Here is a 72089-nt window from a genome sequence, read left to right as displayed (position 1 = left end):
ATCCTTCGACTTCGATATTCGAAGTCGAAGGATTTCAATCCGAGGGTCGAATTTCGAAGTATTTTTAACTTCGAAATTCGACCCTTAGTGAATCGGCCCCTAAGTCTTTATTAAGAAATAACTTATCGAAACTCCGCTTGTGCTCCTCTTCAGAAAAGGCGATCCGGCGATCTATCTTTCCGTATAGGAGATAGCCAGGGAGGAGATTGATCACCGCATGATGAATTGTCGCTGTGTCGCCTTTTCTGAAGAGGAGCGCAAGCGGAGTTTCGATAATTTATTTCTTAGTAAAGACTAGGGGGCACATTTACTTAGCTCGAGTGAAGGAATAGACTACGACTTTGAATCGTACGATTCAAACTAAAAATCGTTCGACTATTCGACCATTCGATAGTCGAAGTTAAAAAAAACTTCGACCCCCTACTTCGCCACCTAAAACCTACCGAGGTGCAATGTCCCCATAGGCTTCCTAACAGTTTTCTGATCGAAGGTAAATCGTTTGACCGATGGATTAAAATCCTTTGAATCGTTCGATTCGAAGGATTTAATCGTTCAATCGAACGATTTTTCCTTTGATCATTCGATCGTAGGAAATACGGTAAATCCTTCGACTTTGATATTCGAAGTCAAAGGATTTTACTTAGACGGTCGAATATCGAGGGTTAATTAAGCCTCAATATTCGACCCTAAGTAAATGTGCCCCTTAATGATTTAAAAGTTTAATTTGTCTTTGTGGTTATTTCTTAATAAAGCGGTTTTATTATTAGCGAGTTTCATTTATCTTAGTGTTTTTTTTTTTGTTCTATACTAATGAATTTTTTGTTTTAAAAAAAAATTATGTAACTGGTACTTTATTTAACTGATGATGAGATGCCAGCCAGTGGAAGGCACTGCAGCTGCACAGAGAAAACCTTGTTGGTATGTAACCTAATAAAGTCTAATAGATTGTATAAACATTTAATCATCTCTTTGAATTTTTATTCCCCTTCATTTATGGATTACAGGTGACATGATAGTGCTTTATGGTGGTTTCACTAGCTGCCACCAGCAACATATTTTAGAATGTGTATTTAATTGGAGCACAGAACTGGTGGATTGTGGCTGTGTGTCATTATACATTTATCAAGATCCCCGTAGTGATTAAAAAGCAGGTATATGATATCCACAGTTTGTAAAAATAGTTGCACTCCACCTGCTGGACAGATATGATTCCTGTCATCCTCTGAAATGCAGTAATGTTGACACTTGTACCCAAGGAGTAGCTAAATATTCACAGCATTCTAAACTATACCTTCAACCAATCACTTCACATCTATTGTGAAAATATTCTGCTAATCTTGATTAGGTATTTTACTAAAATTAAGGTCGCTTTGGAATTAGCGATGTATTATTCATGGATATACAATAATGAAATGGAAAAGCTCTTGTTATATTTTGAATTAATTACAGAATACTTTCAGTAACTGGTTGAGTTATGTTTAAAATAAAATTTTAAATTTACATCTCACTTAAATGTGTCTGATTTGTTTTTTCTTGTGGGCGCACTTTTTTTTACATATTTACATAGGTGGGGATAAAAAGATACCCTTTTTTCTTTATATAATGCCCCTAAGGTACTTGTAAAGAACAATCATGTCCCATGACACTACCCTCACAGTTTAAATCCTTCATCCTTTAACCAGTTAAGTTGCATGTCCCTGCACTCTCTCCAGCTCATTTATATCCTTCTCAAAGACTGGAGTCTATAACTACACTCCATGTTCAAGATGAGGCCTTACCAGTGACCTATAAAGAGGCATAATTATGTTTTCAATCCTTGAATTTATGCCCTTGCAAGACCTTGTAGTTTATTTGCTTTAGTAGCCAAAACTGACACTGCCTGGAATTAGACAACTTGTTAATTACGAAAATCCCCATATATTTCTCAATTAAGGATACCCCAACACACTGCCATTTAGTGTATAACTCACGTTTATATTATTTCTACCAAAATGCATAACTTTTCACTAATCAACATTAAAGATCATTTTTCAATTTGCTGCCCAGGTTTCTTATTTAGTTAAAATGTTCTGCAAAGTGGCAACATCCTTCATGGAACTTATAGTTCTGCATAATTTTGTACTATCAGCAAAATTAGAAACAGTACTTTCAATGCCCACCTCCAGGTCATTAATAAACAATTTAAAAAGCAAAGTACCAAGGACAGGCCCCTGTCGTACTCCGCTAAGAACACTTGTCCAATTAGAAAATGTTCCATTCCACTAAGTGTATAAATGCCCCATTTAATACTGGCCCTCCCTCACCCTAAGCTCAATAACGCAGCAACCAAATGACCACTGCAAGTGGAAATCCCCCGTAGTCCCTACCATCGGGAAAGCCATTTCCAGAATTGAAAAATTGAAAAAAAAATCGCAACCCAAATTTCCAATACAGTATAACAACACAAGAACATGTTCGACAACTGGGAATACTACATGGTATTCACTTCACGTCAAACACTTGAGGGACTGTCCAATATGAAAGGCCACATTATATCTTGAGCTAAATCACACTACTCTCACCATCATTATGATTGGAAGTAGACATAGTTCTGCTCCCCTGAATACTATGGTAATTTTGTTTTGTGTTTCGGTTTTAGTTTAGGTTTAGTTTATGATGTGATTATCTGTATCTACTATTAATAATACTGCACAGACAACACAAAGAAACATGCTATGCTGTATATGTACTTTATTGCAGAAAGAAAATGTTACAAAAGAAAATTTTACATTTACCAACACCCTTTGTAATCTATACTTCAGTCAGTTCTGTATCCAAGTACAAATATTGTTTTCCAGACCAATGTATCAAATGCTTTAGCAAAGTCTAAATAGATCACATCCACTGCCACCCCAGGGTCAAGGTTCCTGCTCACCTCCTCATGAAAGGCAATTAAATTAGCTTTGCAGTTATATAATGGTTTGATTGAGTGCACCATTGGTGTTTGATAGTCACAGCAGAGTGGTACAACAAACCCATCTTTGGGCACTAACACAAAATACATTTTAATCACTGTGGTTCACTTTCCACTGATAACATTGTGAGGGACAATGAACCAAAGATGGGGTCCCAAAAATGTTTTGTTAGTATCCACTTTTATTTTAGATCCACCTTTGTAATTTTGTCACCACATTTAGATATTCTGAAACTGTCAGTGGGGTTAGTTAACTAGGGATCTCTCCGCTTAGTGGGGTAACTAGACCACAGACATTGTGGAAGGTAATCTATTTTTCAAACAAGTCGTGTAATTTAGCATCAGTTTGGACTGCACTAACCAACCGAATATCAGACTGCTGAATGTAAAATCTCCAAAACAGGACTCTACCATTTGTTTTGGTTCCTGTTGTCTGTAGTGTTTATCCTTCACTCTAAGGCACTGCCAAGCCAACCACAGCAGGATGATGTTTTCATTTTCTCGTGTTTTATGAATTCTGTGTTGTTCAATTTATATTTTACAGAGAAAAATGCTACTCCTGTTTCAGAATGTTGAATGGATTTACCCTATTTGCAAGCCTATGAGAGCTTCCTATATTGCCAAATCAGTCATGCTTATTCTCAGGCCATATGGGATGCTCTTTTTCCAGCTACACATGGTTTCCATATGTTTGTGAATATTATTCAGTTGAATAGTCCGCAATGTGTGCGTGCCATGCCATTCAGTCTAATAAATCGTGGTCTTAAAATGTTGAAATTATTTTATTTTCTAAAGGCTAGATTATGTTCCAATAGTTGATGAAACATAGGGGCAAATTCACTAAGATGCGAAGTTGCGCCAGGCGCAACTTCGCCGCACTTCGCCACACTTCACCAGGCGTAGTTTCGCCAGGGCTCCGCAAATTCACTAAAATCCGAAGTTGCGCACAGGGGTAGCGTAAGGTTGCGAAGTTGCGCTAGCGTTGATTCGCTATATAAAGCGAAGTTGCGCTAGCGAAGGCTAATTTGCATACGGCGCGAAATTCAAATTTCAATGGAGGAACACGTATCTGCACTACAAATGCCTAGAAAACCTTCAAATCAGCAAATAAAAATTTTATTTTGCCCTACACATGTGCCCACTGTCTAGGTAAGTTGCCATGAGTCAGGAAATGTAGGGGGGAGGAAGGGGAGCCCCAAAATTTTTTCAATCTTTTTCAGCCTATCAGCCATCATGTAGAAAACACGCCAGCGTTTTTTGGGACTTAGAAAAAAATTGACTTTTTTTTAAACAATCCCTATCTACTCTATTGCGCTTCGCCAGGTCTGAGGTGGCGAAGGAAGTCTAGCGTAAAAGGTAGCGTTCAGTACACTGCGCAAGTTAGTGAATTTGCGTAGTTTCGTCGCTAGCGAAGATTCGCCTGGCGTAAGGTTGCGAAGTAACACTAGCGAAACTACGCCAGCGTTCGTTAGTGAATTTGCGCAGTAGCCAAAATGCCAAACACTAGCGAATTAACGCTAGCGTTCGGCGCTTCGCGCCTTAGTGAATTTGCCCCATAGTGACTAGGCCATCTCACACCTCTGGTACATTTTATACTAGTCATTACTACTTATTCTCACCATATGTTTCATAAGGGGTTTTCCATGATTGGTAGGGTTTTGTAGACCCAACATATGTGGCTGTCAAATTCATGAGTATTATCTTTAACTCAACAGCAATGTGTAAACTTGAAACATGGGTACAATTGCACTGAAGGACATTGTCAGGAGGTTTCATGTTTTCCTTTATTATTGCAATATGTCACTATGGGGCTTAAAGAAAAGCTGTCATTTACCTCCTGTCACCAAAGTTTATTTCATTTTGAGGGAACTTTGGCTGGTAACTGTTAATATTTATACCTGGAGGCAAATTTACTTCTGCAAGTAGATTTCACTTACATAAAAATGTTCATGCCTTAGTACTTTTAATCTATTTGACTTTGAGGAACTCACCTCAGACAGCAGTGCGAGAACGGAGAACTAAACCCCTGTTAATCGTAAACCCCATCCAGTGCCCTCCATTGGCCTCTTTCCCTGCTTTCTCCCTCCATAATGCCTTACTTGAAAAAGAGTCCCTGGAATTAACGTTGGCATATTCATGCAAAGTAGCACAGCAGAGCTCTTGGACGCCATCTTCAGTATCTTTGGATACTCTTCTTCTCTTCTGAGCTTTCCAGCGAATGTGCAGTAGGCACGAATACCAGACTGGCCCCCAACTACATATGTGCAAAAAACCTCTGTATTGCCGCTCACTTCCATGAGGAATAAGATGGCGCCAAAGAACTCCACTGTGCTTCTCTGCATGAATATGCCAACATTAATGCCAGGGACACTTTTTCAAATAAGGTACTATGGAGGGAAAAAGCAAGGAGGGTGGCCAATGGAGGGAATGGGTTGGGAATGGTGAATGTTTTCAACCCAGAAATGAGAGTTCTAGTGCAGAAAGTGCCTCCAGCACCAAAAAGGTGACTGCTGGGGGGGTGGCAAAATGAAAGCCACCTCAGGGCTGCAATGGAGCCTTGATCGCCCCTGAGATTAAATTAGATTTCCACAGCAGTTCCCCAGGTACGAGATCTATAGTCACATGAAGCTCGTCTTGCAGTGATGAAGTTCCATTAACAAAAGCAGCATGGTTCCTAAGGCAACAAGATGTGATAGGCAGTTTGAGAGGAGAGAATGGAAAATGTAGCTCACTAGATGAAATATTAAACAACTGATTTTTGTCTTTAAGTCGAGATCATAAAACTGTTAAACCTTCCATCTTTTTAGGCATACATATAATTTACCTGGTATGTACTAACATATATAAATTGAGATTTTCTGTGTTGCTTCATGTTTTTTTTAATGCTGACAGCTAACATAATGAAGGAGCTTTCTATTAATCTCAGTACAGCACATGCCAGACAGCAATAAATAGAAGGGGATTTGATATGTCATTTTCTGGGGATTGAGTGTCTTCAGTTACACATTAAAAAAAATCTATGGATCACAAGAGGATAAGCTCATAGGAATAATAATGGTAAAATGTTGCCGGCTTTGCCTATCAAACCACTCCAGTTAGGCAGAAGTTACTGTATTAGCTCATGCCTTTTTGTTGGGGGAAAACATACTTTATGAAATATAGAAAAATGTGCATGTTGCCTCTTGCTTGGAAAATAATATTTCCCTAATGAGAATGAGTCAAAGCTCTATACTCAAAACAAGGATTAGGTCCCCTACTGTAATGGTTGGCACCCTAAATCTAGAACCGATGCCAGGTGCCCTGGTCTCGGCTCGTGCTTCTGCCTGTAGCAGACGCCTTTGGCTTCGGGAGGAGACCTCAGCTACTCAGATGCTGGCAGTTCTTATAACGAGAGGTACAAGGCGAGGGGTTCTAAACAAGCAGAGGGGCACAACTGTAAAGCAAGAGTCTTTTGGCTGAAGGTCACAGTACAAGGCGTAAGAAGAATGGTAGTCAAATCAGGCCGAGTCGGGGCAGGCAGAGAACAAGCATAGTCAGGCAGGCAAGGGTCAAACAGGGTAATCAATCAGAAGGAATTCAGTGGAAGAGGTAGTCGTATAACAGGCAATGGTCAGGAATCAGGAGTTCAGAATAGTCGTTAGCCAGGCAGGGGTCAAAACAGGAATCAGACAGAATAACAGATAGCAATAAGCTCAGGAACCAAAGGAAACAGATCATATCAGGGGCAGTTTGCACATGACTGAATTCCCCTTTTATACCCTAGTCTTTTCCAGGGCCGGATTTAGGGAGAGGCCCCCTAGGCCCGGGCCTAGGGCGGCCAGATGTTTAGGGGCGGCAAGCAGGCGCCCCTAACATCATATATAACTGTGCCCCAAAAGGAAAAGGAGCGCAAACAACTTATTCCTTTAGTGCGCATAATGACATCATCGCGCGACTATGCCGCGCATGCGCACACACCGGCGAAACGACACTCTGCACACGGGCCGCGGTCATGCAGTTCTCATTTGTAAGAGTGGAGTGAGCGAGCCATGGATCTGGGGGGGGGGGGGGGCGCCACAGCAGCTGTGCCTAGGGGAGCACAAAAGGTAAATCCGGCCCTGGTCTTTTCGTGCCATTGCTCCTTTTGCGCGTCCGTGTCAATATAGGAAATATAAGAAATATAAGAAACAGCAATGGCGGGGGAAGAGGAAGCACGTGGCGGGCGTCCTTGCCGATGCCGTGGCGAGCGTCCCCGCTGCACCACTGGACCACCAGGGTAAGTTGTTACATTACCCCCCCTCTAGGGGGGCCACTGGACCCACAGGTCTCTCAGGAAACTTCTGATGGAATAGTCTCCTGAGACGAGCAGCCCTGATGTCACTAACCGAAACCCAAGAGTTCTCCTCAGGGCCGTAGCCCTTCCATTTAACATTTAAGTACTGGAGCTTACTTCACATGAGGTGAGAATCGAGGAGCTCTTGGACTTCAAATTCAGACTGACCTTCAACCAGCACTGGGGGAGGAACAGACAGTTGACGGACCTGAGAAGCTGGTTTTAAAAGAGACACATGAAAAGAATTAGAAATCTTGAAATTATCAAGCAGTTTGAGACGAACAGAATAAGGGTTAATTATTTCAATGATGGGATATGGACCAATAAACCTGGGCCCCAACTTGAGAGAGGGGACTGTAAGCTTAATGTTTTTTGTAGACAACCATACAGAGTCTCCTACTTGATATTTCGGTGCCTCTCTACGAGCCCTATCCGCTGCTCTTTTCTGAGCGGCTGTAGCTGCAGAAAAAGAGTTGTGCACCCACCCCAGACAAATTTTTGCAAACTGTTTGACAGAAGAATTAACAGAGGGTACAGGGGATGATGAACCAGAAAAAGAAAATGCTTTGGGATGTAAACCATTGACAATAAAGAAAGGAGAAAGGAGATTCCACAGTGGAGGAATGAGTAGCATTATTGTAGGCAAATTCCACCCAGGGTAACAGTTCAGCCCATGAGGATTGGTTTTCAGATACATAACACCTCATATACTGATTGATTAACCCTTTCAGTTTGACCATTGGTTTGAGGGTGATAAGTGGTAGAGAATGACAACTCAATCCCAACCAAAGAGCAGAAGGCTCGACAAAACTTTGAAACAAACTAAACCCCTCTGTCAGAAACAATATTGACCGGAAACCCATGTAACTTAAAGATGTGAGAAATGAACAATTCAGCCAAGGTTTTGGCAGAAGGGAGGTGTGAGGGAAATGAAATGACCCATTTTGCTAAACCTATCCACCAACACCCAAATCACAGTTTTCCCCTGAAAAGGGGGTAAATCAACAATAAAATCCATCAAAATGGATGGGACCAAGGTTTGTCAGAAATGGGTAGTGGCCTTAACAACCCCTGTGACAAATTCCTGGAGGATTCAGACTTCTGACAAACAGGACAGGAATTAACAAAAACTTTAGCATCTTGCTTATAGGAAGGCCACCATACATTGCGGGACAAAAGAGTCACTGTCTTAGAAATACCAGGATGTCCCCCCCATTTTGGAATTGTGGACCCCTGTTCCCTAAGATCTTCAGGGACAAATAGTCTCCTGGAGGGAGTTTCTACTGGGGCAGAAGATTGAGCATGAGATAACAGGGTGGTAAGGTCTGATCCCAAAGCTGCCACAATTAATTTGCTTGGAATGATGGGAATGCACTCACTAGATTCAGTAGGGTTGGATTCAAAACTTCTAGAGAGTGCATCCGCCTTAGTGTTTTTAGAACCAGGCCTAAAAGTAAGAGAAAAATTAAACCTGGTAAAAAACAATGCCCATCTAGCCTGCCTAGGATTCAGCCGCTTGGCAGACTATATACAGAAGATTTTTATGGTCAGTAAAGACCGTTATCAAATGCATAGCACCCTCCAACAGATGCCGCCATTCCTCAAAGGCCCATTTGATAGCCAACGACTCTCTATTTCTGATGTCATAGTAAGCCTCAGCAGGCAAAATTTTTTTAGAGAAGAATGCACAGGGGTGCACTTTGTTGGTTATCAGATGCCTTTGAGAAAGGACTGCCCCTGCCCCAACCTCTGAGGCATCTACCTCAACAATGAAAGGAAGTGCAGTGTCAGGGTGCCGAAGAATAGGGGCAGAACTGAACTCTTTCTTGAGGAATTCAAAAGCTTGGATAGCTTCGGGGGATCATATGCTTGGATCAGCACCTTTCTTTGTCAAATTGGTAATAGGAGCCACTATCAGGGAGAAGTTTTTAATGAATTGACAATAGTAATTGGCGAAACCTAAGAACCTTTGGCTTACATGTAAAGAAAGAGGTTGGGCCCAATCCAGAACAGCTTTTACTTTTCCTGGATCCATCTCTAGACCCTTACTGGAAATATTGAAACCTAAAAATTGAGCAGAAGAAACCTCAAAGGTACATTTTTCATATTTTGCATAAAGATTATTTTCTCTTAACCTATGTAAGACTTCACAAACATGTTTTTGATGTTCGCACAGGTTTGAGTAAAAAATTAGAATATCGTCAAGATAGACCACTACGAATATGCCCAGCAGGTCCCGGAAAATGTCATTGACAAATTCCTGGAACACTGCGTGGCGTTATAGAGACCAAATGGCATTACTAAATATTCGTAGTGGCCATCCCTGGTGTTAAAGGTTGTTTTCCACTCATCCCCTTCCCTGATACAGATGAGGTTATAAGCACCTCTAAGATCAAGCTTAGAATAGATCTTGTCATCTTTAACCTGGTTGAATAATTCAGAGATCAAAGGAAGGGGATAGCGATTCTTTATGGTGATTTTATTAAGACCCCTGTAATCTATACAAAGGGAAAACCACCATCTTTTTTTTCCCAACAAAATAGAAGCCTGCCCTTGCAGGGGAACTAGAAGGTCTAATGAAACCTCTTTCAAGGTTTTCCTTGATATACTCCTTCATTGCCTGGGCTTCCGGCAAAGAAAGAGGGTAAATTCTACCACAAGGGGGAGTAGACCCAGGGATTAGATAGATTGGGCAGTCATACTGCCTGTGTGGGGGTAAGGTTTCTGCGGCCTTCTTGGAAAACACATCTGCAAATTCTGCATATGCTGCAGGTAAACCCTCTAAAGAGGTAGTTGCCACCCCCCAGATACCCAATCAATAAAAGGATTACGAGTCTGGAGCCAAGGTAACCCCAAAATAAGAGGAGAAGAAGCACCCTCAATAATGTAAAGGGCTATATCCTCACTGTGAAGATTGTTAACATACATGGATAGGATCATAGTTTTCTTAGAAACCAAACATGACCCCAGGGGTCTTTTGTCCACCGCAAATATTCTCATGGGAGGATTTAAGGTGGCCATAGACTTAAAGATCCGCTCGTTTGGCGACATCGCCAAACGAGCGGATCTTTCCCCGATATGCCACTAAACTGTGTGGCTATATCGGGGGTAATTCGAGCGTTCGGCCGTATGGCCGAACGATCGAATTACGATGCGCCAAGCGGCTCCGACCGGTCGGTCGGGTAAAAATCCAACCTTCCCGATCGATATCGTGGCCAGATATCGATCGGGATGACCCGTCGGAAGCCCCCATACACGGGCAGATAAGCTGTCAAATCGGTCCGAACGACCGATATCGGCAGCTTTATCTGCCCGTGTATGGCCACCTTTAGAGGGGTTAGAGAGGAACACAAAATCTGGCCGCAAAGGCAGCATCCAAAAAATTCCCCTCTGCCTCCCAGTCCACAAAAGCGGACACCTTGACAGAGCCCGTAGGCCAGGTTAGTTTAATCGGTATCAAAATTCTAGGGGAAGATTGGGGAGAGCTCCCCTTCTCCATTCAGGCTTGGAAGTTTCCCGGCCTCTTAGGACATTGATTTAAGAAATTACCCTTTTCCCCACAGTATATGCATAAACCTTGGGATCGCCTACGAGCCTTTTCCTCATGAGTTAGATGGGATATGCCCAATTGCATGGGGTTCCTCCTGAGGTAGAGGCACAGAGGGATTAGGGAATTTAACATTGGTCACCACATTAGAAAAGTTAGACTTAGTATTGGTAAACCCAGAATGAAAAGAAGAACCCCTCTCACCCCTTCTCTCCCTCTGTCTTCTATCTACCTGGATGGCAAGAGACATGAGATCATCCAGGTTAGAAGATAGAGGATAGTTAACTAGGCTATCTTTAACAGCTTTAGAAAGCCCAATACGGAACTGGCTACGAAGAGCCATGTTGTTCCACCCAGTTTCAACTGCCCACCGGCGAAACTCAGTGCAATACACCTCCGCATCCCGTTTTCCCTGGCGTAATTTACACCACGATCCGGGTCATTGTATAGAATTGCCATGGTGTTATAGAAACAATCAAGGGAAAAACGGGCAGGATCAGTGGAAGGTAATCTGAGAACCCAAATTTGAGGGTCACCCTGAAGCAGGGTCATAACAAACCTTACTTTCTCCTCACCTGATGAGAAGGAATGAGGAAAGAATCTAAGGTATAATTTGCAGGCCTCCTTAAACACAAAAAATTTGGTTCTTTCTGAGATGAATTTTTCGGGGAACACAATTTTGGGTTCATGGGTTTTAGAGGTGTTACCCATAATGGCAGAAGAACCTACAGGAGGAGTGGCAACTGGACCAGGCAACTGCTGTGGAGACTCCAGTCGGCGAGTCAGATTGTGGAAGCCTTGCATGAGATAGTCTTGCTTCTGCTCGTGATCCTCCAAGGGCTGTAGCAAGGTGGTAAGGAACGCTTCTGTAGTGGAGGGAGCAGCGGCATGACCTTTGTCATCCATGGCCCGTGATAATGTAACGGTTGGCACCCTAAATCTAGAACCGATGCCAAGCACCCTGGTGCTTCTGCCTGTAGCAGACGCCTTTGGCTTCGGGAGGAGCCCTCAGCTACTCAGATGCCGCCAGGTCTTAAAACGAGAGGTGGAAGGCGTGGGGTTCTAAACAAGCAGAGGGGCACAACTGTAAAGCAAGAGTCTTTGGGCTGAAGGTCACAGTACAAGGCGTAAAGAAGAATTGTAGTCAAATCAGGCCGAGTTGGGGCAGGCAGAGAACAAACGTAGGCAGGCAAGGGTCAAACTGGGTAATCAATCAGAAGGAATTCAGCAGAAGAGGTAGTCGTATAACAGGCAATGGTCAGGAATCAGGAGTACAGAATAGTCATTAGCCAGGCAGGGGTCAAAACAGGAATCAGACAGAATAACAGATAGCAATAAGCTCAGGAACCACAGGAAACAGATCCTATCAGGGGCAGTTTGCATCCCCGCAGCACCACTGGACCACCAGGGTGAGTTGTTACACCTACCTTCTCCAATCTACTGTTCAGAACAGAGTTTTATTACAAAAGTGCAGGGCTGGAAAAGCTTGTGATGACACAAGTGAATAATAATAGTCAATCTTGGCTGGTATCATTGGCATCATAGCAGTTTTGAAGGTGATGGGCTGACTTGAAGGGTAGAGTTTAAATATACAAGATGTATGGTAAAAGAAAGAAATGGAAATGTAGGAACTGCTTTGCTTAGAATAAATTCTGCTAAATGGCCTGTGCCTCATAAATAAGTCAATGTGCTGCATGCAGAGTTTATTGATTGTGCAATTATTTATCACATGCTGGGACACCCTGTGATATATAATTATATCTTGATTGCTTTAGAAAATATATTATTAATAGTCATCTTTTATATTTGCTTCTAAACTTGCAAGATATACAGTTTACAGTTTTTTGGACTCTCCATGTTTTCTGCCAGCCCAGACCTCTGCCTTTATTATGAACTTGTTTATTTGCCTGCCTCCGACCACTGGCCTGGTATAGGACTAGTGTATCTTCTGATACCTTACACTGACCCCTCTGTATTTTCTTTCTTCATTAATAAAATACCTTCAACTTAACAGCATGTTCCCAGCCTATTATCAAGTCAAATACCGACTTTACCCATGTTATGCAGCACATAGGCTCCTACCAGCCAGCCACTCACCTGTGGCCCAGCCTGGCACGTAGACAACAGTATTCTATGTAGGGAAATAATGAACACCATATTCAGTATAGAATTTGGCTTAACTTTTTGTGTAGATTTCTGAACCAAACCTGAACTGAATCTGAAACCTTAAAGTTATGTGAGTTTAAAGCTCCTGAATGTGATAAATGAATGTGATAATGTTTGTGTCGACAATTTGGAAAAAAGTATGAATATGCAGATTAAGGTTTGGATTAGTATTTAGCCAAGTCCAAAAATTAAGGATTCAGAGTAAATTATTTTGTATCTTAAATATTTTCTAACTTTGTTCTGCAAGGTCTTCGTCGTCAATTCAAGAGGTATTGGCGGAGACCGGCAAATCACTACGTTATGCATCCATAACTTCTGGTTCAGAAACAGAGTAATACTTCAGAGACATTGATCCAAACTTGGAGACAACCTATTTCAATCTTGTTATATCTTATCAGTGCAAGATATTGGATCATGGCTTTTAAGCTGGTAGGATTTTTGGAGCAACCAAGCAAACCAACTGTCAAGGTTAGACTGAGATAAGCCACAATGAGCTGAAAAGCCCTTCTCAATGCAAGAAATGCAAAAGATAACCTTCAGAAGCTAGACTGTATTTACGTTTCATACCGTACATTCATAGCACCATCTAAAACGGAGAATGAGAAGACAATGCTACCCAGCAGATACTAGGTGCTTCTCCTGGCCTTTCTGAAACCTGTGTGTGTAGTTGTGGCTGACAAACATGGCAGTCTTTCCCACAGCTGGGAGAGGAGCCATATTTGTCTTGCTTAACTCAGTCTTTCTGATTGACGATTGATGATGGTGTATTTGTCTAACACCTCATAACCATAAACCAACTCCATGAATTATAAGATCAAATAGACACAACACACCAAAATTGTGGGGAAAAAGTAATTGCTTCATTGAGCAAACTCAACTTTACTAAGATTTAAAATGCAATGGTTGTGGTGTTTGTGTATGAACTGTATTGATCCACATCAATCCACATTTGTAATAATAAGGGAAAAAAATGAAATGCTATTTTTTACTTAATGTGGATATGTATTATAGACAAGGTGTGGTAATTATAGTTATTTGCCCTAGGTGAATATTTGTCCTTATAGGAATAACAGTTTAGGTTGGGACTTTTTCAGCTTCACACCAAGTAAATTAGTTTAGAAATCAGGGGCAATCTCGTATGTGTTTGCTAACTGAAATTTAATAAAACTGACCTGGTGCAGTCTAGAATCAAATGCATACTTCCCAACATTTTGGAAACTGAAGAAGGGACAAAAAGATTTGCCACGAGACAAGAAAGTCGGGACATTTCAGTAACAATCTGGGACTGCGGGATGAGCTGTCAAAATTGGGACTGTCCTGCGACAAACAGGACAGTTGGGAGGTATGCAAATGTGGCATTGGTTGCTGGCAAACTGGAAGTGCAGGGTACCAGGATCTGACTGGGCAGGCAGGACACCAGGGAAAAAACAGGTGGGCCCCAGCCCAGCTCCACACAGCCAGCAGTTGGTTGCGCTCCTGACCCCGCCTCCCCACAAGTGCCGGAACACATGGGCTAAATAAAGCTGGTTTGCACAGACAATGAGAAGGCACCCTACATATTTTCTAACAACCTCTGTATCTGGAACTAAATCTGCAGCCTGCCTCACTGCCCACCAGTCTTCCTGCTGCACTGCCCACAATGATTCAATTGGATGCACTGCCCCCTGTTAACTGGCAAATTACATCACCAATGAGCATGCAGGGGCGGGGTCTGACCATCCATCAAGCACCCTGAACTAAAGGTTTCACAGCATACTTGTAGGTTTTTTTCCAGTTTGTGCCTGTGTGCTGGTCTAAAAACTTTTGTGCACACACACACACACACACATGTGCACACCTTAGAGGGAACATTGCCAGTGGCCCAAGATTATATTTTTGTTATTTTTACAAAAGCACCAGACTTGGATGTATTTGTATATGTTTATGTGGCTAACAGGGTTCTAAAGTACTGGTTATCTATATGTGCTTCACTAAAAAAAACCTGTCACCTGTGTAAATGTGCAAAAAAGGCCATTTCAGAATACAGAGACCTGCAGCTTGCATTTAAAATGAAAGCGCCCTGCATATGATCAAAAAAGAGGCAGGGGGAGGCATCAGTGCACACACAGCAGATTTGGTGCCAAAATCAGACTCAATTAATATTTAAAATCTTTGGTGTTTGGATTACATTGTTTCGATGCTCTGCATGAAAATTATGTGTGTGCCTGATTCTTTAGGTGCAAGTTCACTGTGCTAATTGATGCAGGCTTCCATGGGAGTCCTTTGTCAATATGGGTTCTCTGCCTACTTCACAAAAGGGAGCAGAATGGACCAAGTGGAGCTGAGCACAACTATGTGGAGCCTATAGAAGTTCCCTCTAAGGTGTGCAAGCGCACACAAATTTTGAGGCCAGCATACACCACAAACAGTGGTGAAAACAACAAATTTCGTATTAATTCTGACCTGAGCACACAGTTTTTTAAAAACTACTCACCCAAGTATAAAATGTGCGCACAAATGATTTTTTTTAGCACATAGCTGAAAAGTAATTAGAGGGAACATTGGAAGCAAGTACATTTAATGACTATATTCGCACAATGACTGGGGGTAATTCTGAACAACCGCCGTTTAAGGTTGTCTGTTACTGCAGATATTCCCTGTGGTTGGACTTCACATTTCACTTAATTTCTATTATGATGTAGAGAGTGATATTCTGAGACATTTTGCAATTGGTTTTCATTTTTTATTACTTGTGGTTGAATTATTTAGCTTTTTATTCAGCGGCTCTTCAGTTTGCAATTTCAGCAGTCTGGTTGTTAGGGTACAAAATGCCCTAGCAACCATGCATTGATTTGAATAAGAGACTGGGATATGAATAAAAGAAACCCTAAATAGAAAGAAAAGTAATAAAAAGTATTAGGGATGCACCGAATCCAGGATTCGGTTCGGGATTCGGCCTTAATTCGGCCTTTTTAAGCAGGATTCGGATTCGGCCGAATCCTTCTGCCTGGCCGAACCGAATCCTAATCCTAATTTGCATTTGTAAATTAGAGGCAGGGAGGGGAATCACGTGACTTTTTGTCAAAAAACAAGGAAGTGAAAAATGTTTTCCCCTTCCCACCCCTAATTTGCATATGAAAATTAGGGTTTGGATTCTGTTCGGTATTTGGCCGAATCTTTCACAAAGGATTCGGCCGAATCCAAAAAAGTAGATTCGGTGCATCCCTAAAAAGTATAAATGACAGTACATTCATAGCCTTACAGAACATTTGTTTTAGATGAGGTCAGTGACCCCCACTGAAAAGTTTGTCAGAAGAAGAAGGCAAATAATTTACAAACTGTAAAAAATAGATAATGAAGACCAATTGGCCATTCTATAACACACTAAAAGACGAACTACCCCTTTCATACAGTTAATCTCATCCTGGTTGATTTAATTAGGTATGCACTGAATCCAGGATTTGGTTCGGGATTCAGTCTTTTTCAACTGGATTCAGATTCGGCTGAATCCTTCTGCCCGGCTGATCCGAATCCTAATTTGCATATGTAAATTAGTGTTGGGGATAGAAATTGCGTGACTTTTTGTCACAAAACAAGGATGTAAAAAATATTTTCCCCTTCCCACCCATAATTTGCATATGCAAATTAGGATTCGGTTCGGTATTCAGCTGAATCTTTTGCGAAAGATGTGGGGGTTCGGACAAATCCAAAATAGTGGATTCGGTGCATCCCTAGATTTAATGCTCCCCTTAACCACCATAAACCATTTCTTTAACTATTTCAAATCCCTATCCTCTTGTGACAAAACATAAAGAATTCCCAATAAGAAAAGGAAATTGACATCAGTCCATCGGACGACTTACCATGTTCCTGAGCTGACCACTGTCCATGCCTGACTTTCCTTTTGTGCCTGCGTAATAACAAAAAGGATTAGGTTTTTTTTTTTAAAATCTATTAACTATTTCCTGCCCGTGCCAGTCAGACAGAGGCTTGTGGCTTATAAACAGTGTCGGACTGGGACACCAGGGGCCCAACCAAAAGACCTTAGATCAGGGGCCCACTCTCAGTACTATTATAATTCCTCTCCTCACACATCCTCTATTCTGCTAGTCTCTTTTCTTTACATGCAAAAATCTATTATTTCAACTATTTAGTCTCTTTGTTCTCATAGAAATAGGGAATGGCCATGAAATAGGCCAAATGCTTTGAAGCAGGACACCTGAGCCCTCCGGGAGTTTTCCTGGTATCCCTGTGGGCCAGTCCGACACTGCTTATAAACATGTCTCCCGCTGCACAGGATTTCTCTTCAGGCAAGGCTCAGCAGCAGCCATAGTGTAGCAGGGAGAGGAGCCATAGCTATGAGCTGTTGTTGCGACTGACTGATCATAAAAGCAAGAAGAAAAGAAACCGTGGAAAAGTGGAAAGAGGGGGGGGGGGGGGGTTGGTGTGAGGGAATCCATGCCATGTTTTAGCCTGTGTTTATCTGCCAATTTGCTAAGCCTTCCTTTAAATCCTCCCTGTCCAACCACAAGACGCAGCACAAGAGCTGTCAGCAGCCCCCCATCAGCAGCCTACGCTACATTCATGGCCAGGGACCCGGTGACCTTTGACAGGATTTGAAAGACAAATGAAAAGACAGCGATTAATAAGCAGCCGGATTATTACTGATCCACGGAAACGAGAGGATGACGCATTGTGCAGATCCAGGTAAGAGAAGCTCCAGCTCTAAATATGGACCACTGACTCCTCTCTCCTCTCCCACTGGAAATAAGGGGCAGATGCAATATTAATGCAGAGCTGCCTGGAAAAGATAAATCCAGATTGCAGCAGGAGGCAGGGGTGCTTGTGGGTTTCACTGCAGGACGAAACGATAAAACACTGTGTTATGTGATAGATAGATAGATAGATAGATAGATGATAGATAGATATATAGATAGATCAGGCCACTCTCCTGAAGGGTTGCCAGTGGCATGAAAGCTTGAAGTACCCACTCTCCATGCCAGTTACTGGAGATCTTGTACATAAATAGGTACACCAACATTAGCTAAATAAACCTCAGCCATTATTTTATTGCTGATAAATGCATCCCTTGTGTGTCTCACCAACTGAGCCAACAGCTTAATATTTAGCTCAGATTGAATTTTTGTGATTATTGCCCCAATGACGAAGGAGAGGAATCTGCATAGCTGCTTGAGTGATTTGCTGATCACAGTGGATGCTGGGAGTTGTATTTCTACCAAAGCTGGAGGCCACAGTATAGATTTCCTCGATGAGCCAGTTCCTGCTGAAGTTGCATTTGAACGGTGCCATTTTTTTTACGTCGCAGTATTCACACGTATGTACGTCAGTGCCCTTGAAGTCTGCATTAACTGTGTAATGTTATTAGAAGCTGTTTTAATGTATATGGGCATCCTATGGGTATGTTTACTTCACGTGCCTAAGATTAGACAACATGTTAGCCAGATATTGATAATTACGAACTCCATTTGCTATAGCTAAACTGAGGTACAGGCCTTGTGGGAAAGGCCTGGTTTGCTGTCTAGGTTATTAATACACTTAAAGGTTAACTATTATGAAATGATACATCTAATATGAGCTGCACCAGTTTTTTTATGTTAGTACAATATTTCATATTGGTTATATTTAGAACATTGCTTAATTGCCTAATTTCTTGATGATTTCCTATAATAAAACCGATTTATTGCACTCTGCACCCCTGTCATCGCCCAATCTATCAGTATATTGAACAACAGTCCCCTTACTGGTGCCCCTATTTAAAAAAGAGTTCTCTTCATAAAATCCGTAGGTCAGCAGGGCAGAGTTTCCCTTTAAACCATCCACCGAGTACCTGAGAATATCCTTGCAGACTTCCAACAGTATACATTTCTCATTGGGGGTAGAGAATTCAATCAGCTATTGGAGAGAATGTTCTTATTGCAGCTAGGATATAGTCTAGAGAGGTTCCAAAGAAGGGTGTCCTGCTACAGGCAGGGCATACCCCCCAGAGGTTTCTAAAAAAAAATACTCCTACTCAGGAACTGCAGATGCTGCTTACTCAGCCCCTGCGGCAACAACAACACCCACTTCCCAGGCCATAAGACTTTGTTTCAGTAGAGGGAGGGATCTTGCCAAGCCCCCCTGGTGTGAATTGGTTTGTACACTGTAGCTCCAGGGGGGTTGGGGGCTGCTAATTCTCTAATCCCTTGACTGTTATGTCTTTTTTTTTTTATACTGAAAAACATGCCCTTCTTCTTATCAGCATTCGTCACAGTTGTCATTTAGAGTAGAAAACAGATGAGCTGGGGTCGTAAAAACAGGCATGCCCCCCCAAAGAAAAACTATGCCTAAACAGAAGTCTTTAATACACTAATTATCTAATACAGTCATTCTCATGAAAAATGTTGCTCTGGTCACAACCACTCTTTGGTGACTGCTTACTGAATATGCAGGGGCTGCTGGAGAAGTGACAGCAAAGCTCTGGTGGCCACTGTAAGAATTTAATTTGGAAAATATGTATATAATGTTCCTAAAATTTCCAGATCCAGAGAAAGCATCACATTGCAGCTCAGCTGTACTCAAAGTAGCATAGCTAGAGGGCTCCCACATCAGCAAATACATTGTGCCTCAAAAAAAAAAAAAGTGTCATCTCTCAGGCTTCTGTTGGACTACAATACCCAATTTAAGGGATCTTAAAATAAAATAATCTGGGGGGGTCACTTCTCTTTGTCTGCCTAAAATATGCCGGTAGAGTAAAGCTGGTCGTACACCCAGTGTGTCCTCACTCTAACAGTTGCCAAATAGACCTCCACTATTATTAGGAGAGAGGGAGAGGATCAGCAGTTACTGTGATCTAAAAAAGTCACTAGTCATCAAAAAATGTGTCCTCCACACAATAGAAGCCACTCTCTGGTTGGGGGAAACAATTTTTTACTTTTTTTTTTTTAAATGCCCCATGTGAGCTATAAGCAACCAGCGCCAGGAGGGAGCTCCCAGTTCAGGTGGCCATGTTTAGCTAGAAGCATGTGCATAACAGGCTTCTTATGTTTGTAGCACATACAGTGCTGTTGCATTAGGCAGATCAATATTGGCCACTAAGTTTTGTCACAAAAAACTCTGCACAAACTGTACATAAGGGCAGCTGGGATAGGAGTTAAATTAAGGACAGGTCACTGCTGGGGTAGGAGGCAGTTACAGAATCAATCATCAGGAGGAGATCTGTCTTCCAGACACGGTATATACTTAAAAAATCTAATGCTAAGGTTGGTGGCACACGAGGCTGCTTGGGGAGATTAGTCACCCAACGACAAATCGCTCTCTTCTCCTAAATGCCTTCCCACCGGCTAGAATGTAAATTGCCAGTGGGATGGCACTCAGAACACTTCAGGCGACTTCCGAAAGCTGAAGCGATCCGAGTACCATCCCGCCGGCGATTTACATTCTACCTGGCAGGAAGGCATTTAGGGGAGATTAGTCGCCAAAGAGGGGGGCGACTAATCTCCCAGAGTAGCCATGTCTGCCACCACCCTAATATTGAACACAATAAATTTTGTTCTGCCTGTTCTTTTTTTAAGAAAACAAACAAACAAACAAACAAACAAAAAAAACCTAAATAATTTTTTACCATTGAAAAACACAAATTTTAAAGTTATTTTTCACCGAACTTCCACCCCCTTGTTTATAAACAGGGCAATTTGTTTAGCGTTGCTTATCTACCTTTGAATTATAAAAAAATAAAAAAAAAGCAGCGGCCATTAAGCAGCTCAGCCTTTACAGTAGACACTTGATTAGTTTTAGCAACTCTTCTCGTGCTCTGCAGCATCAGGAAGTGAAGGAAATGTCGATATGAAACTGATTCATTTTCTTGTTTAGTGTCAGAAATAACAAAATCCATAGATATTTTATAAGTAACACAATAGGCAACAAGTATGTTCAACCACGAGCTATTCATTGAGTGGATGTTAAAAAGGGGGGGGGGGGTGAATATTGCATCAAATCCAACTCAGAGCCAAAATATACAAATTCTAGCATACTATGAGAGTCCTCATCCAGTGGTGTAACTAGAGGGGGAAGACCCCACAACCGAGGTGGGGGGGAACAGGGTGCTTGGGGGGCGGGAGGGGTAGTGGTGACCTGCAACAGGCTCGCAAATTTTGCGTGCCCCATGGGTGTCCCATGATAGTCAATCAGGAGACAGGCCATGTGCAAACATACATTGTTAAATAAACACAGCACACAAAAGTCTGCTTTGCTATATACTGTAACTGTGGGCAGCTCCGTTCCTCTGCTGACATGGGGTACTAGGATATGTAGTCCATTGGCAGATTGAGGACTGGGCCCTAATTTTATACTAGTCTATAGCGTATAGGGTTAAACCTGCTACAGAGGGCAGGTTAATTTTCAGCCCCTAAAACAGGGATTCTTAACCTATGTTTTGGGACCCATGCTGTTTAGAATGAGTCGTAATGTCCCCTTTAATAATGTGGCTTATTCCTACAGCAGAGAATAGTAATTACAGTAAGGTACATGACTGGTTTTATACCAACTTTTAGGCTGCAAAGCTGAATTATTTACTTGCTGTGGGTTCCTTGAGAAAAAGTTTAAGAAACACTGCCCTAGAGGATTGCTGATAAAGCAGAACTCAAATCTCTTCTTAGCTGTTTTCTTAAAGTGTAACTTTATGCTGGGCATTGACTGGAAAACTTTTTCTAGTTATCCTTTATTTATATAGTACAAGCATATAATGCAATACTTGGAAAATGTTTAACTTTCACAGCAGTCCCAGGAGTAATGCTGAAACGTTGGTAAACACTTCCAGTGAGCATAAACGTAAAATGCTATTTTCTTACATCTAGGGATAACTTATGCTGGCTTATTGGATGTCATATAACACTGAGCAGGTGCCCAAACCCCATCCTTGGGTGATATATGTATTTGGGAGGACTGGGGTGTATCCAGTAGAAAATCATGCAACAAATTCCCTGGCTGAAATTGAACAAAATACTCCATGTGCTGCCTGCTGTTATAGCTCAGTTTGTATTCCATTCCTTTTTTAATTTATAATTTTTATTAAAACCAATAATTTAGAAATACAGTACTAATGATCATTAGTAGATCCTGCCACTAGGTGGCACCTGTAATGAGAAGCGGCAGAGAACGAAAAATATCTGGTAAATGGCTGCTGCAAAAGGCTTTAGACATCAGGCTTTGAAGTTAGAAATACCACTATAAGCAATGCTGTTTTTTTTTGCTCTGTAGAAATGAATGAATGCATAAAATAACTTTATAAAATTCCTAAAGGGCAATACCATACGGGTGCTGCTTGCATGAAATCCTGCTGCCTGTTGGGTGACAAAACACTTGGAAATACATTCACCTCAAATAACATTGTAATCATTGCATTCCTACTGGTGCACTTATGTTACTGCTTGAAAATGCAGCAGAGAGGTATTTCTGGGTACTTTGTTGTCCGAGTGCAATTGTGCACAGGCATCAAAACACCATGTGTGTCATTGTATAAAGGGATCTCAAGGAAGCCAACAGCAGCTAGGCAATATCTCTAGAGAATGACTGCACTACAGAATAATTGTAGTGAAAAAGGATACTGATGTAAGGCTTATTATATGTATTTTGTGTGTGTGATCCTCTTTGAGAGCACAGTATCAATTAAAATGCATTTGCCTGCCTTTTATTTAAATAAGAAACTGTCAATATTCTGGCACTGTCATACAAGCATCGCTTGGGAAATTAGAAGTTTGTAGTGTTCCTGAGGAATCCTTGTCTGAAACTTCTGTTACAAGCAACAAACAAATGGGAAAGGGGCTGCAGGTACAATAGGTTGTTCAGTCTTCTTGCACACTTAAAGCCAATTTTGTCTTATAAATTGTGAGTGCCTAAGCCTTCCAATGCATGTGAATTTTGTTTTTCTTCCTGAAGATGTATTATGGAATAAATATATCCCAATATGTAATTATGGTACCTAGTTTGGCAAAGTTCAGTTCACCTTTACCAACCAATAAGATGTATAATTTTAAACAGGTGATCACGAAATTCTCTCCTCTGATTGGTTGCTATGGGTGATTAGACCAGTAGCAAACTTTGCACATTTTATAAAATGTCTCCAATGGCTCTGCTGCAAAACTTGGGACTTCTGATGCCATTTATGAAGCAAATGTGTTGCTGTACAACTGTGCTGCTAATGTGTCCTTTTCAACACAATATATAGAATAAAGGCCTCTCTGTAATTATACCATCTGTATATTTGTGTTTAAAAGTACCTTCATCTTCTGTTACTTCATAGTTCCAGTTACCTCTTCTGCACCAAAATCCAAAAGCTTTTCATTTTATGATTAGGGATACTGGGGTTTGTATGTTAGTGATGACCCCTTGTGAGAGGGGTTAGCTGTGAGTGTGTGTGTTTTAATTAGTTAACAACAAACAGGTTAACTGGGGGGAATTGTAAGGAGTAGAATGGATTATTTTATGTAAGTACAATTATTTCTGGTTCAGTCACCAGGTGGCATTGATAAGCAGGAAAAGTCCATAGGAGAGGTTATATAAAGCAGAGTACAACTTTCTCTTTGGCTAATAAGGAGAACAAGTGCATGACACCAGGGAGACTGAGGCCTGTCATCTCAGGAAGGTACCAAGAAGAATAGATAGGTTATTTATCAAAGGTCGAATGTTTCGAGTTTTTTATACCTCATATTAACCTACTTCAATGGTTTCTTGTTTAAGAAAAAACTTGAATGGAAAAAACTAAATTCTGCTATTTCAAGTTGAGAAACCCAAAAACTCTTGTTTCGGCAGGAAATACTCTAATTGCTTAAATCATTTGCAACTTCTTCAAATGGTTCAAGGGACCTCTGCCACTGACTCCTATATGATCTCCTCAGTTTTTAGTTGGTGTATTGTCTGATTCAAGCTATTTCCAGGGAAGGGGTGTAATAAATATAAACAAATTTAAGGTTTTTTTTAACCCGAAAATGTGAGTTTGACCCAAAAAAAACCTCATGAACTCTAATTTTCATGGAAAACACAACTTGAACCTTAATAAATCTGCCCCTTAGTTAAGTTAGATAGTGGTTAGATTTGTGGAGCCTGCTGTATGTGATGAGAGTTAGTGGTAAGTTAGTGAGTCAGGTAGTTGAGGCTCCAACGGGGACAGAAGAAGGGACAAGTGTCCCGGCGGTACTTCGCTCTCATAAGGACCAAGTTGAAGAGGCACTAGGTTAAGTAGGGCCTAGTGTCTAGATTGCAAGGCTGACTCTTGTGCTGCAAGTATGTAAGATGGTACAGCATCCCTGACAGGAAGGAAGAAACATGCTATATTGTTTATTGGGGAATTTTTTGTGATAATGGTTATCCAAGAAGCTGTACTGGAGACCGTAAATAGTGTTCCTTAATTAGCAAAATCATGTAAACTTCCAGTTCATTTACTATTAAGTTGTACATTACAAAGTTTCCCCCTGTGTGTGACAGTGGTACGGATACCATTCAGCCAGGTGATCCAAGGATTTACCTCTTACATTCTTATCGGCCTTTGCCAAATCAATGAAATTGCCTTGTCTTTCAGGAAACGAATGCTTGAACTGTGCAGTCTGTGTGTGTGTGTGTGTGCCCATATATGTATCATGCCACAGGAAAACACTAACTTTATTTAATGTTGGTTGAAAACCAAAAACACATGCATACAATAATGTGACAACAACTGTAAGAGATTGGTCGTACAGGTTCCTGTTTACTTGATTTACATGCAAGATGAATTTTGCATGACCTGTTAGCAGGAAGTAGTTTCTTCTATTATATTAATTAGGCTTTGGCATAATCTAATTTTCACTTGTAATATTTTGTAACACATACAAATGGCTTCCGTTGTGTGGGTAATCAAAGCTAATCACTACGCATTCAAGACTATTCTAGGTTTACCAGCAACCATCCACATATTGACTCATAATGATCAATAAGGACCAGTCTTGAGAAATGTATTAAGTAAACATTTCTAAAACAAACATACTTAACAGTCTTTGGTTTTTAGGCTTAATTTTGATGTACTGGGCTGTTCCGGTTCTACTTCTATTGTAAAAAGGTTTTTGTTCAAACAAACATTTAGAGGCTCATTCCTCTTGAGTGATTGTTAGGAGATTTCATTTAAATTATGGATTAAATGTGACAGCTCATTTCATCCTCCTAGACAGAAAGTTCTACACAAGCGTAAAGGGCAGTTAACCAGAAACAAATTTCTTCTCCAGTTGTAAATTTCCTTACCAGAATATTTATCAAATGGTGTAGGTTCTGCTTAAAGGAGTTGTTCATCTTTTTTCATTTTTTTAGTTCTGTTGTTTTTCTGAAATAAAGACTTGTTTCAATTACTTTCTATTATCTATTTGTAACTGTTTTTCTAGTATTGAAGTTTACTTTTTCACCTTCTAAGGGTAATGTCACACCTGGAGATTCGGGGAGATTTAGTCGTCCGGTGACTAATCGCCTCTTTTTTGGGGAGACTAATCTCCCTGAACTGCTTCCCCCTGTCTTCCGCCTGCGGCATGGCACTCGCGACACTTCATTTTACGAAGTCGCCCGAAGTTTCCTTGTGAGGCAACACCCAACAGGTGCCCTTTAAAGGAGAATTCAACCCGTATTCAAAAAAAAACCCTCCCCCCCAGCCTACATGCCCCCCCCCTGGGCAAATGGCCCTAATTTTTTACTCACGATGGAGTTCACGGCAATCATCTTCTTGTTCTCCGGTAATTTTCGTGCATTGACGGCATTTTCGGCGCATGCACATTTGGAGTAAATTTATGGTCCCGAACAAATGTGCATGCACCGAAAGTCACAAAAATTTCCGTGACTTTCAGCTCATGCGCAGTTGTTCGGGACCAGAAATTTACTGCAACTGTGCATGCGCTGAAACTTCTGAAAAAGACAGAAGAAAGAAGATGGCCGCCATGAACTCTGAGGCCAGAATCTGCACGGAGGAGTGAGTAAAAAATTAGGGGCATTTGCCCGGGGGGCAGGTAGGCTGGGGGGAGGAGGGTCTACCCAGGGTGGGGGGGAGGGGTTTTTTAAACTATGGGTTGAATTCTCCTTTAAAGGCAGCTGTTAGAATTGATATAATAGTTGCTAATATTCCTCAGATGTTGCTGAGAAATGTATCAACTAATGCCTAATGGTAAACAATCGGAAAACAACTGAAAAAAAAGTGTTTGGAAGGTGAACAACCAACCAAATGAACAGTTGTATATATTTAACAGTGAACATTATTATAAAATGTTCTGATAATTACACTGCTGGCTGCATAATTCTGCACTGACAAATTTTAAAATATGAACTGTTTTCCTTCATACTTTTTTTTATTTTTTTTATAATTTCTTCATATTATATATATTGTAAAAGGAATGAAGACTTATTGTAGCTTGTACAGCAGGAGTTCATGCTTACATGTTTCATGCTATACTTAGCACTTTTTGTGAGTCTGTGACTCTATGAGGTAACGGGGGGGGGGGATCACTGCCAGGGTCCTAAAAAAAAAATCACTGTTATTCTGTTTCGTGTATTTTTTTTTCCAGAAAATGTATAGCTCTTCCAAATCTTAAAACCAAACCATAACATCAAGCATTGTGTACCAACTCTGGTCTTTTGTCATTCTAAGGCACCAGGGTTCTTAGAGGTAAAAGTGGTTCTCTGGAGGTGGCTCTGCCGTGTGAATGGATTACATTGGGAGGGTCTTGTGTGTGCCCAGCTTTAGTGGAAAGCAAATACTATATTTACTACATTCTTGCTCGCTGTATTGAGAAATAAAAACGGTCAGAGTGCAGTGGTGTAACTAGCCTTTGCTGCCCAATAGCACTGTTTTGCCTCCAATCCTAATCTTATTTAGGACGGAGTACAAGATACTGTTTTATTATTACAGACAAAAAGTAATAATTTGTGAAATTTAGAATGATTTGTTAAAAATGGAGTCTATTGGAGATTTCCTTCCCATAATTTGAAGCTTTTTATACAAGGGGTTTTTGGATAACCGATCCTACACCTGTATTACAAATTTGTGGGACAATAAAAAATGATGTAAAATTTGGGAAAACTTTAAATCAGTGTATGTTAAATTGTGGTATTACTATATATTTATTTCAAATGAAGTATTATATTTATAAGAATAGGCTTTTGCTGCACTACAACTTCCAACATACTTGTGCTAGTAGCAAGGAGTGGGGATCTTTGAACTGCACATGTTACAGGGAGGGGACTATAACTTTGTGCTTGAAGTGCAAGAACACAGTAGGCCGGAGACTTTTAATGGTCTTATATGCTTTAAAGGAAAAGTAAACCCTATATATAGGGTGCATGGTGCTTATAGTTGTTTATTATCCAGTGTAGACATTGATTTATCAGTGTCATGGGTTGGGCATTTGGTTCAGTGCAATCTGACATGTGGGGCTAAATTACATGCAATATAATTGATCATTAACCCAAGAGGCTAAAGGAGAGGATGACCCAAGTGTAATCTGTATGTGAACAACTTTATTTGTACAACACGGGTATCATGTTTTGTTGTATTTGGCTATTAAAGCACAGTGCTTATATATTTCTCTCCTGCTTTGCAAAGTTATATGCTCAAATCTGCATTCAGACAAAAGTGAAAAGTAAATGCCTACAACCTTTTTTGTGTTAGCGTTCCTTAATAGGCTCACCAGTGACGTGTAAAATTAGGAAGTCAGCAGAGTTTTTGCAGCAAACCCTGAGAATAAAAAAATACTAATTAAGTAGTATTCCCCTAGTTCTTATTGCTTTGGCCCAATGCAGACAATAAAAAAAATGTGCTGGCATATCTATAAAGTGGCCATTTAGTTAAATGGTGCAAGAGATAAAAAGATTTTGGAAGAAAGCCTCCTCAGCACAATTACATAAATGTCCCATCGCACACACCATTGTACATTTTTCTTTGACCAGTCATCGGGCAGACCTTTCTGAAATGTCCAACCCCTAGCCCTGCAGCTGTGTTTGAACTGTAATTCCCAGAATCCCTTAACTGCCTTGGGCTGAAAGTTGGGCATCTTTGTGATTTTATAAGTATTCTTTCTTATGTATGTTTATAAATATATATATATATATATATATATATATTTAGTGATGTCATTGGTTAACAAGTGATGCTTAGTGATGTCACCTGTTATATTATACGCTCATGGATGGGGCTGTGTGAGGTCATTAGTGGCACATAGCTATTTGAAACTTTCGTATCATTTAAAAAAATTAAATAGCAACCTTATGTAATATGTATAGGAGTGACCTACCCTCTAAAATAATACATGATGAAAGTAAGTACTACTAGTGTTGTCCCTTGGTTTCAAACAGCACTGTGTGCAGATTGTGGCCCACGTGGTGACATATTAGCTAATGGCAGGTGGATGTAGAGACTAGACTAGCCGTTATTTCATGTTAGCCATATGTTCCAGTGACAATAATAATGCGTGAGCAGAAGCTCGGGGTGTAAATGGGTTGGAGTGGCAGGGGGAGGGCCGCTGCTGCATTGTCTGTGATCACACACACACACACAGGCAAGACAAAGGCACTTTCCCCCCCATTGAGTCCAGCAGTAGCAGCAGTAGTATCAGTAGCAGCAGTAGTAGCAGTAGTATCAGTAGCAGGAGGCCTACGCACAGCTCCGCTAGGACCCGGTGTTTCCTGCTGGATGTCTGATGAGCCCTGCCCAGTGTAATCCCACAAGCCAGGGGAGAGGGAGGGAACTAGCAGGCCCATAATAAGGTCACGAACCTCTTTGATAGCTCCTCCCGGCAGTGGAATGCTGCTGCTGCTCCTCGCACACTGACCCATGAGCCTGCTCGGGAGCTACCGGAAAAAGCCCAATAACGATGGCTATGAATCTTTACAGCTGGTGGACTGCAACGGCGATACGAGTAAGAAGGAGCGGCCGGCGAGCAGCAGGCAAGGAGTGAGCGGGGCAGCGGCAGTGACAGCCCAATCCGGAGCATCGGCAGCAGCCGCCCGGAGCCCGGCCAGACAGGCAGACTGCGGCAGCACCATGGACAGCTCAGGTACTCACTTCAGCTTCTCCTTCTTCCTTCCATACATCACTCTGCTGATCTGCTGTACACACCCCTCTTACCCATCACTGGGGCCTTGCTGATGTGGAATTGTACAGCCCTCCTTATTTATAGCTCTCTCTGCTCACACTCATACACCCATTTGTCTCCTACTCATCATCATCATCCCCACCACTGGGTGTAGCACAGCTTGCCCACTCATCCCCATGACTTCATAGAATACTAGCAGTCAGAGGAAAAGCTGTGGGACATCACCTTAATGCTTAATTAATGTGTATAAAATATCTACACTTTACACTTACCCCTACACCTGTTAATATTAGTTTAAATAAAATTGTCATGTCAGCCTTGAAACCTTTCCTGGGATCTTGCCAATTGCCATGTAGCCATCATGAAGGCCTAAGTAAGGGCTTCTCATTCAGGGGGTACCTACAGAAAAAGCAGACCCTGCGGCTGCAGCCCCCCCGAGTATAGTAGCCCCATGAGGCCATAATTCATATACAATTTCAATGAAAATTCTAAGCTCTAGACATTTTTGGGGCCTGAAAAACAATTTGCTGGGGACCCCAGTAATATTCAGTTATGCCACTTTTCTCATTAAATGTGTTTTCTGTCCCAATGGGGCATCCTGTAAGCAAGTACATTCTATACCAGTATTGTGATTAATAATTCTCATAAACGTATTGACTTAAACAATAAATAATATACATGGAACAATATGTTCATTTTCAGGTTATACAACTAAAGAATATAGGACTATAAAGGGATCATCAATTCTGTGGTTTTTATTTCTGTTATGCGTAGTAAAGTTGAGTGTTTGTTTTTGAAAAATATGTTCTTAATTTAAAACTACCTTTGTGTAAGGCATATATCATCACACTGTAGTCTCATGCCTTACTAAGCAGTTTTCCTACAGTTCAATTCTTCATCCAAACATTACTTCTGACTGCAAACCACATGCTGTAAGTCCCAGACAGATTTCACCAGCTCCACGTGATTCAGCAGTTTGCATTGCACTGCCCTCAAACAGCATGGTTATATTGTTTGAAGCAGGAAAAAAATGAAGTGTTGAGGAAGGAAAAGAATTGCATTTATTTCACAAGTTTGGGATGGTATAAACACTTTTTTAAGAATCCTGCAAACATTTTCATAGTTCCATGTCAAGTTGGTCTCCATGCTACAATGTTAAACATTGCAGCACAATGTATTCATGTGTTGTGCACTCCAAATATAAATACAATTTAAAGAAATTGCTGTTAATTGTAACTGGATTGATGTGGAACCTAATGATGACTTATTCAGCACAGCATGTTTTTCAATTTGAAAAAGGAGTCACCTTTGAGCTTGTAAAGAGAAGAGTGATCAAATAGTTAATTTTCCTTTCTTTCTTTTACAAATCAGCACTTTTGTCCTGATTTAAAGCCTGGATCCTAGCTATATTTATAACAGATTTCCTGTTGATAACAAAGTGTTCTGTTTTCCATTGTACTAAATGGTTTCCTAAAGCTAATCTATTTTGCCACCTTGCAGTGTTCCTTACCTGAGGTTGGACTCCTGGCATCTCCTCAGCCATGGCTGCTACAGCAGTGACCTCATAGGTTGGCACTATTTGCACCACATATCATTTCTTCTCCGCCCCATGCTTAGCTTTACAGCTTCTATCGGCATTGGCTTAAGAGATGTTTGGGAGGAGGCAAAGTGTCAGTTTAACACATTAGATTGGTGTGAACAGGTTTTTTAAAGTGATACAGACACTTCCCTGTAAAAACCTGTCCGTATTACTTTAACTGAATACTGTTAAGGATAATGCTTGTTAGGATCGGTTTTCAGTGTCTGTGCACACATTGCTGTGTTCTATTCCTTTCATTTGAAATCCATTAATAAATGAAAGTATTGCTTAATGGACTAACACACTGCTAGAAGGATCACCAGACTTGCCATGGGAAGGATAGATACTGTTGGAAGGATGCAGATATTTCTGTGATTGGGCATGCTGCTTGGCAAATAACTAATGGGGTGATAGTATGTTTTAAAATGTTGAATTAGAATGCATACTACTGTTGGTGGCAGGACATACATATTACTAGAAGAGCTGAGTGTGGAAGAGACAAACACACTACTATAAGGAGACAGTGCTTGAGGTACATACATACTGCCTGCGGGACAAACAAAGCTGTGGAACAGAAAAACTGATGGAAAGATATATTTTTGGACAGACAAGCAGCAGGATGGACGGAGTAGGTACTGTATTAGCACATTTGCAAGCCCACAGAATGCACTGCTATGCTTAACATCAGTATGTTTTAACAGCGGTGTTACTTCAGTCATAGCCAGTGTTTATAAAAGCAAAGAATTAGATAGCCAGCAAACCTTTTAAGAAAGCCGTTTAGGTATTTTCTTTCTACTCCGCAGTGTTCATGCCAATTGTGGTTACATTTAAAGTAAAAATAATCCTTCAATGAAAATCCCAGTTTATCTGTTTAAATCTGGCTCCTTTATCTCTGTCCCTGCCACTGGAGTTGGAAATATTAAAGGGGATGTAAAGGCATAAATAAAATCCAATATGAATCTCTATGCAGTCACCGACTGGGAAACGAACAAAGCTGCTTGAGTTCTGCATGGCTGCGAAGTAAGGTGGTGGGTGTTGGTTCCCCCTGCTGTTTGAAAGTAGGATCATTTCCCTGCAAAGTAGCTAGGGACTATCTGAAGTTTCCCATCCTCAGCAGTCAGAGCAAGTAAAACTAAGGGGGAATTTCACTGCATAGAGTCTCGGTTTCTTATAAAAACGGTAGACATTTTATAATTAAAGTATATTGGAGATGTTTCTTTTTCATTAAAAAAAGTAAAAATGGAATTTTATTTCTTTGCCTTTACACAGAAGTGTACCCATTTTGGATTCAGGGGAATGTGTCCTCTACAAATATAAATATATAGGGCTTTCTGGGGTGAGTGTGCTTTACCCCTTATAAAATGCTGTAATGTGTTGATTGTAGACTGAAAGCTTTGAGGTAATTTTTTTAAAAAAATGTCACAATTTAAGGATATACTTGCACAATTTTAGGATAGAATTGCAACTTGGCAGTTTTAAGAACAAAAATATATTTACGCTTTTCTTTCCAATAATATGTAGTTTTCTAGGGTCCTCTTGTTTCTAGGTCCTCTTGTTGTCCTCTTGACAAAGCTACGCTGGGAAGTGAAACAGCTGTTGAGACGTGAAGACTCCTGTGGAATAGGGGCCCCTCTCTGCTCCTGTGCACAGAAGTCTCCTAGGTATTGTCTCTCCCCAGGCTCATATTGAGCAAATCTGAGAGATATGTTGCTCGTTGGATGTAATTAGATGGAAGTCTTAACTAAAGTTACATTGGTGCATGGAACAGTTGGCATATAATATCAAGTTTATCTATATCACATCAGCGATGGCAGAGAAGTATTAACTATGTAACATGATCTTATTCAATATGCTGTTTAGCACTGAACTACAACTCACACGCTGGCAAATCTGTGCACCTAAGGATACAAGCAACACACTGATCCTACATTGAAGTATTTTGGATATTAATATAAGCGCCACAATGGGAGTTTTTTTACAAATAGGAGACCAATTTTGGAAAACAAGCCAAGAATGCTTAATTACAATGGTGTATACATAATTAATTTGCAGCTGATGCATCTCTCCTTGAAATCTTTTCAATATACATATGTCAAGCTTACAAGTAGAAATGACAATATTTTTGCGGACATTGTATTAATGTTTGGTGGACTTTTTAGTCCAATATTTACAGCAGTTATTATTTACAGTATTGTGATACAATATTACTTTGCAATATAATTTTTTGTGTCACAGAAGGGAGGGACCCCTCCTCTTACAGGAGTCTTACCCCCACATGTAATAAAATGCACTAAGTTTGCCCAGGAGCAGTAACCAGTAGCAACCAATAAGATGTTTGCTTTTAAACATGTGACCAGGAAATTCTACCTGCTGATTGGTTGCTATAGGTTACTGCCCCTGGGCAAACTTAGTGCCTTTAATTACATAACCCCATTAGGGTTAGTCCTTTCTGTGGCTCAGGACTCAGGCAGGGGGCGGAGCCCTGACATCAGAGGAGCAGCTTGATTACAATGTAATTCTCCTACCGCACACCTGTAGTTCACCAATCCTGCAAACTGGTGGTGCGTTCCTTACGTTGACCCGGCCGGGTCCCTTAGCAACCATTGTGTAAAAGAAACGGATCCGCACACACACCGATTAGTGCAGTCGGGGATTATCCCCTTTTATTCAGCCACCAAACATCAACGTTTCGGGGGGGAACACCCACCCTTCATCAGGATACAATTATTTGTGCAGTCACCCATTTAAACCCAACTTCCCACGCCTTCTTTTCCCATCATGCAATTTGCCATAAAAATTAACCCTTATGTGGGATACAGGAAATTCGACCTATATGTTACATACAATAAAGCAATCAATTTGGTATGACAGTCCACAAAATGATCTTTTTCTTTCTTAAAGTGCCCATGTGCAATCATTATTGTAAAATATGGTATCAAAACATTATTTTAAACAACTTTTTCTAAAAAGCCACATACATTAAACACCATATTGCAAAAATCCATGTGTTGTATTATAATACCTTACTGCCCTTGGGATTTTCTAATAACCCTTAATATTATATGTGATCATTCAGCAGTTCTTATCTGTAAGAAATGAATAAAAACATGCAAGAAGGTTAAAAACAGTTTTTCTCTCATAAGAAACACGTATAACTAAAATTCTCGTTAAGGCCCTTTGGTGGCCTTTTGGATTTGGCAGCTAAAAACACTCACACCAAAGGGCCTTAACGAGAGTTTTTCTTATGAGAGAAAAACTGTTTTTAACCTTCTTGCATGTTTTTATTCATTTCTTACAGATAAGAACTGCTGAATGATCACATATAATATTAAGGGTTATTAGAAAATCCCAAGGGCAGTAAGGTATTATAATACAACACATGGATTTTTGCAATATGGTGTTTAATGTATGTGGTTTTTTAGAAAAAGTTGTTTAAAATAATGTTTTGAGGGGGGGCGGAGCCTGACGCCATGCTGTCCGGACGTAACTTCTAGGAGCTCTTCCTCAGCAGACTCGATCTCGGCATTTTAAGGGGACTCATTCGCCTTCATAAACGCTGATCTGGTAAAGTGTCCCCACAGGATCTTACTTACTCGATTATGGCTACTGCTAAACTCCGTGGTTCGCAGAAAGACTTCTTTAAGAAGCACACTCCGGGCCTGCCGAAAAACCAAGATGGCGCCGGCTCACCTACAAGCAGCCCTGAACACCGCGCTGCACTCTCATCTGACTCCTATCTCAAGAAAGAGGACTTAGACACAGGTCTGGATAATTTATTTACCAAACTTACTAAGTCATTTCACACAGAGCTTAAATCTGCAGTCACTGATCTTTCAGCAGAAATATCAGCTCTAGGTACGCGCACTGACAACTTGGAAACTAAACATGACGCCTTAACACAAGCTCATGAAACTTTGCAACAGCAAGTACTTTCGTTACAAAGAAATGTCACTGCACTTAATTTACATGCAGAAGATTTGGATAACAGATCGAGACGCAATAACTTGCGAATCAGAAATGTACCGGAGTCTTTTACTGACCTACCAAAAGTCTTTGAGCTTCTCTTTTCTAAATTATTGCCAGAGTATAGTTCGGAATTGTTAATGGTGGATAGGGTGCACAGAGCCCTTCGCCCTAAACCACAAGTCGGGGAACCCCCTCGCGATGTTATTGCTCGACTCCATTACTTTGAAACTAAGGAGGACCTACTTCGCTCCGCTAGAAGTCATGAAGCGGTGGAATTGGATGGAGAACCCTTACAATTGTACCCAGATATTGCACCTTCCACCCTGCAAAAACGTCGAGAATTACGACCGACGACTCTGGCATTGCAACAAGCTGGCTTGAAGTATCGCTGGGGTTTTCCCTTTCGGCTTACTGTGTTAAAGAATGGGGTAATATTCTCCATTACAGATCCTCAAGATGGCGCAGGTCTTTTGGTTCGTCTGGGTGTTACTCCTACGGAAAGTTTATCTACTCCGAAAAGAAATACTTCTCCTCCGCTACAACCAATATGGGACAAGAAACCGATGAGACGCAAGCCTTGACGGTAATTTCGCTAATATAGCGACTGGAATTTGGATACCACTATTGTTTTTTTTTTTTTTTCTCCTTACCTTGTCTATAGCCACTACGTTCCCGAGAGATTTAATACACATTTCGCTTGGAAGTTGCCTCTGTTTTTGCATGTTTTTACCGTTTTTGTCCTGACTTCATGGCCTTCTCCCTCCCTCTGGATAGCCATGGATCACTGTTGTGGGACTCAATGGTGACGGCTATGGCTTACTCGAGGATTTTATATCCTCAGACAAGTTTGAACTTTTTTTTGAATTTACTGTTTTTTTTCCATACTAGTTGGTTATTGTTTTTTTTTTTATATATATTGTTTTTATGTCTTCTTTTTTGTCCTCAGAACAATTGGCTTCCGTTATTGTACAAGTTTGCTATGATGGGTATCAGATTTACAATAGCGCCTGTTATATCTATACGGGCTCCAATCCATATGGGCGGATCAATGTATCGCTTTCTGTTTCTAATTCTGTATGGCGTTTAATATTATCTCACATAATGTAAAAGGATTGAACTCTCCAATTAAGCGGAAGATCGCGTCACAGCATTATTTACGGCATAAGGCGGATGTTGTAGGTTTGCAGGAAACGCACTGGCAACACACTGGTCCGTCACCTTATCTTCATAAGTCTTATGCCCAAATATATGCCACTACTTATACAGAAAAGAAAAGGGGAGTTGCAATCGCATTCCGCTCACATTTGTCTTTTGCACCGCAAAAAATCATTTTAGATTCAGAAAGCAGATATATTCTCTTACAGGGCACTCTATTGGGTTTGGAGGTAACCATTATTAATGTTTATGCTCCATTTACAGGACTACAGCTATTTTATACTAAAATCTTTGATTTGTTACATCGTTATGCTAAGGGAATGATTATTTTTTTGGGTGATTTTAATTTGGTAATGAACCCTTCATTGGACCGTACAGGAACACTTTCACACACTTCTGCTGCTTCTCCGAAATTTTTGAAACGTATGCTAATAGATGCCGCTCTCGTAGATACCTGGCGATATTTAAACCCCACTACCCTTGACTTTACTTTTTATTCCCCAGTGCATTGTTCTTATTCCCGTATAGATTTTGTTTTTATGTCACAAGCTTTTTTGCCTTCCCTGACTTCGGCACTTATAGATACCATCACCTGGTCCGATCATGCCTTGGTGCTGATTAACATCAAATTACCCACTTCCATCCCTGGTAGATCTGCCTGGAGACTTAATGAAACCCTAATTTTGAATCCGGGAGTTCAAGAACACATTGCAAATGCCATTGAACAATATTGGGTTGAGAACTTAGATGATGAGTTATCAATGGGTACCTTATGGGCGGCACATAAGTGCACTATTAGGGGGGAAATAATTAAATTGGCCACTCACCATAAGAAATCTAATAATGACCAGATAATAGCATTGGAAATGACGGTATCCCATCTCGAGTCACAACATAAGGCTGCCCCGACTTCCACCCTTTTTACTGAATTACAGGCAGCAAGGCACCGTCTAACCTCCCTTTTGCACTCTAGGGCCGATAAACAGACTAAATGGGTTAAACAGAAATTATTTCGCTTAAAGGATAAACCTGATAGGCTTCTTTCAAAGAAATTACAATTAGATTCTGGATATAAGCCCATTCATAGTATAAAATCAAAGACTGGTGTCCTATTACAAAACCCTGTAGAGATTCTGAAAGTTTTTCAAGACTTTTATACTAAATTATATGCTACTCCAACCCAGGATAGTACGGTGATTAAAGAGAACCTATTGGGACACATTCGTTTACCTAAATTAACTGAGGAAGATAGTGCTGCTTTAAATTCCCCGATTACTCTCCAGGAAATTGAAATTGCGATTAAACAATTAAAAAACACTTCGAGTCCTGGACCTGATGGTTTTCCGTCCATTTATTACAAGAAATTTCAAACACTTCTCCTTCCTCATCTGGTCGTATTGTTTAATGAAATGCTCCAAGGCCACCCCCAGAGATGTTGCATGCTAATTTATCATTAATCCCTAAACCGGGAAAAGACCATTCGGAAGCACAAAATTATCGTCCAATTTCGGTCATTAATGTGGATGTGAAACTTTTTTCAAAAATTTTGGCCACTAGGCTTAGCAAATATTTGCCTACTTTGATACAACCAGATCAAACTGGCTTTATCCCTGGACGCCAAACTACAGATAGTATCCGCAAGCTTGTTAATATTATTGCAGATGCGAACCATTCTCAATCTAAACTGTTGGTGTTAATGTTAGATATCCAAAAAGCATTTGATTCTGTTACTTGGCCATATTTGTTTCATATTCTCCCTCGGTATAACATCTCTGGAGCCTTTTTAGATGCCTTACGAGTGTTATATCGTGACCCACAAGCATATATCAAATTTTTAGGGCGCCAAACCTTACAAATTCCAATTCATAGGGGGACTCGTCAGGGGTGTCCTTTATCACCTTTATTGTTTTCTTTAGCTATTGAACCTTTAGCCTGCCTTATTCGCAATAATGAAGATATAACTGGATATGTAAAAAAAGGTCATTCACATAAGCTTAATCTCTACGCAGATGACATATGCCTTACTCTTACTAAACCCCTGACGAGTCTCCCTAACTTGTTCTCTCTTTTAGACAAATTTGCTAGAATCTCTGGTTTACAAGTAAATGTTTCCAAAACAGAGGCTTTGCCTATTAATATCCCTCATTCACTTCTGAAACTATTAGAACTCAATTTCCCCTTTCATTGGAGGACTACCACAATAGATTATCTTGGAGTTAAAATCACAAAGTCCTATCAAACTTTATACCAACACAATTACCCACCTATGTATAATAAACTGCGGACATTTCTTACAAATTGGAACAAATTACTTATCTCGTGGTATGGTCGTATTGCTGCTATTCGGATGATAGTACTCCCCAAGATTTTGTATTTATTTAGAGCCCTACCGATTGCTGTCAGAACAACAGACCTCCTGTTATTACAGAAACAGGCTTGGCAATTCATATGGAAGCACAAATTTCATAGGCTGAATAGGAATGTTCTATACCGTCATCCGCATCAAGGTGGTCTCAAAGTTCCGAATTTCCAATTGTACTATAGATCTGCCAGATTGGCTCAGATTATACAATGGCATAACACCCCTGGTACACTTCGCTGGGTCGATTTTGAAAATGATACCATATTCCCCTTACAGCTTTCAGCATTGTTATGGACTACTACCAAAAATATAGCAAAACATACTATTTCCAATCCCATTGTCAAGTATCATTTGCATTTATGGCACACATTGAAAGCTAAGCTTATTCCACAAACTACCAATAGCTATATGCAAGGAATAATTGGAAATCCGGATTTTCCTCCGGGACTGCATCATAAAGATTTTCAGTGGTGGTCATCGCATAGTCTTACCAAGCTGTATGTTCTCTTAACTATTGGAGGTTTCAAATCATGGACTACTCTTAAAGATCAGTTAGCTGTACCCCCAAGAGAGTTTCTACGATACTCTCAACTTTCTCACTTTTACTTCTCTCAGATAAACTGCAAACCTACTCTTCAGGGGTCTTGGTATGAAAGCTGTTGCAGAAATCCTCAATTTACTAAGGGGAATATTTCCCAGATATACTCATCGCTAATAGACACACAACCACTAACTTTTACCTCATATATGACAGCATGGGAGAGAGACTTTAATCTCTCCTGGACTTTAGAAAATTGGTCTAGAGCACTCACTTCCACCCATAAAATTTCAACTAATATTGTAACTCGAGAAATATCTTATAAAGTGTTATCTAGATGGTATATTACTCCACACCGTAAAAGCTTAATGCACACTAATATCTCTCCACTATGTTTTAGAGGTTGTGGTACGCTTAGCGATTATAAACATGCCTGGTGGACCTGTCCGATAGTAACGAACTTCTGGCAAACAATAGTGAACATGGCTTCCTTAATGCTAAAGGTCTCTTTGAAATGTTGTCCACAATACTGTTTGTTAAACTATCCTTACCCTGGATTGTCCAAGGACGTAAATTATCTATTACTTCAATTATGGGCTGCTGCTAGATGGGTAATAGCATTGAATTGGATATCTCCAACACTTTCTATACCACAATATGTATCCCGACTGAATTACATGGAGGAAATGTTATATTTGACCTCGCTTATTGAGGATAAGAGAGAAGTTCATATGGAACGTTGGCAGCCATGGTCTGAATTTAAACAATCTCCTTCGTTCCCCTTATTACTCGCCTAATTTGAATTACTCGTACATATCCCGCATGGCATAACTTACGTTTCACCTTTGTTGATTCTTGGATAATGAGGACATACGTATATATTTTTTTTTTTTTGTTGTTTTGTTAATGTTTATTGCTTTCTTTGCCTTGATACAGTTTGTCTCTCTTTCTCTCTTTTACTACATTTCGCTTCAGATGACTTTCTATACGCCTTACCATGTAAATGTCGCATGTGTGTCACTATACTCTGTATAAGAACATTGTGCTGCATTTTATGTATAATTGTATCTGATATCTTGCTATGTATCCTTTTTTTGGAAAATAAAAAAAGAGAGAAGTTAAAAATAATGTTTTGATACCATATTTTACAATAATGATTGCACATGGGCACTTTAAGAAAGAAAAAGATCATTTTGTGGACTTTCGTACCAAATTGATTGCTTTATTGTATGTAACATATAGGTCGAATTTCCTGTATCCCACATAAGGGTTAATTTTTATGGCAAATTGCATGATGGGAAAAGAAGGCGTGGGAAGTTGGGTTTAAATGGGTGACTGCACAAATAATTGTATCCTGATGAAGGGTGGGTGTTCCCCCCCGAAACGTTGATGTTTGGTGGCTGAATAAAAGGGGATAATCCCCGACTGCACTAATCGGTGTGTGTGCGGATCCGTTTCTTTTACACATCAGAGGAGCAGGCCAGTGACTTGGCAGGCAGTGAGCAATGACACTGGGGCGAGACTATTGGCTGATGCCATGTCAATCAAGGGAGATCATGTCCGGTTTTCCTTATGTGGAAAACTGGGCAGATAGTCTTGACCCTTCTGAAAACCGGGCTGTCCTGGACAAATCCGGACAGGTAGCAACCCTAATGTGTTGGCACGGTTGACTAATAAACATCGTCATTTTAACTATATTAATATTACCAATTAAGTATCTTATTATCTGGATTTTGGGGGATGAAGTCCAATTGTGTTTTATATTTCTAGGGTAAACCTACTGTTAGTGGAATGTTTGGCCTTGAAATCAAAAGTATGCAGTTTTGGGGAGCGGTGCTTTGGAAATTTGGTAGTTTACTGCTTGTAGATTTTAATCTATACAAGTGAGAAATCCCCATAAAACTATATATATATATATATATATATATATATATATATATATATATATATATATATATATATATATATATTATTGGTGTGTTCAGGAGACATGGAACTTTCCAAATCGGCTGTGTTCTGCATTAAATAAATTATGTTTCTGATAAATGTGTATTATTGGAAACATCATTTTTTTAAAAAAATTTTTAGGCACTTAGAAGCCAATATCTTTTTACAGAAGTGGAATTACACACATTTTTGAAAATTTAGGTTGTTATAAAGTGCCCCAGGAAAGGTCCCTTAAGTGAAAGAGCTCAAAATGTTCAAAAATGGTCCGACAATAAAACAGCTGAGCTAAAACAAATGTGAGCAACCAATTTTAAAAAAAGCAGTCACGGTAAACTAAATACTTTAGTTTTGTGATTGAGCAAACGGTATAGTTTGACTGGATGTACACTTTTGAAGAACAATTTATATTGGGCATGTTAATAGCGATTATAGAAATGTAATTGGATAGCAAAAAAAAACTGACCTTTTATTGACTGTATTCAATACAATATAAATATAGTGTAATTATTTTGGTAGTGAAATGCCCCCCAGGTTATATTCCTTTTGTTTGTCCAGAGCCTGTATCAATTAGAGTGATGTCTCCTGCAACAGTATAACCACGGGTTGACCTTAACAGAAGGGCTTCTTTGTGCTGCTGGACAATTTGCATTTTTCTAGAAGAAAGGCAGATTTGTCTTCTCAAGTTTCCGTTTCTAAACATTGATACCTCAGGCTTAGGTTGTTACGGCTTTCCAGGGATGCACATAACAGTTTATGGAAATTTGTGCTGCATAAAATAACTTTAATTTGCTATATGAAATGTCAAAAAAGATTTAGACTTGGCTCAACATAGCAAAATATATCCAGTAAACCTGTAGTAGTTGCTGATGCTTCTCTAGTTCTCTATTTAAATGTGTTTATATTGACCACTGATGAAAGGGAGATCTGTGCAGAGATATGATATGGTGCTAATGGAATAAAACGTTTTGCATTAGAATTCTCAATCACACACTGTAACCATTATTAGAATGAGATACTGTAGGCAGACAGGCTGTCACAGAATTCACCATGTGAAGTTCTGTGAAGTGAGTCTTTGCTACAGATGGGCAGAGAAGGAATATCTGTGTTGTAGCCTTCAGCTGACAAATGATAACAAATTCTTTGGCTGCCTGTAAAATGAGTAGCTGGTAGCCACTTGCAAGTTCAACTGGGCTGTTGCCAGAATAGAAGGTTATGAGAAGGTCCATGGGTGCAGCTGTGAATGTATGTGCTACATAGCTTTTTTTGCTATGTAATAACTTCACCCACGACTACCCACTGCTTGGGTTCAACTGGGCAGACCTTTACCCAACAAGGACCCACTGAGCTGCAACGTGATGTGCACCTGCCACCCAATATGTCCCCCTACCCAGGCCAGCTACCTGATTTGCAAATTGATAACCTACCTTCTGACCTGGGATTGTGAAACCGGAAGAGACACCACCATGAATGGGAAGTGGTGTCACTCCGGAGCCTGATCAGACGTGTGTGTGTGTGGGGTGGAGGGGTGGAATTGCTGTAACTCCATGGGAGGGCGAGAAGGATCAATCCTGCACTTTAGCTGGGTATCCAGGCAGGTTACCCACGGACTCCCCGCAGGGCCCAAAACCCAACCACTTTGCAGGTATTCTGCTGGTACCTGACCCTATGCAAGACTCTAAGGCAGTTAAAGGCCAATGCATAATACTGTACCTACCTGAGTGGAACACCTCCTAGTAAAACCCATTGGCATTATCTGGAATTCATTTGTATACTTCTTACAGTAGCTCTCATAACCATGACATGCCAGGAAAAATTGGCACCAATTATATGGATAAAATGTTCAGTGGTCAAGCTTAGTAATTACCCCAAAATACCTGTGGTGAACCCATGTCACCCCCTTACAAGTGGTCCTCTAGAATGTCACTATACTAAGTTCACACATTTTTAATTTAATATTGTATTAAGTATTGGCATCAAAATACAGGCTTTATCTTCAATAAAAGAAAATTGTAGCATTAACAGATACACGTACAAACAAACACTATGTGAAACATGGCTGTCTTTGCATCCTAATTTCCCTGTCAAATGTTGCAATTTTTGAAATATATCAAACTGAAAACATTTGCTATTCTGCATTATTGTTTGTATATCTGAAATCCATCTCTGTGCATTATAGTGTCATTAATTTAAGCACAATTAGCATTACAGAGGCTTGCCCTATGCATTCTGTACAGCATCAGACTGGGGTGTGTGAGGCCCACTGAGGCTAGTACCTCAGGGGCCCTGTCACCCATTCAGGGGCCCCATATCCATTCAGGGGCCCCCACCACCGACCTGCTTGCTCAACCACTGCCAGTCCTTGGCAAGTGTCTGTAGCACCCAAACAATCGTTTATAAAGTCTACTACAAGTTAAAAAATGAAAGTTACTATGGGTCACTGCACAGGTGCAATTTAGCAACTCTCTTTGTATATCAGACCCGCACTGATGTTTGTTCAACCCATGATGGTATTAATATACATTGTTCACAAAATATTTCTAACCACGAATATACATTCTAACCCTGTTCTGTTTTGCAAAATATATAAATGGATAAAGTATGCTAGTATCATGCCAGTATTCTGTCTATGGACAGTTGTATATTTCACATGGAATATGCAATACTTAAAAAAGAGACGTTCCCCATAGATATACACACACAACAGTGCAGTGGATCAGCGGGGTGCCATTCTGTTAAAGTGGAGAATACTTTTTAGAGTCAAGCAGTATGGTGGACTCACTAATATGTACAGTTAGCATACATCATGAATAACTGTTCTGCCATCAAGGGGCATCTTTGATGGGGCGTGTCTTAAAATAATAATAAGATATTAGAGGGACAGCTAACCATTTGTATCTGAAGTGATGTAACTCTGACATACCGATATACCTAAAGATGCAAGGTGGTTGTGGCACTGATTTGCAAATTGGCTTTGGAATGGAAAGTTTGCGTTAACCTGTTTAAGATGAAATACAATAAATATGACTGCAGAATGGGGAATATGCTCTAGGCTAACCACGAAGGTGATTTATATTCTGAGCATAGGTTCTATATAGCCACAGAGGCAGATTATGTAGAAAATAGATACTACATTAAAATCTTTATGTTGCTAGAAACAGTGTCGGACTGGAACACCAGGGGCCCACCCAAAAACCTTAGACTAGGGGCCCACCAAAAGACCTTACATCAGGGGCCCACTCTCAGTACTATTATAATTCCTCTCCTCACACAACCTCTATTCTGCTAGTCTCTTTTCTTTACATGCAAAAATTTATTATTCCATCTATTTAGTCTCTCGCCTGTTGATCTGTTATGTACCACACAGCCATGTCTGTTGATTTTCTTACATTTATTTATTTTACATTTATGATTCTCTTGTAAATAGTTTAAAAAAAGAAAGAACGTCTTCATTATCCCCATTGATCTTTCTGACAGATGTTTTGTGACTATATACATTTCCAAATGTTACAAACCTTAAACTTCATAGCAGTATTTTCTGTGTAACTTAACCCTTTAACCTTTTTACAACATTTGTTATATTGCCAGTTGATACACAATTCCATCCATATTTCTTTCTATTAAAATAAGCAATGTGCCCATTGTTTTTTTCTTTTTTTTGTTTGTTTTCCTTTTATTTTTCTGTTGTAGCTGATGCCTTTTTTTTATTGCATACACTTGTGTACTGACGGAGGGAAAACATCATTTATTTCAAGAAGTAGAAGTGTGTGTGAGATGACAGGCCATACATGTACTTTCTGTTTTTCCTACAGCATCTAAAGGGGAAGATGAAAAGATTTAGAGATGACACAAAATGATAACCTCCTTAAATGTAACCAGCAAATAGTAATTGCATTATATATGCCTAGCTGAACAGTATAGACATGTTATAAATGGACAAATGGAAATGAGGAGGAGTTGTGACATATTCTGACATGGGGCAGAAATTTTCTGTTTGGGCAGACCAACTGCCTTCTGACAGGAGCTGATATGCATGCCCAGACAGTCAAACAATTAAATCAAAATTACCCTCTAATTCTGACTAAAGCGTGTAACCTATGGTTAGTGTAAGTCTCCTTCCAGCCAGCCTAACAGTAGACATGCAGTACATGTACAGATTTAGTGGGCGCATTTTGATTGAAATGACAGTATTCTGTGAATATTGCGGGGGATTTTATTTTCATATGTTTGCACTTTTTTAAATGGAACCTCTATTAAAGTACTTTATAGACACAGGGCATTGTAAAATCAATGTTCTTATTTTATGATCAGCAAAAAGTTTAATCCTCATCATTTGTTAATTAGTTATATCTGTACACCACGCCATGAGACAACCTTGTAGGGTTAAAATGTTCTGCTCTGATAAATTCGATTTAAAATAGTAAACTATTTATGTGACAAATGAATTACATGTGACAAAAAGAATTCCCCAGCCCATAAAAACTAAGCAGCAGTTTGGGAGTGGCTCCTCCATAGAAAAAATAGAGACCGGTAAATCTATTTCTTCAGTTTTATCTATGATACCACTTTAAGTAGGTTAACTTGAATTGGGAAGATAATGTCATCATTGGGGGAAATACAGATTAAATACAAATGCCTGGCAGCTGCTGGGCTGAAAAAGTGGGTCTATATAGTACCCGGATCAATTATTGGGGAAAACAAAAGACAAAATCATTCTTTGTTTGGTCTAGAAAAATGAGGATTATTTTCACTGGTCTTCAAGAATACTGCAGACATAAAAGTTACTTGTCAGCTTCATCCCAAAAAGAGTTTGAGGGCTCAAGTCTTTTTGTCCTAGTGAGGGACAGTGTAGGTTAATTGCTGCGAGAAAAGAAGAATTTACATGAAGTCTTGTAATGTAGTACAGCATGATATTATAATATGTTCTTTATTCTAGGTGCATCATCTCCAGATCTGGAATCCAACTATGGGGGTGGGCTCTTGGACATGGTTAAAGGAGGAGCAGGTCGTATTTTTAGCAACTTTAAAGATAACCTTAAGGACACACTGAAGGACACTTCTTCCAAAGTAATGCAATCAGTTGCAAGGTAACAAGCTTCTATTTAAATAGATACATTTATTTTGATAAAGTATTATGGACATTACATGGAGACTGGAGGAGAACTAAAGACCCACTTCAATGTCGTTGCTATGTAGGTTGGGTTTTAAATCTGTGTATATGATGGCTCAGCCTTCTACATGCTTTACTAGAGCTCATCAGTGGCTGATTTTATTGTTCTCAATCTTTGGATCTACTTGAAGCCCTGTTATGTCTTGGAATTTCTTTTTTGAAGATAGTGTTTTTTGTGGGAAATACTTTAATACCTACTGCATAGGTCAAACTCCACAGTAAATGAGAAAGTGAGAAAAGTGACATAATAGCTGTTTAGACTGATTACTATTCCCTAAAAGTATGAAAATGGATATTCACCGTACTGTAACCCAATAGATAAAATTTACTGTGAGGAGGTTAAAGCAATGAGACAAAACAATGCAGTAGTTAATTACCAAAGGGTCAGATAAGTTTGGCTAGTTCATTCCTCTTCATTAGTTCCCACTTAGTACAAGTCATAAATATGTTTTATCTTTTGCCAGAACACATAGAAACAGCATATGCTACATTATAGCCTATTGCATTCACATTTGACATTTCTTAATACAGTATACAGTATGCCATCTGAATAGTGTTTGGCAGTTTTAGAAAAAAAAAAAATAATATGGGGTTCACTGCAATAGTGCATTATTTCATTTGTTAAATATATTTAGGCAGCAGGGTCATAATTGTGTGCCTTTTAGAACAGTAAACATCTAGTTTGTGGTTACTGAAGCCCGATCTTGAAAAGCAGAGGCTTAAGAATGCCTGGAGTTGCTTGTTTATATTATAACTAAACATCATTTACAAATGTTTTGCCAGCTTGTTGATTTGTTGGTTTAAGCACACTCCATTCCTAGTATTATTCATATTTAGCTGACATTAAATGTATTCAAAATCATTGTAAATACTTGAGTTCATCAATTCAGTGATTTACTCATTTTTATTCCAATTATTACTTTTTTGCAGTTACACAAAAGGAGAGCTGGACATTTCATATATTACCTCAAGGATTATTGGTAAGCAGGAGTGTGACATATGTTTTTTTTTTTTTAATAATTGGGAAAAGTAACAGAAACACAGATTAATATATATATATATTAATATTGAGGGCCATATTTATCAAGGGTCGAATTTGAAAAACTTTGAAATTCGAATTCAAAAAGACCAACCGAAATGAAGTCGAAGTTTATTTTGGCCGAATAGGTTTTAGATGGCAAATGGTCGAATTCAAATTTTTAAAGAGACAATACATGATAAATTTCGATATTTTAATTTTTTTTCAAATTCGAATCGAATTTGGACGATTCCCTAGTCGAAGTACACAAAAAATAGCTTGAAATACGAAATTTTTAAATTCGAAAATTCACCTCGACCTTTGATAAATCTCGACCTAAGTGTCTTATAAGTGGCAGAACTAAACTGTTTAGAATAGTCCTCCTTGTAATGCTGTCCTACAACGTGTTTGCAGTGTGAAGTAGGTCTTGTTTTCCTTTTTTGTAGATTTCAGTAACATGCTTTTATCCATATTATTGGTTTTAGTGATGTCATTCCCGGCTGAAGGAGTGGAATTGGGTTTCAGAAACCATATTGAAGACGTGCGTTCATTCTTAGATTCAAGGCATCTGGAGCATTACACAGTGTTCAATTTGTCCCAGAAATCTTACCGTAGTGCCAAGTTTCACAACAGGGTATGTTTTTTGGGATTCTATAGAAACAGAGAAAACTGATCATTGCATTCCCGAAATGTCAGACTGTGTACCATTATTGTACTGCTGAGAATTATGCCCTGTTGATTTCTGTACTATAGTACACAATCTGTGTCTATAGAACACAGTGATCTTCAGTCTGTCACACTCCAACTGTTACAATTTCCAGCAAAATGTGAAGAGTTGCAAGGCTTACTACCTGCTAATATGTTGTTGAAATATACAACACTACTACATTATCCTCTGTGCTTCAATGACAAGGTGTATGCTGACTTTCTACTTCACCATTAGAGTATTTCAATGTCTATAAAGTGCCACGTGCAGTTGCTTAAATTATGCAGAATGTAGTACTAGTGTTGCCACCTGGTCAGTATTTAAAACATGATACCTTATGCTAATGTTATTAATAGGGAATAAATGTAAAAATAGAGGAAATGGGGTAGGTTTTTTTTCAGAAAGGAGGCAACCTATGTATGAATTCAGAATTTCACTAAACTTTAAATATTCCTATATTTAATAAATTCTACATTTTGAAAAAACACTCTATTGATATCTTTGAGTGGCATTGCAGCTAACCTAGCAGACAACATAGCTATCCCTCTCTGCATTAAATTCCTTCCCTTGACACAGAAGTAGTAGCGTGACCTGAAGAGGTCTGTGGAAAGAAAATAAGGGAGCCAGTTGTTTCTAGACAGGCTTCTGCCAACAGATTTAATTTTTTTTATATGTACATACTTTTTGGAACAAAAAAGGTTCATCACTGGGAAGCTCCCACCAGTGATTATATTCTTCGACCTCACATCCTGTAGTGGCATTTCTCTTCTCTGTAAAATGCACTGGTCCAGGGTACTGATCTGCTGAGTGGTGTACTGCCATTTTGTCTCTGGTTCAAGGAATCAATTGAAGTTGCCCTCAGCAGTACACATGCAAAGTAGAGTAAAATTGCAACTGTGCACCATCCAGGGCAGCCGCTAGGGATCTTTGGACAAGTGACAGGATGGCAATGCAGTGCTCAGTAAAATAGTACCATGGGACACTATTTTTGTCAGTGAAGAAGAGTTTTTAAAATGTTGTAATAGTAAGGTCACCTCTATATTTGACCGCATATTGTGGTTTATACATGTAGTCTTTTAAAGGGAAGAAGAGCATCAGCCCTGGACCTGAGGTAAACGATTATAATCACTGTGGGATGATTAACAAATTTCCATCTCTCCCCCCCCTCCGGTGATTAGCCCTTTCCTTATCCTTTAACTTGGCCTTTCTATGACAAACACAGTTTACATGTAGTTAAATACAACATGAATTCAAGTACTTAAAGCTGGAGGTACAGTTACTGTTTATTTTTGTGCACCTTATCTAAAGTTTCTCTATCTCTTTTTTTTGGAAAAAAGTTCAAGATTAAAAATGAATTCCTTTTACCACCAGCTAAAGCCAATACAATTCAGGAAAGGATTTAAGAGTACAGGTGCTAAAGTTCACCAGTGCAGCTACCTGCAACTTATTAGAGATAAAATTTGGCACCTATGTTAGTAAATGAGGCCTTTGGTACATGTGACATATACCAAATGTGTTCTTGTTAATGTGTTCTTCTTAGGTCTCTGAATGCAGCTGGCCGGTTAGACAAGCTCCAAGTTTGCATAATTTATTCGCAGTTTGTAAAAACATGCACAATTGGTTACAGCAGAACCCCAAAAATGTTTGTGTCATTCACTGCATGGTAAGTCAAACCTTATCATATTTATTCTATAAAGAATTTTGCACATTGTGTAACTGTAAAAGTATACATCTGCTATTACTGTATTTAATTATGTTGCAGTTGACCAATTATTGACACTGTATTTCATTTTGTGTGGTACTGTACACATTTTAATATAACTGTACCTAAGGGGAGTTAATTATCTAAGTGCAAAAACGTTTATAGCACTCAGTGACGTAACTACTGGGGGTTCTGGGTGTGTTTGAGACAGTTGTTTATTTTCCCATACAACTATATTATGATATTATGATATTGAATTTTATATGTTGTAAAATATATATAATCCTGTGTAACCGAAAGACTTAGATTTATAGTAAGTTCTATCCAGCTCAACCCATGAAATTCACTGTTAAATACAAAATATATCAATGCAGATGGGTGACCCATATTGTCCTGTCAGCCCAAACATGTAAAATGAGCTATGGCTCCTCTAGCTTCAGTGTCTGAGGATGCCCCTTTCCATAAATAAATAGATAAGACAGTGGCAGATGACATTTTCAGCTTGGACAGACTGGTAAGATATAATCAAATGATGATGGGCAGTTTCCTAAAACATATCCTTAAAATACTATACTGTAGTAGACTAGTACAAAAAAAAAATTGTACAATGATAGTTTTGGAATGTAGGGGTTTGCTTAGACAGGCAGATCGAAAAATTACAACAGTGTTATTAGTTTTATAAAAGATCTACGGATATAAGAAAAATATGTCAAATGCTGTTGCAGATTTGGCCATAATATGCAGACCATCATTCAGAAAATGTTTGTTTTTTTAGCCACAATTTCTGCCATAAGAAGCACATTTTTTATACCTTGATATAGGAATATGACTATGAAGATTTTCATTCATCCAGGTCATGGTATATCTAGTATAGGTAAATCTAAAAACAACTGGACTTGCTGAGCAATCAATGAAGACGTTTCACTACTCATCCGAGCAGCTTCTTCAGTTGATATAGGAAGTTCTTATACTGTAGGTGGATAGAAGTAACTCCCTAGTGTCCTAGGCCTTTGTTGAATGTAACTGTATTGTGTTTTTTCTATTCCCATATAGGATGGCCGTGCAGCCTCAGCAGTCTTGGTCAGTGCTATGTTTTGTTTCTGCCATCTCTTCTCGAACCCCATCTCTGCAATTCAGTTACTAAATGCTAAACGCCCAGGAATAGGACTATGGCCGTCACACAGGAGGTTGAGATCTTTTGTTTGTAAACATTGTATATTTAGTGTAATGCTCTAAACAAGTACTGGCTATGGATATTGTATAATTTTACTACTGAAATGTAGCTTATTGGAAGCTCCACAACCACACTTTGGGCAATTTATGGCCTCAAGATCCCCATGTACAAATAGTACAGTTTAGGTGAACAAGTCGGTATTGTGATATGTAACCCTCATGAACAGACTCCCTGATGTTATTGACTATACATCAATCAGCAATTATTTTAGTGGTTGCTTGGTGCAACAATAGATATGGGAATGTTACAGCATAGTCCTGGTACACTGGAAAACGCTGAGTTACATGTGAAATAAAATGACCCTTCTTCTTTTGCAGATATATAGGCTATATTTGTGACCTGGTATCTGACAAGCCTCCACAGCTCCACTGCAAACCTGTTGTTATCAAATCTGCCACCATCAGCCCTGTACCATGTTTCAACAAGCAGAGGAATGGCTGCCGGCCATTTTGTGAAATTCTTATTGGAGAAACTAGGATTTTTAGCACAATGCAAGACTATGAAAGAATGAAGTAAGTCATTGGTTACTCTGGAATTTCCTTATGCTTATTTGTTTATATATATATATATATGAAGAACACCACACTAGCAATTTTACCAGGATTTACCAGAATCAAGCGTCTACATAAATAAACAACATGAATATAGTTATATAAGTTTAGTGTAATGTTTTAGGTGTTGACCTACTCATACTCAATGCACAATCCAGGCTTTTTATGTACAATGTATGTTCTAATAAAGTCAGATCATAATTGCCAATGTGCAGGAGGCTTAAACTGTGAAACACGTCAATCACTGATTACTGCTGTGATTAGTGGCTTAGTACAAATTAACCAATTATGATAAAAATAAGGCGTAAAGGGGTTATTCACCTCTACATTAACTTTTAGTATGATGTAGAGAGTGATATTCTGAGACAATTTGCAATTGGTTTTCATTTTCTATTATTTGTGTTTTTTGAGTTATTTAGCTGACCTTGGCAGCCAAAAAAACACATTTCTCTGTGATGCTACATCATTGTTGCTACTTTTTATGACTTGGGTGCCTGTTCAGCCACTCTCCTATTCACATTCCAGTGGCTCATTCAAACCAATACTTGGTTGCTAAATAAGATCCCTAGCAACCAATTAGCTGTTGAAATACCAAACTGTCAAGCTGCTGAACAAAAATTTACATAATGAAAAACCGCAAAATATATAAAAAAAATGAAAACCAGCTGCAAATTGTCTTATCAATTTGACCACAGTCATGATTATCCTGCCTGCTTTTGCTTTGTGATATCCCTTGATAGAAAAAATATAGGCAGTTAAACTTTGGGACAACTTCACCTTAATTTCATGAACTTGAGCAAGTGGTTTTTAATTGTATCTCAGATTGGTGCTGGTCACATTGATTCATTTATTCTCCTACTACTAATTGTATTTTTAATTGGTGATTCTTATTATAGGGATATTTATTGCACGGCACTTTATATGGATGAATTATCCTAATTGATGGGGATGAATTATATGTATAGTAAGGGGCAGATTTATCAAGGGTCGAAGTGAATTTGAGGGAATTCGAAAAAAAAAATTAGAAATTCAAAGTAATTTTTTGGATACTTTGACCATCGAATAGGATACTACGACTTAGACTTCGTCTTCGATTTGAAGTAAAATCGTTCGAATATTCGACCATTTGATAATCAAAGTACCGTCTCTTTAAAAAAACTTTGACTTCAATACTTCGCCAAATTAAACCTGCCAAAGTGCTATGTTAGCACATGGGGACCTTCTAGAGCAGTTTTCTAAGTTTTTTGAAGTCGAAAGAAAAATTGTATCGTTCAATTCGAAGGATTTCATCGTTCGATAGAACGATTTTACTTCGACCGCAAAACGGTCAAATTCGGTAAAAAAAACTTTGACTTTGATATTCGAAGTCGAACTAAAGCCTTTCGACCCTTGATAAATCTGCCCCTAAGTGTTAATTAAATTGTAGTATTATAAGTTTATAATTAATTGTGGTTTATTCACTTGATTACGGTCTGCACTGAGAACCTTTGTGGGTTTAAATTAGTATTTTCAGACAAGTTACACTTAGTTTGCAATAAAATTCACTTATCCCTAATTTGTAACTTGTATGTTTTAGTGGTGGGTAGAGGAGAAGGTGACGTGTGTCTGACGATTTATGATAGTTTCTGTGTGGTGCTTTTCTTTACCCCTTTGGAAAAATTATTTTGTTTAATTTGATTATTGCTGAACTAGGTCCGACCTCAACAGAAACTAAGAGATACGATTATAAATTGTTAATCGAGAATACTGATTTGTTTTGCTATTACTATCTATGTATAATAAAAATAAAGGGTGGTATATGATTTTATTAAAATGAAGTTATGTTTTTAAAGGGAATATCGTGTTCAGGAAGGCAAGGTTGTGTTCCCATTGGGTGTAACAGTCTATGGCGATATTGTTGTCTCTGTCTTTCACATGAGATCTACAATTGGTGGAAGACTTCAAGCAAAGGTAAGTGCTTTGTTTATATAATGCAGGTGCCATATTGTATTTATATGGGAAAAAAACTGTAACCCTCTTGTAAAATATAAGGCTATTAAAAGGATACTGTCATGACTGATGTTGTAGTCTTTTTATACTTTATAAATAAGCTCCACTGTAATAGACATTGGGCAAATTTGCACCTAGGCAGTAGCCCATAGCAACCAATCAGTGATTAACTTTTTCATCCAGCTGCAGGTTGAACAGTGAAAGCAATTATCTAATTGGTTGCCATGGGCTACTGCCCAGGTGCAAATTTGCCTGGTGTTTATAAATTACCCCCAGTGTGCCTTGCAAATAATTCACTTCATTTTCAAACAATTTTTTTTTTTATAATAATTGTATGTCGATTTATTATGCCTGACCTTGTGCTTTTCAGAAACAACCAGTACAGTACAATGCGAGTTCTGTGTTAGGCAGCTGCCTCCTCACCTTTTCAATATTTATCTCCCTAGCATTCAGGTATGGGATCTTCTATCTGGAAACCCAATTTTCTTAAAGCTCCAAGTAATGGGAAAGCCATCCCCCATACAGTCTATCTTAAGCAAATAATTTATATTTTAGAAATCTATTAATATGTAGTAGTAAAGCAGTAACTTGTATGTGATGGTAACTAAACTGCATACATTCACATTGGTGGCAAAAAGAATTTTGCTGACATTTTTTTGGTAGACTTAAGGTTTGGTGATCGATATTATGGAAAAAAAACCTAGATTATCTAGAAAATCTAAACTCTGAAGCATTCCACATAATATATCCCATACACCTATACAACAGTTTTTTTTTAAAAATTCTACTTCTGGAAGCTAGGTGGCAGATGGATGCATATTTAGCAATGATTTCTGAGAATTTTTCACCTGTAGGATGAAACCTACTCTAGGCTTCTGGTAATGTACAGTAAGGGTTAAGGGGATGACTGGTGTGTCAGGCCCCATTACCGCTTGCTGCATATCATCTATTATATATCATATCTGTGTGTAGTTTGCACTCTGTGTTTGTATAAGCTAGTTGCCTTATTGCCAGAATGAAAAAATGTATAACACCATATAAAATTGCACTCACAGGTCTTGTAAAGTGAAAAAAGTCAAATAAATGACCACTTTTTTCACTTGGCCAGACCTGTATGTGCAGTTTTATTTACGTGAGTGTATAACAGCGTTAGGAATGCCTGAGGCACTTATGGCATAGCAAAAAATATGCCCCTGTTGCTTCTTCTGATATTAAATAGGACAACCTGAACCTAAACACATGGAGCAGTAAAAAGGAACCTCTGTGGCAAAAAATGGTCACGTAAGCAATTTTCTGTGCTACATCTGTGGTGAGGTGACCACTTATATACTTATATCTTGTCCCAGGGGGTCCATTATTTTTATCATTTCCAGCGTTTCTTTGCCCAATAAAAGAATATATATTTGTCTTTCCCCTTTACAATCATTACAAATGTTAAATTGCTATAAAGTTATTTATTATGTTAAAATTGCATTAAGGTTATTGTATATGAATTTGCTTGTTAAAACAGTATCTTTTGAAAGCAATCCCATGCTGTTCTGTGCACTGTTGGTTGTGATTCTTCAAACCATGTAGCAGATGTCAGCTGACCAGTGAAAAAACATACACGGTATGGAGTCTTGATTAGAAGGTTAGATTTCTTCCATCTTGGTTCAAGAGTCAATCCCAACAGTGCAGGAATGGGCAAAGAAATAATGCTTTTAATTGCATTTACAAATATTAAAAAACAAATATATTAAAATATTATTAAACATAAACAAAAATGGAAGCATTTGTTGACATGCATATTAATCATGTAATTGTAAAACCCCATCGAGGTACTCTGTATAAGCTAATGTCTGATTGACACATGTACAAGTCCTTTTGTTTTGTTCAGAAAACATTCTAAACACAATACAGAAATGAAAGTAAATTGGATGTCGTGTTGGAGATGAGTACTGAAGTTATTGCTTGTTACTAGGCTGCGGCTCTATTTATGTCAAAACAAGACAAGACTTGAAATACTGTATCCTCATTTCTATTTAACTGGCAGACAGGTGACTTCCTTTACAGTTATCTAATCATCTCATCTGCTGCTGTATTTCTTGTCATTTTAGATGACGAATACACAAATATTACAGATCCAATTTCATACTGGATTTATTCCTCTTGGAACAACTGAATTACAATTTACTAAGTAAGTATATTATTTGTTTATTTTTTTAAGTGACTTAACCTCATTTTACGAAATTGTAAAGCACACTTGTGGTATTCATCAACCCCCACAACTCTGTTACGGGGTGTGTTTCTACAGAGTCGGTCTCTGCTGTATGTTCATTGCCCTGGTCTTGCAGAGCAAAATGTTCTGGCCAAGTTTTCCTTTTCTGAGGCATGGGAACAGATTTGCATACAAACAAGAAACATTTTTATCTCACATTAAGCTGGGTAAAATTCTTGATTTGCCAGAAACGTCTATAAAAGAAAAGTCTATAAATTTTCTATGGTTTTTCAGTTATTTGTATATGCATTGCTATTGAAAACAGTGTTTGTCCCTTTCTGTTCTCTGCCCAGACTGTTTATACAAAGTAAAGCTGGCCATAGACGCAAAGATCTGATCGTACAAATCAACGTACGATCCAACTTTCCCACCTCCCAACCCGCCACTAACCATTCAGATCAAAGTCTTACCATTCTGATCAAATAAATTAGTTACAGAACAGATCAGCCAATGTTCTGCCCCTGACAGCAATCGTACGATAGTTATGTCTGACAAAGCTAGTGAAAATCGTACGGAAAAAAAAAACGGATCATGTATCAAATTGTAACAGTTCAGAATCCGCAACTGGATTTCTGAGCTGCCAGACTGAAACACCAGAGACAGGAACATTCAGAGAACTATTGTGAAACTGATTCCAGAGCTGATTCCAGTACAAACAACATCTAACAAACTGCCTTTTGCAAAAATTATGCATATAGAGAGACAGGATTTCTGGTGATTTTAATAGAGTGAGCTCTAATACATGTTCAAGGCAAAAGGAGCCCCCTATAAGATATATTGGATCATTCATCTGACACCCATCTCCTGCATTAAGACAGAATGAGGAGGAACAGATGCTGATAGAGGAATAGTGAAGATAAACTTGATTATTTCTGAAACGGTACAGAATTTTTAATTGATTGTATTTAGAAAGTTTCTTCTTTCAGTATGATGAAGCGAATATTACATTAGTTCCCCTTTAAACTTAAATTTTCAGAAAACTATAAAAAATAAAATATGGGCAACAAAATTTTTGGTGAAAAAAATCTGAAAACTGAACTGAAAAAAGTTTTAAAAGTTCAGCAATCCCTTTAAAATAGCGACTCCACCAGCCACACTGAATCCTTGGTTGCTACACTATGTAGTCCAAATGAACTAGGCAAGAGCTAGATTTATGGAAGACCTGTACTAAAAAAAGCCCTTGGTGGGAAGCTAGGTTTACAATGGAAATATGCCAATATACTTTGTTATACTAAATACCATATTACATTTATCATATGTATTATATGTGAAAATTAGAGGCCCATTTAGTAAAGTTCGAATTAGTGGTATTAGAGCTTTTTGTAACCATAATTGAACTCTATTTCTCTAAGATCACGAAAGCTATGAAAGTTATTAAAAGATCTGATAATAAAAAGTAAATGAAAAAAAGTATGAATGGAAAAAAAGTGTTGAACAATCTGAAAAAAATATGAATATCTCTAAAACATTTTTCTGACAATTATTAGCGAAAATTACTAGCGAAAAAAACCCCGCAAAGTCTAAATGGCTAAAATTAGATCCAATAGGATCAGAGCAGCTCCTATTGATTTCTGTGGGACCTCAACTGCTTTTACTTGGAGAAGTTTTTGTGGTTTTAATACTTAAAAATCAGAATTGTGGGAAAAAAAAGGAGATCCGAATGTTAGCAAGTCGGCCCTTAGTATTTAGGGGGAAATGATTTACTTCAGTTTGGTGTAAGTTGTATGCTATTTTTGTGCTTTTACACTGAAAACATTTCCTGGGTCTAATGTGCATTTGTTTCTTCTTGGCAAAAAGTCATACTTTATGACTAGCAACCCTTTATTTCTACCATCTACAGGTGGCATATAAAATGTTGAAAACGCTAAATTAGGGCAAGCACCTATATATATCTATAATATATCCTTGGAGCAGATCAGGCCAAGTGAAAAGGAAGCTTGGCATCAAGTATTCGTATCAAGATAAAAAAGTCAAGTGGTATTGGACTTCCCTAAATCAGTCACTGTTGAAAAGAACTCCTCCTGTTTATAATGAAAATGTCAGTTAAGTAATATATTACAGGTATGGAATCCTTTATCTGGAAACATTATCTAGAAAGCTCAGAATTACAAAAAGGCTGTCTTCAGTAGAAACCATTTAATCCAAATGTAATAATAAAACAGTACATTGTACTTGATCCAAACTAAGATATAATTAATCCTTTTTGGAAGCAAAGCCCATCTATTGGGTTTATTTAATTTTTACATGAATTTCTAGTAGACTTAAGGTATGAAGATCCAAATTACAGCAACATCCGTTATCCGGAAAACCCCAGGTCCCGAGCATTCTCGATAACTGGTCCCATACCTGTACTAACAGATGGTCTCATTCTTCTATGTAAGGAAGGATCTGTTAAAACAAATGGTAGCAACTTTACTATTTATCCGTCAATGGTTATACATTGTCTTGTAAAATTGTAGAATCCAGAAGATTATTAACCCTTTTGTAATTCTCAGGCCAGAACTTGATGCTTGCGACTCCCCAGAAAAATATCCTCAGCTGTTTCATGTGATGTTGGAAATAGAAATTGAAAGTAAGGACAGGCAGGTGGACCTAACACCTCCTTGGGAGAACTTCTTATCAAAAGATGTTAATCCGAGCATCTTGTTCTCTTCTCATCAGGAACAGCAAGATGCACATGCAATCGGTGGTATGACATTGATTATTTGTATGTCATGGGATGACACATTGTTATCTTAAGGATGGCCATGAATTTGCATGAATAATTTTACTTCTTTTGTTTTACAGCCAGAGCTCCTGTTGAACAACATCAGGATAACATAAGAAATGTTGGCCAGGGGGCATTTTTCTCTTCATTGAATTGGCAAGGTATCAGTCAGAAACAAGTCATTGTTATCACTTATATATTAGAGGTATTGCATCTGTTATCCGGAAACCTGTTATCCATAAAGCTCAGAATTACAAAAAGGCCGTCTCTCATAAACTCCATTATAATCAAAACATCCAAAGCAATTTCCATTTTATTTGTAGTAATAAAACAGTACATTGCGGACTGTCGATCCAGACTAAGATAAAATGAATCCTTATTGGAGGCAATACCAATTTTTGATTTAGCAGCTCTACAGTTTGCAGTTGTAACAATCTGGTTGCTATGGACCAAATTACCTTTGCAACCATGCATTAGATTTTAAATAAGAGACTGGAATATGAATAGGAGAGGCCCTGAATAGAAAGATGAGATAATAAAAAAGTAGCAATAACACTACATTTGTAGCCTTACAGAGCATTTGTTTTCTAGATGGGGTCAGTGACTCCCATATGAAATAGGAGCCATTATGCTAAATAAAGAAATGAAATTCTTTTATTCAGCCCTGCTTGTCAGGATTCTGTATGTGTACTTTAAAGGGATACTGTCATGGGAAAACACATCAGTTAATAGTGCTGCTCCAGCAGAATCCATTTTTCAAAAGAGCAAACAGATTTTTTTTTATATTCAATTTGGAAATCTGACATGGGGCTAGACATATTGTCAGTTTCCCAGCTGCCCCCAGTCATGTGACTTGTGCTCTGATAAACTTTAGTCACTCTTTACTGCTGTACTGCAAATTGGAGTGATATAACCCCTCTCCCTTTCCTCCCAAGCAGCCTAACAAAAGAACAATGGGAATGTAACCAGATAGCAGCTCCCTAACACAAGATAACAGCTCCCTGGTAGATATAAGAACAATACTCAATAGTAAAATCCAGGTCCCACTGAGATTGATTCAGTTACATTAGGAGAAGTAACAGCCTGCTAGAAAGTAGTTCCATCCTAAAGTGCAGGCACAAGTCACATGACTTGGGGCAGCTGGGAAACTGACAATATGTCTAGCCCCATGTCAGATTTCAAAATTCAATATAAAAAAAATCTGTTTGCTCTTTTGATAATTGGATTTCAGTGCAGAAGTCTGCTGTAGCAGCACTTTTAACTGATGCATTTTGGAAAAAAAACATGTTTTCCCATGACAGTATGCCTTGAAGTACACACATTCACTCCGAATAGTACAGGGATCGAAGTATCTTCATTGCACAATGTTTTTTTTAAATTAAGTCCTTGTTTGATATATTGTCATAAAGAAGAAAGTATTAACGAAAGACCTCTAAGAATGAATGTGCTTTTCTTAATGCATTTCTTTTCATATCTTAGATCAGAAATCTGACAAAACAGGTTCACATCCGGTATCAGAAGATCGTGCTGCCTTGGTACATGAAGAAAGTGAACCATCTGATGATGAATTGTTGTCCCTCTCCAGCCAGCATAGTAGCACCAGTGGTGAAAAACAACATGGTACTCCAAAGCACAAAAAACCTGAGCCACTGGCCCATCCCATGCCACCCCAGGATGCTGACCTTTTGGGTCTGGATGTAGAGAAAAATGCTTCTGCTTCCCAGCCAAAAGCACCCCCTACTAATTCTGATTTACTAAATGATCTTTTTTGTGCTGTGACTCCAGGAGCTAAGCCCGCTGCTGAGGCTCTGTTTCAGTCAGGACCAATCGGCTCTGCAAATTCAACTCCAAGACGATCTACAGCCTCTCCATCCCAGTCTCCAAAAATAGGAGGAGAAGGTAACCCTCATGTTGCCACACCCTAATATTCTATTAAAAATCTGAACACATCTGTAAATAGTCTTTGCTTCAAGTATGTTTCATAGTGTATGAATTAAAATTGCATCCCTTGTTACAGAAAGTGTTTTTTTCCCTTTTTTTAATCTAACCTTAATTTTATATTTACAGCTGCTGCCTTTGATCCTTTTGGATCTAGTCCTAAGCAGCCATCTCAGGACTTACTTGGTTCCTTCCTAAGTACTTCAAATGCCACAGGTAGTGATGCTTTTCTACACACTACAAGAAGTCCATCACCAACAGTTCATCTTGATCCATTCAACATGAGTAAGAAGCTTTATGTGGTGCAGATCTTCTCAAGCAGAAATAAAAATGTAGATAGTGAACATTGTTAAAGGGGAGGTTCACATTTAAGTTAAAGGGATCCTTTCATTGGAAAACATGTTTTTTTCGAAATGCATCAGTTAATAGTGCTACTCCAGTAGAATTCTGCACTGAAATCCATTTCTCAAAAGAGCAAAAAGATTTTTTTATATTCAATTTTGAAATCTGACATGGGGCTAGACATTTTCTCAATTTCTCAGCTGCCCCTGGTCATGTGACTTGTGCCTGCACTTTAGGAGAGAAATGCTTTCTGGCAGGCTGCTGTTTTTCCTTCTCAATGTAACTGAATGTGTCTCAGTGGGACATGGGTTTTTACTATTGAGTGTTGTTCTTAGATCTACCAGGCAGCTGTTATCTTGTGTTAGGGAGCTGTTATCTGGTTACTCTACCATTGTTCTTTTGTTTGGCTGCTGGGGGGGGGGAGGGGTGATATCACTCCAACTTGCAGTACAGCAGTAAAGAGTGATTGAAGTTTATCAGAGCACAAGTCACATGACTTGGGGCAGCTGGGAAATTGACAATATGTCTAGCCACATGTCAGATTTCAAAATTGAATATAAAAAAATCTGTTTGCTCTTTTGAGAAATGGATTCAGTGCAGAATTCTGCTGGAGCAGCACTATTAACTGATTCATATTGAAATTTTTTTTTTCCCATGACAGTATCCCTTTAACTTTTAGTAAGCTATAGAATGGTTCATTCTAAGCAACTTTTCAATTGGCCTTTATTTTTTGTAGTTTTTGAATTATTTGCCTTCTTCTGACTCTTTCCATCTTAAATTGGGGTCACTGACTCCCATTTACAAAAGAAATGCTCTGTAATATTTAATTGTTAATGCTAGAGTTGATTACTCAACTCTCTATTCATGCCTCTCCCATTCATATTACAGTCTCTTATTCAATCAGTTTCTAGTACAGTCTCTTATTCAAATCAGTTTCTAGGGTAATTTGGACAGTAGCAACCAGATTGCTGAAATTGCAAACTGGAAAGGAGCTAAATAAAAAGCTAAATAACTCAAATCCACAAATAATAAAAAATGAATATTGTCTCAGAATATCACTCTCTACATCATACTAAAAGTTAATGTAGAGGTGAATAACCCCTTTACGCCTTATTATAATTGGTTAATTTGTACTAAGCCACTAATCACAGCAGTAATCAGTTATTGGCACATTTCACAGTTTTCTAGCCTGTATTGTTTGATGAGTAGTAAATCAGAAATCACAGCTCATTTCTATTATAATCATATAACATCCACGGGTATTGCCTGTCTATAATTGGTAGCTTTATATACTAAAGTATTTTGGAGTAAGGTTGCCTAAAACTACCATTATTTGTAGACTCGTAGGAAAAAAATAACTTTTTTTTGTAGAAGTTTATATATATATATATATATATAGGTGATGCAAGGATCAGCACACTCATTTGTAGAAAAGCAAAGTGTATTTTATTTCAACACAGCATTGTGTCCAACGTTTCGGTTCCTCCTGGGAACCTTTATCAAGGATGCAGTGCCTTACAGTGCAAAGGTTTAAATACCCACCCCCACATGTGGATTTTGGCGCCCTGGTGACGTCATTAGTCCATATACAGATGTTGTTTTCCAAAAACAAAGTCTTTCCTGTGTATAGAGTGTCCTTTTGTTCCTACACCACTAGGTGTCAGCGTAGTGCCTAGTGTCAAATCCTCTGTGCGCATGTGTCCAATTGGTAACATGGTTACACGATTGAAACAGTGTTACAATAAAGCAAAAAAGTAAAAAACGGAAAAACAAATTACTTACAGATCAAAGGAAGAATACTTTGTATGCATTTCAGATCAAAAGAAGAATATTTTGTATGCATTTCCTGAGGAGCAAAAAAAGTTTCAATCAATATTTGGTGTATATTTAGAAACAGCAAATTATTCAACATGTATATTGCTCATGCAAGGAAACAATTCAATGTTAACTGTCCATTGAGTCCCTTGGGTATAACGCAGTCCAGTTCATGTATCCAGTATGCTTCACGTTTCAGCAACAAATTGTCAATATCACCGCCTCTGGGCGGTTTCTGTATACAATCTATAGGCATACATTTAAACGTGGTAGGGTCATGTCTGGCCTCTTTCCAATGTTTGGCAACTGGCTGTTGCGCTATGTCCTGTTTATTGGCATCGACCTTTCTGTCCATATCCAATGCAGCCCTTATAGTGGCCCTATGCATATTTATCCTCTCTTTCAATTGCCTAGTGGTTTTTCCACAGTAAATTAGTCCACAGGGGCATTTAATCACGTATATTACTCTGGTTGAGGTGCAAGTGAGCCTATGTTTGATCTCATATCTCTTTCCAGTTCTAGGGTGTCTAAATTCTTTTCCTAGTATGAGAGTGTTGCACATCACACATCCCGTGCATTTATATACCCCCGGGCGGTTGGATAAAAAATGTTGGACCTTGGGTTGCGAATATTGGCTAGGGGCTATCCAACTAATTTGATCAAAGACACTACAAAAGTAGTAGCAGCTATGTCACGGGAACAATTGTTACAAAGTACCACGGCCACCACGAACAATAAGGACAACGACATCAATGACATTTATTACGTCAGTAAATTTAATCCCCACAGTAAGGCCACCAAAGAAGCTGTACTCAAACATTGGGATATAGTGGCCAAAGATGAAGCGCTAGCCCCTAGGGTTCCCAAAAGACCGAAATTCAGTTTCGCGAGGAACACCAACCTAAAAGAACACTTGAGTCCCGCCGACCCAGTAAGTAAATATTCGCAACCCAAGGTCCAACATTTTTTATCCAACCGCCCGGGGGTATATAAATGCACGGGATGTGTGATGTGCAACACTCTCATACTAGGAAAAGAATTTAGACACCCTAGAACTGGAAAGAGATATGAGATCAAACATAGGCTCACTTGCACCTCAACCAGAGTAATATACGTGATTAAATGCCCCTGTGGACTAATTTACTGTGGAAAAACCACTAGGCAATTGAAAGAGAGGATAAATATGCATAGGGCCACTATAAGGGCTGCATTGGATATGGACAGAAAGGTCGATGCCAATAAACAGGACATAGCGCAACAGCCAGTTGCCAAACATTGGAAAGAGGCCAGACATGACCCTACCACGTTTAAATGTATGCCTATAGATTGTATACAGAAACCGCCCAGAGGCGGTGATATTGACAATTTGTTGCTGAAACGTGAAGCGTACTGGATACATGAACTGGACTGCGTTATACCCAAGGGACTCAATGGACAGTTAACATTGAATTGTTTCCTTGCATGAGCAATATACATGTTGAATAATTTGCTGTTTCTAAATATACACCAAATATTGATTGAAACTTTTTTTGCTCCTCAGGAAATGCATACAAAATATTCTTCTTTTGATCTGAAATGCATACAAAGTATTCTTCCTTTGATCTGTAAGTAATTTGTTTTTCCGTTTTTTACTTTTTTGCTTTATTGTAACACTGTTTCAATCGTGTAACCATGTTACCAATTGGACACATGCGCACAGAGGATTTGACACTAGGCACTACGCTGACACCTAGTGGTGTAGGAACAAAAGGACACTCTATACACAGGAAAGACTTTGTTTTTGGAAAACAACATCTGTATATGGACTAATGACGTCACCAGGGCGCCAAAATCCACATGTGGGGGTGGGTATTTAAACCTTTGCACTGTAAGGCACTGCATCCTTGATAAAGGTTCCCAGGAGGAACCGAAACGTTGGACACAATGCTGTGTTGAAATAAAATACACTTTGCTTTTCTACAAATGAGTGTGCTGATCCTTGCATCACCTGTATCATTAATTTGATCCTGCACCTCAAACTCATACAAGTATCGAGTGCTGATACCCACAGGACGCATATATATATATATATATATATATATACAAATTGTGAGACTGTTGCACACACTTCAAAGGAAGGTAATGCCCTGGTGCCAACAGAATATATATATAGAATCTGTAGAAGGAGAGCTGTTGCACGCAAGGGACTCTTGTCTGAAGGTAAAAAATTTAAAATCTAAATAAAACTTAAATTTTTTACCTTCAGACAAGAGTCCCTTGCGTGCAACAGCTCTCCTTCTACAGATTCTATATATATATATATATATATATATATATATATAGTCCAAATACTGGTGCACTCAAAACAATCGTTAATGCCTAGGTGCTGGTTATAACAGAACATGTATACAGCAACAAAAAACCGCACACACAGGCCTTTTCAAAGGTGCAAAATCCAAAAATGATGTTTATTCCAACGTTTCGGCTATTCACTTAAGCCGTTCCTGATGACGGCTTAAGTGAATAGCCGAAACGTTGGAATAAACATCATTTTTGGATTTTGCACCTTTGAAAAGGCCTGTGTGTGCGGTTTTTTGTTGCTATATATATATATATATATATATATATATATATATATATATAAAGCTGGAAATCGCACTCACAGGTCTTAGAAGTGTTTAAATGTCTTTATTCAGTGGACGATCGCTGACGTTTCGGCTGACACGACAGCCTTTCTCAAAGAGAGAAAGGCTGTCGTGTCAGCCGAAACGTCAGCGATCGTCCACTGAATAAAGACATTTAAACACTTCTAAGACCTGTGAGTGCGATCTCCATTTCCAGCTTTACATTCAAACTTCAACAAGGACTGCACCCAGGCATAATTGATGACATTTTCGTGAGTGCCGGTTTTTCCCTTCACTATATATATATATATATCTATATATATATATATATATATATATATATATATATATATATATATATATATATACACCAATAGTTTCCAAACCAGCACTCCCAAAGGAAAAAGGTCCCAATAGGGACCGAAACATTGGAAACAGATACTATGCAATAATAAAAATTACTTTTTTTTCACTAAAGGGAGTGTTGGTTTGGAAACTATTGGTGTATGCAAAAATTACCGTGCACCCCTCCCTATACTACATTGCCTTGGAGTGCGGATACTCATTGGAGAATTTTATATATATATATATATATATATATATATATATATATATCATTAAGTCTTGTATGCTGTGCTTTGATATATACTTTGTGTATCATATCATTGTTTTAGCTCCATCATTGTCTATCCAGCCTGATGCATCTGCACCTTGGGATTGGAATACTACATCACAAGGTAAACTGCTAATGCCGAATTTTCTGAAATTCCCCTTGACTGTCATATAAGGCCATTTATTGCGTGTTTTGTTACCAAAAAAAGATTTTGTGGTCAAATTCTAGGTTTAGCAATCTACAGGAACCAATTAACAATTATTATATAATTCAATACCTACTGCTCTGTTTAGAGGCGTACAAACTTCATTATAATCCGACTTTGTCAGCCTAAGATATATTTTATGATATTTTGTGCTTTAAATGCTCACAAAATATAAGATGTGTTGTTAAAAGATAGTGTTGATGTAAAACTTGAGTTTCATTCCCAGGTGGTTTGAATGTAGGAAGTCGATCAGCAGCTACAAGCCCCACTGCATCTCCACACGGTACCCCTCTCCATCAACCCAAACCACAAAGCCTTGATCCATTTGCTGACCTTGGGGCACTGGGTGCAAATCTAGCCGGTAGAGTATTCAAACGACAATTTATTGTTGTGCTACAATATTAATATGTTACTGAAATGCATTGTGCATATGCAGCCTGCTAGAATTTGTGGTTTATAACCGTTGGACTGTCATGTTTTCCGTCTTATATCCTATCACTTATTTGTCACTTCCATACCATTTCTCTCACTCTGCTTATAGGCGGGTCATCCTTTGCCTGTAAACCAACTACGCCAACTGGTTGTAGTGGAGGTTTTCCACCATCACCACAGCATACAGGAGGGGGGACCTGGCAGTCTGGTACTGGATATTCTTGGCAACAGGCACAGTCCAAACAACAACAAAATATTCCCCACTCTTCCCCACAAAGCAGACCCAATTATAATATTCGTTTTACAGGCAGTGGCCAGAATGGAGGAAAAAATGCATCTAACGTTGGTAAGTTTAATAGTCAACTTTAAAGGGATTTGCTATGCCATTTAAAAATAATTTTAATGTTTTTTTTATTTTAGTGCTATATGAAAATTAATTGCAGTTTTGTTTTTAGCAAAATGAAAAAGCCCGGGGTTTTGTAGTTCTTTCTTCCATTAAGTTTAAAAAAAGGGAGTAGGTATTTCTGCTTTCCACTCTGACTAACCTGATACTTTGTTTTTTGTAGACCCAAAACAGAAGGTCTGCTCTGACAATTTTGAAGACTTGTTGTCTGGTCAAGGTTTTAATGCACATAAAGATAGAAAAGGGCCAAGGACAATAGCAGAAATGAGGAAAGAGGAAATGTCTAAGGAAATGGACCCAGAGAAATTAAAGGTAAAATTAATTACAATGAATTTAAAAAGTGTCTGTTGAGCTTACTTTGTATGAGAAGAGAGAATTGTTTAGTGAATAAACACAGGCTGAGAATCAGGCCCTTCACTGAGAATCAGAGCCTCCCCTGCTAAACAGATAAGACTAATGCCAGTTGTGTGATAAATGCTGCTTCTGCACTGTGAATTGGCCTCTATTTTGTCCACATCAACGTTTCTATGTCATTATATATATTTTATTAAAAAAAATTCCACTTAGCTTTAGAGTTTATGTTTTGCATGTTTATTACATATGATTATACCTGATAAACTCCAAAGGCAGCCAAGCTGTACCAGTCAGCTCTGAACACAACAGCTGGTGTAACACTGTAAGTGCATTATATCAACATGAATCCCTCTCCTATTTCCCTTGTAAGCTTATCCCAATTTATGGGGCTAATCAAAAGGCAAGTTTCAATGAGTGTAAGCTGATGTGTACACCAGCATCACCACATTTAGCTATAAGGCCCACGTAGCATTTTAACTGCTACATGTACTTGTGGCAACTTGCTATCAATAGGAAGTAAAGTGGCTATGCAACAATTCACAGAAAGTAGCAGAGCTACTGCAAACATCTGCAATCAACACATCATGTGTGCCATAACCTATGTTGAATATCTTTATAGCACAACTTGTAAATCTAGTGCTGTATAATACAGTAATAGTACAAACAGGGACAACAACCATTGAAATAAATACATATTAAAAGAAGATAATGTTATGTGCTAAGAAATGAGGAAATGAGGAGGAATGGCAGCTATTTTACATCTTTTCCAGGGATGGCATTTAATAATAATAATGTGTGGGAATCTCTGATGTGGTTGTAGTATGACAGGGCTGGACATAATTCTTAATTTGCCCCTAAGACTGATCCAGTCTAACAAAATGTGACTGTCAAATAGTTACTATGTTCACTAGTGCATAATTCCTTCATTTTTCTTCCAGATTTTAGATTGGATTGAAGGGAAAGAAAGAAATATCCGAGCATTGCTCTCTACGATGCACACAGTTCTATGGGCAGGAGAAACTAAATGGAAACCTATTAGTATGGCTGACCTGGTAACTCCAGAACAAGTTAAAAAGGTGTATCGTAAAGCTGTGCTAGTGGTCCATCCAGATAAAGTAAGTGAAATATTTATGTTCATATCATATCCTATATATAAACTAAGCGGGGGGAATAAAAAGAATCATTAAAAAAATGGAGCAGTTAAAACTGGACATGCTTTGATTTTACTTGTTTGTTATGTAAGTCTTTTTTTTTGCTTGAAAATTCAATACAAAGACATGAAAAGAGAGAAAAATATGGAGCAATACAAAAAAAAAACATTTGCAAAATAAGTAAAAATAAAAATCTGCTCCAATGTTATTTTTCATTTTTTTTTGTTTTTTTTTGGTTTATAAACATGTTCCCCATAATATTTCAGATACCACTGGGTTTCTATAAAATTCCAATTAATTAAAGACTCGGGCCTTTGTATTTGTCAGAATAGTACACTGTGGTGGCAGATTGTTTGGAATGACTCATGTCTACAATATTATTCTGTTCTGTGGCTGTCAATAATGTTTTTGGAGTAGCAATTAGCATTTTTATACATACATTTATTACTTCTGCATCTGAAAGATTTGTTTTAACACACACAATATTTATATTACAGGCAACTGGGCAGCCATATGAGCAATATGCAAAAATGATCTTTATGGAGCTAAATGATGCCTGGTCAGAATTTGAAAATCAAGGCCAGAAACCACTTTATTAGTCTTCTACATACTCCTGGTCTTCTGCAGATCCAGTTTCACACCGTCATCACCCATACCATGCTTGGTATATATTTGGTTTATTCTACATTTGAATACAGTCAGAGGAAAGTGACTTCATATTTCTTTTGGATCCTCAAAATTCCTTAATTGCTCAACACACAAAAATCCATTGTGCTTTTTCTTCCTCTTTGTTTGTGTTATTTTTTTTTTTTTTGGAAAGACTTTGAACAAAGGTTTTACCAGAGGTGGCTGAATGGAACCCCCAGGCTTAATTATTCCAAGTATATTTAACAGCTTCTGTCTATAGATGAGAATGGGACCAGCACATCTATGAGCTCTGTGGGCTGCTAGTAAGCTGCAATATTATTGGTTGTAGCAAATACCCAAATGGCCATTAAAATATTAATCAGTAGGACCTTTTGGCATTGAAAATGTGAATATACAAAGTATGGTGAAATACTGCATGACACAATTAAACCAGCCTTGATTATTACATTCAGAACTAATACAGTAAAAAACTGTATTTTTTATGGAGCTGCTTTTAATTTTGGGTTTACTTTGGAAAACAGGATTCAAGGGCATTTACAAAGGTTTTTTTTTTTTGTTTGTGAAGGCTTGTGTTTTTGTGTCTTATTTGATGGTTGGAAACATATATCACATTAGGAGACAACAGAATATCTACAGGGATGCTTCTTTGTTTTCACCCCTAAAGGATTTTTATTTTTGTACAACGCTTGGCAGCCAAGCTTCCATGCATTATGTATGGAGGAGTATCCCAAAAATACAATGCACTCTTGTTGGCTGTCTTGGCAGTGAGGATATCAGAAAGGGGAAAAACAAAGACATTCCATGAGTAGAACCCCGTCAGGTAAGGTGTAAGGTTTACATTATAAGCAAGTCTGACATTTTTCCCGAGACTGCTAATGTCATCTAATCATATATTCCTGTACATGCACGTTCAGGAATAGTGAATCCTTTCCATACATATCTTAGAACGTATTTGAGGGTGGTTGATGCACCATAACATACCCAAACATATACAATTATTCAACACTACACCCAGGTTTCTCATCTCATTATGGAAAGTTAGACATTGTATATAATGACATTATAACTTTTTTGTGAGATAGGTTTCACATTAGTGATTTTCAGTTGATTTGTGTTTTCATTTCTAAGCTGCTATTTTCTTGATTGCTTTTAATGTTTTATCTTGTCATGTGCACGATACAATGTTTTTTATATTTATTTTGAACCAATAGGTATGGGACCTCTATATTTATTTACACTACAGGCTGTACTCATAACCATTATTTCCCTGCAGCAGGACTAGGGTTATGCTTACGGCATACAGGACTATTTTTATCTTTTTATTTTTGCAACCCCAGGAATTGCCTCTAAGGGTAAGGGAACACGGAGTCCTTCTTAAAAAGAGCAATCTAACCACCACTCTCTGCCAACAGAGATTTCCCATTTACTTGGAAGGTAAATGTGTTTCCTACTTTCCTTTAAGCACAAAGGTCAGCTATAGGCAGCACATATCCTATCCAAGTGAATCAGAAATAGATGCCGGCAGGGAAGGGATTTAAATCGATGTGGTTGTTTCTGAGAGCATAGCTGCAATCAGAATGCCAGTGTACCATGACCCTAGCTATACATCAATCGCTGATCCTCATAAACCAACAGAGACAGTTCCTGGTGTTTTTCTCAGTGATCTTACTCTGGAAAAAGCTGCAATGATAAAAGAAATAAGACAGCCTAAGTACTACTGTGTAAAACAAATGGGTTGTTATTGTTTTCAGGATGGAACGAGCTGTATTGTCCTGTCTAAACCAGGGATGTCCTCCAAGCAATTGTTTGTGGATTGTGCTGGGAATTTTAGTTTAAAAATATTTGAAGAGCCAAGAGTTGCCTATCCCCGACCTAAAGCTTAGCCCAAAAAAATATACTTTAGCCACTGCAGATTTAACTTGAATATCCACAGTACCTCCCAAAAATCAAAACAACTGCTATTTGTCACATTTCCAACATCTAGTACTTTAAAAAAAGATAACCATGGGTTCAGATTCCACAAGTTATTTCCTGTGTTGGAATTGTTTGTTCTTGCACACAAAAACAAAATATATGAATCCTTAGGGGCAGATTTATTAAGGGTCGAAGTGAAAATTCGAATGAAAAAAAATTTAAATTTCAAGCTATTTTTTTGTGTATTTCGACTAGGGAATAGTCCAAATTTGATTCAAAGTTGAAAAAAATTTGAATATCGAAATTTATCAAGTACTTTAAAAATTCGAATTCGCCATCTAAAACCTGCAGAATTGCTGTTTTAGCCTATGGGGGACCTCCTAGAATCTATTTCGAGTGAATTGGTGGATTTTGAAAAAATGAAAACGGCCTATTCACCCGAAAAGAAAACTTAGATTTTTTAAATAAATTTAGGTTGGTCTTTTTTTATTCAAAATTCGACCCTTGATAAATCTGCCCAGTTTGCAGTTTCCACTGAGGATTAATGGTCCAAAGAGGTGGTATCTAGTGATGTGCGGGCCGGCCCGATACCCCCGGGTTTGTTTGGACCGACCTCGCACCCCCCTTTCCATGTCGCGGGCAGGTCCGGTTGAGCTCTTCTGCCTGCTCTCCCAGCCTGCAACCTTACAATGCCAGCTTCCGACTTCAACTTTTATAGTCACGCGCCTGCTCACCCCGCCCCTTTTGTGACATCATAGGTGGGGCGGGTCTATAAAAGGAACCCGGAAGTCGGGCACGGGTGGAGGGAGGGAGGGCGGATATCGGGCGGGTGTGGGTAGGGAAAAACCTGACCCACACATCACTAGTGTTAGCATTTAGTACTTTTAGGGTCTAAAGGTGGCCAAACACATACAGATATTATCGTGTGAAACAAAAATTTTTGTATGATATTCGGTGTGTGTTTGGTGGGAGACTAGGCGATCGATATAGGCACCATATAGAGCAAAAAAGTGTTATAACAAATTGACATCTAAATACGTATAAAAATAATCCTGCCTGACATTTTTTACTAACAGAGTGTAATGAGGAAAATATCAAACTGCTGAGGAATCTCTCTGGATACCTGTGTGTAATATTTGATAAATCTGCCCCTTATTGTCTTTTCTTATTAATGCTTAATCATATGTTCATTACATCCCTTCTCTGCATATTGACATTCATGCAGTACGTAGGGGAAGCTGTCTTCTTGCTTGTCATACATATTAATACTTCACTGGCAGCCATAACTACAGCACAGTTAGTGGTCATTCCATTTAAAGGGGACCTGTAATTTTAATTTAAATTATGACGTAATCCTAACAACTTTGCAGTTGACAACTGTATTAAGAGAGTTTTCCTTATGGCATACCTGGCATCTCCAGCCCATGGTACTTCACTTGTTGCCAAACTACAATTTCCAGCTTTCAACTGGGATTTCGGGTTACCAGATCACGTGAAAAATTCAGGGTCACATTGAATAAATGCATGTTGCAGGGATGCTCCGATTGTACATAAAATTAAATTGAATTCACTGCAGACCTTCTAGCTGGATTTTCTAGATGTGTCCCTGAATTGTAAAGAGATCTGGTAATCCTAGCGTATAGAAGCTTTAGCTTAGCAAGCGTTCTAGACTTGCAAATTGGACATCCCTGCTGTACAGTTACATACAGAATATTTCCATAGGGGGTCACATTCATTTACATAAC

General features: G+C 38.8%; 1 protein-coding gene across 3 annotated transcripts; it reads left to right on the top strand.

Moving 5' to 3' along the window:
• Nucleotides 1-17432: 17432 nt before the first annotated feature.
• On the top strand, nucleotides 17433-69977 carry dnajc6.L (DnaJ heat shock protein family (Hsp40) member C6 L homeolog). 3 transcript variants are annotated; one of them, XM_018258228.2, is made up of 20 exons: nucleotides 17434-17664; nucleotides 28847-29009; nucleotides 45529-45679; nucleotides 46693-46742; nucleotides 47266-47414; nucleotides 49027-49149; nucleotides 50242-50375; nucleotides 50740-50934; nucleotides 52806-52923; nucleotides 55059-55138; nucleotides 57715-57908; nucleotides 58007-58087; nucleotides 59406-59825; nucleotides 59994-60149; nucleotides 65299-65361; nucleotides 65669-65803; nucleotides 65984-66220; nucleotides 66441-66589; nucleotides 67570-67746; nucleotides 68280-69977. In XM_018258228.2, exons 2-20 carry the CDS (start codon nucleotides 28997-28999, stop codon nucleotides 68379-68381), a joined length of 2727 nt encoding a protein of 908 aa, XP_018113717.1. In that variant the 5' UTR covers nucleotides 17434-17664; nucleotides 28847-28996; the 3' UTR covers nucleotides 68382-69977. The 3 variants fall into 3 exon arrangements, with proteins under 3 accessions (XP_018113716.1, XP_018113717.1, XP_018113715.1); XM_018258227.2 differs by lacking the exon at nucleotides 28847-29009 and having other exon boundaries at nucleotides 17433-17664; XM_018258226.2 differs by lacking the exon at nucleotides 17434-17664 and having other exon boundaries at nucleotides 28553-29009.
• The last annotated feature ends 2112 nt before the right edge of the window (nucleotides 69978-72089 follow it).

The sequence above is a fragment of the Xenopus laevis genome, chromosome 4L (assembly GCF_017654675.1).
Source record: "Xenopus laevis strain J_2021 chromosome 4L, Xenopus_laevis_v10.1, whole genome shotgun sequence".
In the NCBI taxonomy this organism is placed as follows: domain Eukaryota; kingdom Metazoa; phylum Chordata; class Amphibia; order Anura; family Pipidae; genus Xenopus; species Xenopus laevis.
This window is presented reverse-complemented; position numbering and strand designations above follow the sequence as displayed.

Bases quoted from the DNA above. Each gene is read 5' to 3' on its own strand.
- dnajc6.L (XM_018258226.2), top strand. From the start codon at position 28,787: ATGAGCCTGCTCGGGAGCTACCGGAAAAAGCCCAATAACGATGGCTAT. The intron at 29,010-45,528 runs GTACTCACTTCA...TCTTTATTCTAG, and splicing joins CAGCACCATGGACAGCTCAG to GTGCATCATCTCCAGATCTG. The intron at 52,924-55,058 runs GTAAGTGCTTTG...TTGTCATTTTAG, and splicing joins GTGGAAGACTTCAAGCAAAG to ATGACGAATACACAAATATT.